The 70,533-nt window shown below is 38.3% G+C and overlaps 6 protein-coding genes and 1 non-coding gene across 8 annotated transcripts in view; 6 read left to right on the top strand and 1 right to left on the bottom strand.

Moving 5' to 3' along the window:
- Window positions 1-13,265, top strand: part of LOC143854223 (26S proteasome regulatory subunit 6A homolog) — a 22,080-nt gene extending 8,815 nt beyond the window's left edge. The window contains exons 6-10 of the mRNA XM_077364077.1: window positions 3,467-3,585; window positions 9,129-9,216; window positions 12,208-12,327; window positions 12,432-12,572; window positions 12,919-13,265. Of these exons, the coding sequence (XP_077220192.1) occupies window positions 3,467-3,585; window positions 9,129-9,216; window positions 12,208-12,327; window positions 12,432-12,572; window positions 12,919-12,996 (546 nt within the window). The 3' untranslated portion in view covers window positions 12,997-13,265. The remainder of the gene's footprint in view (window positions 1-3,466; window positions 3,586-9,128; window positions 9,217-12,207; window positions 12,328-12,431; window positions 12,573-12,918) is intronic.
- A 5,563-nt stretch (window positions 13,266-18,828) lies between these two features.
- Window positions 18,829-23,173, top strand: LOC143854032 (homeobox-leucine zipper protein PROTODERMAL FACTOR 2-like). Its single transcript, XM_077363737.1, has 5 exons — window positions 18,829-18,933; window positions 19,071-19,221; window positions 20,007-20,257; window positions 22,338-22,557; window positions 22,936-23,173. The coding sequence occupies exons 2-5, from the start codon at window positions 19,205-19,207 to the stop codon at window positions 23,048-23,050; spliced, it is 603 nt and encodes a 200-aa protein (XP_077219852.1). The 5' UTR covers window positions 18,829-18,933; window positions 19,071-19,204; the 3' UTR covers window positions 23,051-23,173.
- Window positions 23,174-27,915: 4,742 nt separating this feature from the next.
- On the bottom strand, window positions 27,916-27,997 carry TRNAS-UGA (transfer RNA serine (anticodon UGA)). The gene has a single exon. It is a non-coding gene; the product is annotated as a tRNA-Ser (tRNA).
- Window positions 27,998-28,411: 414 nt separating this feature from the next.
- LOC143854362 (choline-phosphate cytidylyltransferase 1-like) lies at window positions 28,412-36,711 on the top strand. Of its 2 annotated transcripts, XM_077364260.1 has the most exons (8): window positions 28,417-28,670; window positions 29,631-29,744; window positions 30,568-30,663; window positions 30,952-30,994; window positions 31,093-31,248; window positions 31,461-31,541; window positions 36,273-36,371; window positions 36,460-36,711. In XM_077364260.1, exons 1-8 carry the CDS (start codon window positions 28,579-28,581, stop codon window positions 36,544-36,546), a joined length of 768 nt encoding a protein of 255 aa, XP_077220375.1. In that variant the 5' UTR covers window positions 28,417-28,578; the 3' UTR covers window positions 36,547-36,711. The 2 variants fall into 2 exon arrangements, with proteins under 2 accessions (XP_077220376.1, XP_077220375.1); XM_077364261.1 differs by lacking the exon at window positions 30,568-30,663 and having other exon boundaries at window positions 28,412-28,670.
- A 9,081-nt stretch (window positions 36,712-45,792) lies between these two features.
- On the top strand, window positions 45,793-50,316 carry LOC143854885 (zinc transporter 8-like). The gene is made up of 3 exons (XM_077365006.1): window positions 45,793-46,383; window positions 48,986-49,135; window positions 50,011-50,316. Exons 1-3 carry the CDS (start codon window positions 45,793-45,795, stop codon window positions 50,314-50,316), a joined length of 1,047 nt encoding a protein of 348 aa, XP_077221121.1.
- Window positions 50,317-53,735: 3,419 nt separating this feature from the next.
- On the top strand, window positions 53,736-57,053 carry LOC143855197 (coatomer subunit epsilon-1-like). Its single transcript, XM_077365419.1, has 5 exons — window positions 53,736-53,797; window positions 54,975-55,110; window positions 55,193-55,348; window positions 55,499-55,578; window positions 57,047-57,053. The coding sequence occupies exons 1-5, from the start codon at window positions 53,736-53,738 to the stop codon at window positions 57,051-57,053; spliced, it is 441 nt and encodes a 146-aa protein (XP_077221534.1).
- Window positions 57,054-61,578: 4,525 nt separating this feature from the next.
- LOC143854423 (Aldolase-type TIM barrel family protein) lies at window positions 61,579-69,923 on the top strand. The gene is made up of 4 exons (XM_077364399.1): window positions 61,579-62,676; window positions 63,878-64,057; window positions 67,764-68,021; window positions 69,567-69,923. Exons 1-4 carry the CDS (start codon window positions 61,684-61,686, stop codon window positions 69,636-69,638), a joined length of 1,503 nt encoding a protein of 500 aa, XP_077220514.1. The 5' UTR covers window positions 61,579-61,683; the 3' UTR covers window positions 69,639-69,923.
- Window positions 69,924-70,533: the final 610 nt, after the last annotated feature.

Genomic DNA, 70,533 nt, shown 5'->3' with positions numbered 1-70,533 from the left:
TTTCCTTTACTTTTCCATGACGCTAATGCCCAGTTTTCCACTAACTCTATGAACTTGGCCAGAAAAACCAAATGTATTCCAAATCTAGAGAGTAATCTACCCCATACCTCTCTAGTCATCTTGCAACGGACTAGGAGATGATCCACATACTCACCTGACTCAATGCAAACCTTCGGCGGCGCTTTGATATTCCACACTTTGGCTACTTTGGAGGTAGCGGGGCAAGGTAGAAGCCTGTGGAAAAGGATTTGACCGAAAATTCCCCATCTGAGTTCCAGACCCATTTTCTTTAATCTTCCCCATCTAGCTTAATGTAGCAGCGTTCCAATGTCTGCAGAAGTTGTCCCACCAAGTCAAGTTCCCTTCGAAGAAGTTCCTTCTGAACGAAGGAGACCATATCACCCTATTGTTTGTTCGACTGGAACACTCCTTTACCACTACATCCTTAATCGATGTCAAAGCAAAGAACTGTGGAAAAGCCTCTTTTAGAGGAATGTGTTCACCATTTGTCCCACCAAAACCTCACTCTATTCCCCGAATATACTCTAAATCTGACCCCTTCCAAGAACTTAGCTTTGAAACACATTACATCTCGCCATATTGTTTTCCCTGGCTTCCTAAACTTATCCTTGGGCAGCCAATGCACTTTACACGATCCGTACTTACTTTCAATGACTCTAGCCCACAACTGAGATTCCTCCTGCCCGTATCTCCATAGCAACTTACCTAGCAGTGCTTGATTTGTCTCCTTTATTCTTTTGATGCCGAATCCACCCGCCTTAATGGGCTTGCAAACTTCTTCCCAACTTACTAAAGGAATACCTTTCTTATCATTTGCCCCACCCATAGAAATCTTCATTGATTTTTTTCTAGTCTAAGAATGATGCTCATAGGACATTTGAATACCGAGAGTTGGTAGTTGGGTATATTAGCCAGTACTGCCTTAATCAGGGTAAGTCTACCTCCTTTGGAAACCAAACTTCTTTTCCAAAGTATCGAGCCTCTTCTCTACTCTATCTACAATGGGTTCCCAACTTTCTTTTTTTGGGGAACCGATGCCCAAGGTCACACCCAAGTAGGTAAATGGGAAAGAGTCTACCATGCAACCCATTACCTCAGCCAAACCCCTCTCCTCATCAGATCGAATGTTAATCCCAAAGACTTTTGATTTATGGAAATTAGTTCTTTGGCCAGTGATCATCTCATAGCACCTCATGATAGCTTTAAGATTTACCACTTGAATCAACTCCGGAGAACTTAACTACAAAGTGTCACCTGTAATCTGAAGTTGGGAAACCTCTAATTGACCTTCACCAATCTCAAATCCCTCAATTAGGCCTTCTCTCCCTTTATCTAACAGTCTGCTTAACATCTCTGCTACAATAACAAAGAGAAAAAGGAGAAAGAAGGTCTCCTTGTCTCAACCCTCTGGTGGACTTGAAGAAACCTTTTAGTGACCCATTTATGATGACTGAGAACCAAGCTGAAGAGATGAAAACTCTTACACAACCCCATTTCAAGCCAAACCCCATATGGCTAAGCAAATAGTCCAGACACTCCCACTCCACCCTATCGTACGCTTTTTCGATTTCTAATTTGCAAACAATTCCTTTCTTCCCCATCTTGGAATAGAAATCAATTGTCTCATTAGCAATAAGGGATCAATCCACAATCTGGCGCTCATTAATGAAAGCACACTGATTCAGGGAAACTAACTTTGGTAGCACCCTCTTAATTCTCTCTGCTTGTACCTTTGCCAGAATTTTGTATAGGCCCCCCACCAATCTGATCGGTCTGAAGTCATGTACTCTCAATCCCTCCTTCACTTTTGGCACCAAAGTAATGAAAGTAGCTCCAGTCCCTTTATCTAATTCCATCCCCTGGTGAAATTCTTCAAAGAACCTCAAAATGTCCAATCCCTTTATCTAATTCCATCTTCTGGTGAAATTCTTCAAAGAACCTCAAAATGTCCTCCTTTACATATCCCCAACATTCCTGAAAGAAAGCAATACAAAACCCGTCTGGACTAGGGTCTTTATCCCTTCCCAACAAAATACCCCCTTCTCTATTTCTTCCTCTATGAATGGGCACTCTAGAAATTGACTGTCCAATTCAGACAGGCAATTGAAGGACACCCTCTTGGGAAGGGGTCCTTTATTCATGTCCTTCATTCAGCCATCACTGCCTTGTTCTCTAACTTCCCTTCTTTCGTCCATCCACAAGACTGTAAAAAGAGAATGGGCGGCTATCTAGCACAAGTCGTGGTGGTTGTATGCCACGAGGTCCATATGGACAAGGGGATGTTTTGAATGACAAAGAAAACTATATTAAAAAAAAGCAGGAGAAAACAACAACTCTTAGTCAAGATGGTTAAGAGAGAATACACAGCAACAAGTGAACAACTGAAAAGAAGATTCGACATCTGGATAAATAGGGAAGGATGAAGAGGAAATACGATGCTCAGTTGACCTCATCTTTTGCCAATGAACCGGCTTCTCCATTTGCTGATCTAAAAACATACTGGAAATAAGTATTAAGATAAGAATTATCAATACCATAGTGTTTTGTCCAGAATGGATGAAAATTATCAACTATTTAAAAAAAAAAATATGGATGAAAATTATCATTCCGTTTCACAAAACAGAACAAAGAACTTGACGAAACATATCATATCATTTCACAAAATGGAACAAATAACAGAACAAAACTTGCTGCTCAAGAATTCATTTTGTTTTGTCCTGTTCCAGTGTGTTTCGTTCTGCTTCGTTTTTTCCGAACGAAATAGGGCAAACCACCCTATTCTTGGGAAAACAACGGAATTTTTTTTGGAAAAATTCCAGAACCTATTTTTTTTTGCTGTGATTTTTTCCCCATTTTATCCTTCTTTAGTGACTGTTTTATGGTCATTTGAAGGGCTTTTGATTTCTTTTAACCCTCTCATACGAATGCGACAATTTTAAAAATACTTCAAATCCCTCATTTTTACATATTTTCATAACCCCACTGAAGCTTGAATAGAAGGTTTTCTTGCAATTATTCTCACGGAAAAAAGAAAATGTACAATCTAACAGCTGTAAAATACTGTATGTAGCTATTTATTCTGTGCATCATCGTGCTACAGATTTGCAGAATACTCAGCGTTTTAAGTTTCATGTTGATGTTAATATTTTAATCTTTCTAATTTTCTAGTGCAGTATTTATAGGTTTGATTTGGCTTTGCTTATTAGTTATTATATTATTTTCATCTCGCTCGTTCTCTTGTTGTGGTATTTATAGATTTGGCTTTTGCATTGCTTATTTCGCAGTGGGATGCTATATTCCATTAGAAAAACCTCACTGTTCATTGCTTTAGCAATTTGCTAAATTAGTGGATAGGGTCTGATGTCTAAATTTATTATTTTCTTATCATCTCTGAATGCCTCATCCATATCTCTGACAAACAATAGGTTACTTGGAATTTATTCAGATGTTCATCGGTGATGGTGCGAAACTTGTGCGTGATGCCTTTCAACTTGCAAAGGAGAAGTCTCCCTGCATCATATTTATTGACGAAATTGATGCAATTGGAACAAAACGTTTTGATAGGTATGCCATGTTCTTTTCTTGTACACATCTTATCTAACTGCTCTGCCATTTTGGGACTATGTTGTCTTGGTATCATTTCAAAATTTGATATCATGGTTCTTGGGTCAAAATATTGTAGCCTTTTGTGGCAATGGACGCTACGATGTCATGTTGGTTGCTTTAGGATCTCCCTTTTTATCTGAGAACCATGATTACCACAAATGACCGTTCTTATTTTTTAAGAAATACAATCTTATAAGGATGTCACATTTTTTAATTTATAAGGCCCTCTCCTAATAAAAAGGACTTTTCAACACCGTGTCATTTTTATCCCTTTATTGAATTGGAAAAGTCCTTATAACTTGAAAAAAAGTACCTTTATTTAGAAAAAAAATGATGCCCAGGTCCCTAAAATTTTGAATTCACAACAGGGCCCGAAACAGCTGAAATTTAAGGTCCAAAACAAGTGCAGGTTCTGACAATCAGGAAATCACAAACAAACAGATAACCATGATTTTTGCCATGACTCATGGCACAATTTTGATTTGGCACATCCATGTGGAATATTGGGTTGTGATCATGGTTTTAAATTTTGGCCGAAATTCGAAATTTCGGATTTTGGCAGGGGAGGGACCGAAACCGAAATTATTTCGCCGAAATTATAAGATTTACACCGAAACCGAAATTGCCACCAAAATTTCGTTTTCTACTGAGGCTGAAACTGAAACCGAAACTGAAATTTCAAAAACCTTGGTTGTGATATACTGATATGCATTGAAAATGTAGAATGAGTACAGAGATACTATATAAGTGATCCTTGCAAATCAATTTTTGGAAGAGAAATATATCTGAACTGAAGCCCTCAATTATTGATGAATGATGGACTGAAGTAGAATTTTATTTTGTTTTGTGAATGATGAACCAGAATACATTGATATCCATGGAATTGGCCCAAAGTTCATAGCATATGAGTAAAAGACACCTTTTAAGGCCAGTGCCAGAAAAGGCGGGTCTGATTAATACCGATAATGATATAGAGAGCGGTGACACTTCATACATGACATGGTCTTCCTCTTTTACTTCTTAATGATGTAGGTAACCTTGTTCATTTTGATGTGGTAGATTGACTTAGTTATTCCAGTTATACCTATATCAGGGCATGAGGATGATGTTTTGGTGGACTCATATCCTGCAGATATCAATATTTTTCTGCAAGTTACTAACAGAAGATCAACTATAAGAGGTCCTCAACTCCTCATATTGATTTTCCGTTTTGGAAAAGGGTTTCTTTGTCCCTTCATGCGCGCGTGTGCGTGCATGTGTGTGTGGTGGGGGGTTTGGGGTGAGGTGGGGGGCTTTGTCCCTTCATGCGCGCGTGTGCGTGCATGCGTGTGTGTGGTGGTGGTTTTTTTTTTTTGTGGGGGGGGGACGCCAAAATCCAATTGCAATATAATCGAAGTTGGTGAGATTTTTGTATCTTAGGGGGGTTCATATAGTTGAGACTACAAGTTCCTAACAATAGGGGTGTAAACGAGCCGAGCTCGGCTCGGTCAGGCTCGCGAGCCGCTCGGGTTATATTAAGTTCACACCCTTTATCTTCCCTGGACAGCCCTATCTAGTGTAATTTGACTACTCTTTTTACACTACGGTGGGTGGTCCAAGTAACAAATGGGGTTCCAAAAAAGAAGTGACATATTTTGCCTCCCCCTTTCACTCCCTGGACAACCCTTTTAGTGTATATATTAATATATAATGTATATATTTAAATATATTAAATTCTTAACGAGCCTGGCCAGCCGGCTCGGCTCGGCTCGTTAAGGATTCGAGCCGAGCTTTTTCAGAGCCGAGCTCGAGCGAGCTTCCGAGCCGAGCCAAAATTGACACCCTTACCTAACAATATTATCCACATAACAAGATTAAACTTATTATACCATTTTCTGCCACCAAACATTTGTTTTAAAATGTACCCTCTGGCTAGAATTTGGGGAGGAACCAAAATCCACTTACCATGTAATAAAAGTTGGTGTGTTTTTTATCTTAACATCCTTAGTCCTTACTAATCTTTAGGGTAATGCAATGAGGTCTAAATGGGGAAAAGTTCCTTTGGAGGCATCTTTCTATAATGTTTTGATAGTCTTAACTCTTAACCAGAACAGTAGGACCTTCATCCTGAAAATATTCTTTACTTGAGATATTTTATTGTGGGGCATATGAAGGTGTCCCGACCGATAATTTCTGTTAGCCTCAGGGAGGGATACTCATATATGTCACGGGAGGAAATTAGGTAAGAAGAGAAGAAAGGATGCCGGCAAAGAAAGAATGAGATATAGAGGACCGGAGAATATTGCTTTGGTTTGCCATCCCCCTTGCAGTCATCTGAAAATGGGGGAGGAAGGTTCTAGAATCAGGAGGGAGATGTTGTCTTTCTCCGGGGGTGTTGGGTGGGTGGATTTTGACTGGTTGTCGAGTTAAGCTGGAAAAAAAAGGGGGTGAGTGACGTAAAAGGAGGCATTTCCAAGTTACACACGTACCAATGTGGGACTGGGTTTTTTCAAGTGGCTAACCTGCCGCTTGACCCTAGCATTCCTCAGATTATGAATAAGGACACCATACTAGAATTTATACATTTTATCCAAGAATAGAAAGATTTAAAAGTTACCACCGCTTTCTATGGTTGTTACTAATTATATTTAGTTGGGATATCTGGTTGTCACATTTCTAGTAAAAGTTAGAAGGTATGAGAACCTTTCATTAATAACATCGTGGAATTCAAGAGTTTCTAAATGAGGTGGCAACTAAGTAATCTTGCTGCTTATGGTAAAAATTATATTAAGAATACCGTATATATATATATATATATGAGAAAACGGTTCCTACACATATGTGTAGATAAGTTATCTACACACTAGCTTAAAATACAGTGGGGGCCACATTATTTGGGTGATCCAAACCATTCATTTTTAAGGCCCTCACATAGATAGGGTGTCCACAAAAAATAAGATTCATAGGATCATCCTAACCATTCGAACTGTGGAGGCAAAAAATGGACTAATTTGTGAAGGTTTAAAGACATCCATTTTACCTCCAGAAATCTTAGGGTTGGGATGATCCTATGGATCTGATTTTTTGTAGACACCCTATCTATGTGAGGGCCTTTAAAATGGATGGCTTGGATCACCCAAACAATGTGGGCCCCCACTGTATTTTAAGCTAGTGTGTAGAGAACTCTCTACACATATGTGTAGGAACCGTTTTCTCTCTCTAGAGTGTACCTAACCTTAGGTACGCTCGAGTGCCAAATCACATGGGTCCCACATTTTTTTTGGTCATCTAAACCATTCATTTGCAAGGCCCCATCATAGATAGGGTGTGTACCAAAAATCAGCACCATTGAATCATCCTAACCCCTCCAAAACTGGAGGGCAAAATGGGCAGATTTGTAGACAAACAGTGTCTGTCCATTTTGACCTCCACAAATGGATGGGTTAGGATGATCCTATGGAGCTGATTTTTGGTATGCACCCTATCTATGATGGGGCCTTGCAAATGAATGGTTTAGATGACCAACACAAATGTGGGACCCATGTGATTTGGCACTCGAGCGTACCTAAGGTTAGGTACACTCGAGCGTACCTAAGGTTAGGTACACTCGAGCGTACAATCCTTTTCCTCATATATATATATATATAACGCCTTTCTCCAACAGCATAAGCTTTTGGAGAAGTTGGTAAGTTAACATGGTATCAGAGCCAAAGGTCTCAAGTTCAAACCTCCCTGATAGCAAAAATCTACATGCGATGGCCGGCCCAAAGTGGGACCACATGTGCCATGTGTTTGCCAAGTGGGCCACACGTGCGGGGGAGTGTTAAAGTATATATATATATATATATATATATATATATATATATATATATATATGAGAGAACTGTTGGTGAGCTTAAGCGCACCATTTTTTTGGTGCGCTTAAGTTGTTATAACGCCTCCCATTGGTGCGCTTAAGCGGGACCCAAACATATAAACGAATGGGAAGCGTTATAACAACTTAAGCGCACCAAAAAAATGGTGAGTTTAAGCGCACCAACAATTTTTTTTTCTCTCTCTCTCTCTCTCTATATATATATATATATATATATATATATATATATATAAAGAAAAATTAAAACAAGACCAAATCTGTTGTCTTAACTCTTCATTAAGTTTGTAAAAGAGAGGAAAGGATGCAGGCAAAGAAAGAGAAGATGCCAAACAGGGAGGCTCATATCTGACACCACCGGAGGGAATGAGGTAAAAAAAAAAGAAGAACGGATGCAGGCAAAGAAAGAATGAGATGTAAAGGACAAGAGAATATTGTTTCGGGGACCACTATAACTGAAGAAGCGTTGCCAGATAAGAAAATATCATATTTTATCATTCCTTCTCTAAAAGGATACCGGGGAAGCTCATCCCACCATTTATGGTCTTAGCTCTTCGTTAAGTTTGTGTCTTTCATTAATTGAACGAAAGATGGTCTCTCTCTCTCTCTCTCTATCTCTCTCTCTCTCCCACACACACACACACACACACACACACACACACACATATCTTTCATTATATCACTTCTACTACCAATTGGCATGTTTCTGTTTTACAGAAAGAAATAAATTAAGATGAAATGAAAGGGTCTAAAATACAGGTTGGGAAGGAAATGAAATGTGTTTTAGGAATGCCAGGATTATACAACAGCTTTAGTTTACTTGTGAAAATGAGGTGTATTCCATTCTTTTCTTTTAGAACAAGTTGTATTCCATTCTTTGAATTGAAACCAGCAAGCTTAAAATGTAATGTCCAAAGCTTTCCTTTTTGAGGAAGCCAAGTAATCCATCCTGTTTAGGTCACCTTTAGCTCATATATTATAAAGGAACAGAGAGATCCCTTTCATATGACTCCGTCAAAATTGAATTGATTATAAGAGTTGAAGTGTCCCCAGTGATCTCCTACAGACTCTAGGGTGTTAGGTAACAAGTGCCATCAATTGTAGGGTTCGAGATTTGTGGGAGAGATAGGGGTGATAGAGTGTGGAGTTGAAGTGATCCCATTTGGTCCCCTTGCCACCTGATTTGATTCCTCTTCCTATATTTCCATGACATCTATCAAACGTCCAGTACAGTCCTGAGGTGGAAGCCTGGAAGCCACACTCTCATTTTCCTTTCTTCTCTTCCTGAAGTCCCCTTGAGCCAATCTAGGGACTTTGATTTGCTCATCTTCTCAGAAGGTCTGGTCAAGAAAGCAACTCCTATAAACCATCTGAAGACTCAATTTGATTGGAGAGATTAGTTTATTTATATATTGAATCTCTGATTGAATAGAGAAATATTTTCTTGTACTTTTTTTTTCAGTCAATGTCCTTTCACTGCTTTTGGCTGTATTATGATTTGCATTTTTTGTACTTTCTTCGATGACTTGCAGGACCTGAATGATATGAGTTTGAAATTTTTATTTTGGTTAGTTAGATTTTAGCTGTTAAAATAATTCCGTAAACAAAGATTGTGCTCATATTTGCCTGTTAAATAATACTTTTTCTGCAGTGAAGTTAGTGGGGATAGGGAAGTGCAAAGAACAATGTTGGAGTTACTTAATCAACTCGATGGCTTTAGCAGTGATGACCGGATAAAGGTCAGTATTTCTTATCCTTTCTAATAGCAAATAATCTTTTGTTTTATGGTGTCATTTATCATGTGCAGTGTTTGAATTTGAGCTTGAGCCATTTAATATGAGCATTGCTAGTTTGAGGCTCATGTTCAATTTCGTAAGCCTTCTTATCCAATGAGTAGTTTGAAATGTTTCTGTAGGTTTTTCTTGATTAATCTTAACCCACTCGTAAGGTCTTAGATAAATTAATGACCCTTCTTATCCAATGCCATGATATATGATACTTTTTTCCCCTGTTGTGGTGGGCCTGTTGGAAGTTTTAAGTTTTAACAGAGTCAATGAAAACCCCTCAGCCGCGTCAACGGAGTACTCGACCGTGACATGCCGAGTCAACTAGGATTTTCTTCGACCGTGTTTTGAAACACTGCCTATGACACTATCAGTTCTCTTTTACTTCGTAGTAACATCAATCTACTGATATGATATCTCACATTTATTTGTGAACTTCTAGGTCTGGAAGTTTAGCATTTAACGTACTGGATCCGCGTTTTGAAACACTGGTTATAACACCTTCTCTTTTACTTTGTAGTAACATTCATCTACTGATATGATATCTCACATTTATTTATGAACTTCTTAGTCCGGAAGTTCTACATTTAACATATTGAATACATTGGGATGCATTAAGATAGTATTTAATTATTGTATGCAATCTTCGCTTAGTCTAATGATCATTAGATCATTTTAGCTGCTCTGGATCTTTAAAAGTATATTTTCTGCCAACCAATGTTCAAAATCTTTTCGATCGCTAAGAACTGGTAATGTTTGATTTAGTTTGCTGGGCTCAATTGCTGACTCCAAAGTTCAGTTTTACAAAAAACAAAAAACCTAATCAATCATCAAATCTCCCAATTGTAAGTTCTTCATTGACTTGGATGAGTCGAATCTGAGCTTTAAAATTGATGCCAACCTTTTGGGTGGAATTTGTTTGCGAGTAGAGGTGACCAAGTTAATCTGTTAATCCTTGAAGGAAAATTCCCATTCTAAAATGGTAACTTGCTTCTACTTGCATTTTTCTTGTCAGATTTTATAGTTAAAAGTCATATATTTTATTAGTTCCTTACATTGATGTGCTAATGATTAATCAAGAGAACTTCGAATTGGATACCAAGATTATATAGTCATGATATGGCCTTCAATAGTTGAGTCTTAGTGGAACATAATGTCTGTGAAGTCATCTTTCAAAAGAAGAGATCTTTGTTATTAGGATGCTCATATGAGTCGAACACTGGCCAATGTTATACTAGTTCTATATCTTGTTTGTTATTAGGATGCTCAATAGTTGAGTCTTAGTGGAACACTATGGGCAATGTTATACTAGTTCTATAACTTGTTGTGCTAGTTCTAATTATTTCAATGCTTACCATTAAGCGAATCCATGATTATAAAAATCTGGGTAACTACCCCATGTATTAGTAAGTTTCGATGTGTCCATAGTATTTTGGATAATGTTCTAGTCTATAGTGTTCAGAAAATGTTTCAGGAATTCTGTGAATAAATATCAGTACAATTAACACGATGATATCTAATTAGAAAGGTTCCTGGCAATGCAGGCTTCTATTAGCTCCCAATATGCGAGAGCCAAACCCTTTTATCTGCTCCAAAAGACTTGATGTAGCACCCCTCAAGCATCTTAAGTAACCTGTGCACCGACTGAACCTCTCAATCAGAAAGGTTCCTTCTAAACAACATAATCCACTCCCAACATGTGGAGGCCACATAATTCCAATATGGATGTGTACTTGTTTAGTGCTTATGAGGTCCCTATGTAGAAGGTATTTGTTAGTTTTAAGGTGCCTTTTGGATTATCTGATGGATAAGAATGAGGGTAGACCTTAATCAGGTGGTGGTGGAAGGTGATTCTCATTCGTTGGTTGTCTGGCTCTCACATTTTTCCTTTGGGCTTTGCAGACCTTTATAATGAGATAAAAGATATCGTGGGTAGTTCTGGTTTCTCCTATCGCCATATTAGGAGATCGGCCAATGGAGAGGCGGATAAGCTTGCTAAGAAGAGGGGTTCATTCGGAGGATTTGGAGCAATTCGTTTTCCTTCCTCCTTGATTTTTCCTTAATTTTCTTTGAGATTTGCTTGTATATAGTTGTGCTGCTTTTTTCTCTTTGTATCTTCTTTTGACCATCTCGGTCTGTTAATGAATCTTTTACCATTCAAAAAAAAGAGAAAAGAATGAGGGAATCTCTATGAGTGACTAAATTATTTGATTTTTTTTTTTGAAGTTAACAATATTATTAATAATCCAGAGCCAAAGATACAACCGAGAAGAGCCCGGGGACAAGGTGTCCCCAAGGGACCAAAAATAAAACCACACCGGCTTAATCAACAGTGGGTATGTTTACATCCTCGTTAAAACAATTAACAAATCGTTCCTAGAAGCCCCTTCCTTAGCCAGTTCGTCCGCTATTGTATTAGCTGTTCTCCTTCGATGCACCAACTGAGGCCTTAGACAACGGATCAAGTCCCTAATCTCATCCAAAATATGAGAAAGGCGCTAAGGCCCCGTGCATTTATTAGCGGCCCAAGCAATGACATTTGAGGAATCCCCTGCCACAATTATTTGAAATTAGATATTATAAATTATCTGCTATGGGGTGATAGTTGTTTCTAGTGCTCTTTATCGACTCTTAGAGATTGTACAATATTAGATTATACATTATTTGAGAACTGAGTGTAACAATATTTGGGCGGAGTTCACATTTTATTTTATTTTATTAAATTTGGAGAGTTATGGGTGTTGAGTTTTAAATTTTGGGGGTTAGGATTAGACAACTCAATATCTTGTGATGGCCCCTCTTAAGTTGTGATGTTTTATTAAGTTTTTCTCTGTAACTTGCTGTAAGCAAATTTTTGTGAATGGTTTTATTTTCCTAGTGTTTTTTTTTTTTTTTTGAAAACTTTTATTTTCCTAGTATTTAAGCAATGATTTTGGGGATGTTCAGGTCATAGCAGCAACTAATCGAGCTGATATTCTTGATCCGGCTCTCATGCGTTCAGGCCGTTTAGATCGCAAAATTGAGTTTCCACACCCTACTGAAGATGCAAGGGCCCGAATCTTGCAGGTAGGCTACATTGTTGTCGCCTCCTGTGATCTTCTATATTCTAGTTATGCCCGTACCTTTTTTTTAAAATGGTACTTATTGTTGTTTTCTTCTTGTTATTGCAGATCCATTCAAGAAAAATGACTGTACACCCAGATGTGAATTTTGAAGAGCTGGCTCGTTCAACAGATGACTTCAATGGTGCTCAACTGAAAGCTGTTTGTGTAGAGGCTGGCATGCTGGCTCTCCGTCGAGATGCAACTGAGGTTCCTTTCTACTTTACCCTTTATTTTCTGCTATTGTCGAATTTTTTGATACCAGGAAATGACACTGTTTTGTACTCCCCCCATGCATGGATGAGGAACTGCCCTTTGTTGTATCACTCACCATCACCATGGTATCTCACTGTAGTTGTAGCCATCATCGTTGCTATAACTAGTCTCTTCCAATTTATAGACAAGGGTAGCTTCCATTTTGTTTCTTTTGTTACTGATGTATCATTATGTAGCCCACTAACAACAAGTAATATTGACAGGTTTTTCCTTGTGCATTTTGAACTACAATTACTGTGGGAAGATATCATCCTCAATTTTTTTCGTCATTTTGATTCAGGTAACCCATGAGGATTTTAATGAAGGCATAATTCAAGTTCAAGCCAAGAAGAAAGCCAGCCTAAATTACTACGCCTAGTAGAGTTATACATGGCTCTAAACATGCAATGTTCAAGAAAAGATCGTGTGAAAGTCCTCTATGCCCTGTTCTGAAGTTGGGGAAGGTTCCTCAAATGCTGGTGTTTTGGTTGTAAAACCCCATTTTGCTTTGAGACTGCATTTACTGTTAAGAGTTCACATAAACTCCATTTGCTTGCTTGAATACTCGAGTTGTTCATTTCTTTTGTTTTATTTGTTTTTGTTTTGTTTTTCTTGGTGAGTAAATATAGGATTTGAACCGATTACTGATGTGCCTCACTCTTGGGTTATACCATCAGGATGCCTGGGCTCAACCCCTGGAGAGAAAGAAAGACTCGGAATTTGATTGTCTAGGTGTTGTTAGCTATTTACATGAATCCTTACATCACGTTTGGAAATAAGCTATGCCGTTATTGCCAGTCTTCTTTCACATTCCATGGTTATTGAAAGCGTTTAGTGTATATTCGGTCCTCGTATAGACATTCTCCAGTCCTTTGTTATGTTGTTTTGGCCCCTAGTCTTAAGCCCATCCCCTCTATTTTATACTTCTTCAATTGGCTGTTAGTGTTACTGATCTCAATGAACAGTCTACAGTTAATGACAGAGGGTAACTTAAAGTTGAACTCCTCTATGCCCTGGATGCGAGCTTAAAGTTGAAGGAAATATGAAGAGATCACCCAGATGATGTCATAGCCTCATAGGACTAGTTATTTTGATCCAACAAGAAAGAATTCCAATAGTTTTTCATTTCTCTTTCTTGATTGTCATTAAATATATTAACAAGCGTATGTTTGGCAATGAACTCGTCTGTTGTAAATTGGTCAAGTTCCATCCTTAGGGAGGGAGTTGTTGGACAATTCTTTTTTTATTTTTTATTTTTTTAAAAGCAACATAGAATCCATTCATATAAAAGGTAGACGAGACCTGGAGTCCCATTCTACAATACAAAATATTAATGAAGATTGGAACGGGCATACCCGAACCAAAACAGTGGGAACTAACACCATACAAAATACATTGAAGCAAAAATAATCCTACTCAGGCTTGATCCTGTTTTCTTTTAGCTAGCCCCATACTTTTTAGTACTCTAAGTAGGTTGGCTACCGCTCAGGCAAACCTGATGGCCCTTCCAATACTGCCTCCAGTCTTACATGCTTGTAAAAGTAGAACAATCTACTGAGACGCGTAAGCAAAGGGATAGATCTGTCAGGCTATAAATAAGGCGAGTAACCACTGCTGAAGAGATAGATGCAAATATACCGTTGATAGACTAGGTGTTACAGGAAATGCTATCCCTAGAATTCCACTCCATTCTCCCTCTTCAGACTAAAATTAGCCATCTATCTGAGTTTGGAACTCGTAGGTTTTAGTACTAATAGAAGAATTCGACTCCCGAGTCACGTATGTACCTGATACAATTCTAGAAAAACCATCATACCTCACCTCTACCAAGAATTCCTTCTACCCTTAAACAAGGGTAACTATTGTCCCCCTTTTGGCCAATGATTGGGCCCAAAGATGATTCATAGTCTGCCTTACCCAAGAAGCTTATATCAAAGTGGAGTCAATTCTTGATTTGCTACCCCTTACTATTGGTCCTTATGGACAAGACCCTCCGCTTCTGCTCTTTTCTCCGTTTCCTTGGCATCCCTTTCTCGTATGTCACAATACATTTCTTTAGTTTTATACAAAATTTCATTGTAAGCAATTCCAAGGGCATCCCCTATTCTTAGAAAGTTACTAAACTTTTCCTTCTCTTGAGGCTCAGGAGATGTTAATATGTCACTAATGAGTCTGCTTTTTCCTGAATATCCCCATCAGGTCCTCTCACTTCTTTGACGATGGGTTCACTATCCAGAGCTAGAGGGCCCCGAGAGTCAAGATAATTCTTGTCCAAAGATGCTTGCCTCTCCTCCAATTCTTAGATAACTAGCTGCTTTTCCTCCTCTTCGAGTCTGCCTTTATTTTTCTAAAATCTTACTGAACATGGAAAGTTCCAAAAGGGGAACATGAAGGTCCGATTTACTATTTGAGTGCGAGGAGGCAAACAGAGAAGAACAACTCGCCTCGCTCTTCCTCTGCACCCATTGCTTCTTAAGAGGGCTTAAGAGAACTTCGGATGGAGTAGGCAATACCTTTCGAGCTAGTTTTTCATTAAAAGGGGTATCCTTTAAGAGATCTAGGTCACCTTCCTGGAAAGAGAAGGAGCTTCTAAGACTCCGAGGAAAATTCTTTCGAACCATCGGAGGGGAGAGGGCCAGCAAAGAAAATCTGGAGGCCGATTTTCTAAGCCTCTTTCTTAGAAGGGAACCTTTAATCTTTTTATTCAAGACAGATAATCCCCCTCGAGTTGCTAGGACACGTGCTTCTTTGTTAGATTTTCCAAAAGAAATACCCCCCTCCCCCCCCACCCCTTTTTTTTTTCTTCCGTAGTCCCTTCTCGAGCAAACTTTTACTCTCGCTGAGGTGTCGAGATTTTATTTTCAGAGATTTCCTTTCGTGGGCCAAAGTAAGGTTACAACTGTCTGCAACAATTTTCCTACCCACTTTTCTTTTTTTCTCCCCCGAGCGATGTTTTCGAGACATTGTGGGCCCGTTTCCCTCCATCCCTAATTCCTGGCCTCTCAAGACAGCTATTCTACTCTCTGACAAAGTAGCCGATTCAAGTTCTAGGTTCTCGGGATAAGCAGTCTCTAATTCAAAATTTGAAGTAGGGCCCACCAACGGCTCCCTGACATCGTTGGAGATCTCAACACTACCTACGACGACCTTTTTCGGTTCTGTCCCCGACGCCGACGATCCTTTTTCAGCAGGTTGGGATCTAAACCCGACAGAAAGAATTGAGTTGTCTTTACTGCTATATTCTCCCACAACCGACAACGACATGCTATTTATACCTCCTTTGGAGACCACCTTGACTCCCACCGAATAAACAAAGGAATCAATCTTTAAGTTCAGGGAGGATGGACTTCCACAGAGGAGTCAAAATTAAAGCAGAAGCATACATCAAAAGTGGTCATGGTTGCCAAAAAGCTCGGTCTGGATAACCTGACCCAATTGATTCCCAAGGATCTCCATAGTTGTAGTGTCCCAGGCGTGAAGGGGGATGTCATAAAACCTGACGCTGATAGTTCTGGCACCAGTATTATATGCCGGGAACCAGGGTTTCAGAGAAGAAAGATATTCACCCAACGCATCTACACCCCGCCTGAGAATAGAAGTAGCCTGATACTCTGAGTCAAAACTGAAAAGCACATCCATGGCGTTGATAGATAAAGGTTTATGTAGGTCCTGAAGGTTCCATTGTTTTTTCGCCCATCCCACACATCTTCAAGCATCCAAGACCTTGATTTAAGGCTGCTAATAAGGCATTGCTTCAAGTATCATTTTCTTTCCTCTATAACTCCATCTGGGATATCAATTGGTGGGCTTCACTGGTGGTCGCCTCAGCGGAAGATTTCTTAGGCCTCCATATCTGGTTGGGATTATTGCTTTTAGAATTCCCCTCTCCATTTCTCTTAGTCAAACACTTTCTGCAGATATAACGGGTTCCAAAATTTCGGTAGAAGCATTTTGGACACATCCAGTCGCTAGCAGTTGCCTTCATCCATCTATTCGACTCAGTAGGCCGACGGAACGGGGCACTTCTAGCCCCAAATTCCATCCGTCTTCCCCTCGTATCTCTGTCCTCAATACTACCTAGGGATCCCGTATGGGATCTAGGACCAGTCCGATTTGGCTTAACCATATTAATCTCTTGGCCATAAGCAAAAAGCAGTCTCCGGCAGCAGGGGTTGGATATCCCCAGAGAAACAAATATTTCCAAGTAAGAGTAACCTCCATTGATACAAGCGAGAAATAATCCTGATAATCTCTCAAGATTAAGGCCACACGAGCAAAAGAACGATTCCGACGGGGGACCAGAATCAATACATCTCGGAGGACTGGGGCTGCGGAGGACTAGGGCTGCGGCTTCTAAAACTATATCTAATGGTCATCTCTTGTCCCCTAACCGTTTTCATTGTTACTCTAAAGGTATCATTTGAAACGCATGTGAACACGTAAAGGTGGTACGATAAAGTTACCACCCTTGAGATTTGATCCAACATCAGCTCCTCATAGCAACAACAACAACAACAGAGTGGTCTTAACCAAATGGTTGCATGTCAATGGCCATCTTGGCCACGCACACAAAAAAAACTCCTACTTGACTGATTGCTCCTTCCTCATTCAACTTTCACAAGTGACACGGGCTGATCCGTACGAGTCGCAATTCGACCAGCATATCGTATGCTACAAGTGCAACCAATCCGGTCACAAATCCAACGAGTGTCCCAAACGCCGTAGTCGTTGGTGACGAACATGAAGAACATGAAGAAGAGAATGAAGAGGAACAAAATACTGAAGATCTAAGAAAGAAGGAGACCCAATATCTTTTCTGTAAAACCACAGTTGAACAAGTGTTCGATTAGCATCAAAGCCTCATGGTAGAATCCTTCAAATTTCCCTACTAGTTGACGTGTCACCTTGCTATTTTCGACTTTCACGAGCAAAAAATTGATGACAAGCGTCTCTCTCTCTCTCTCTCTCTCTCTCTCTCTCTCTCTTGCTCGCCTCCAATTCATCTTCCCTCCACCCTTCGCTCGCTTGGCCCTTCCTTGCCTGCCTTTCCTAGCCTTGAGCTTTAGCCCTTAACTACATGACATTTGTCTTCGAAGGCCTAGTTGCTCAATTCATATTTTACCTTCAAACCTCCCTCAATAAACTCCTCCACCTAAGCCTCTTTATCTAAATGGAGTTTCATTATTATGGTTTATACACTGAATCTAATCACTTGTGGCATAGATGTAAAGCTAGATGATTTTCACCCAGGTGCCTGTTCTTGGCAAGAAGTCTCCGGATTTGACCTAACCATCTGTCCCACATTCTATTCGTCTTTCTTTTCCTCTTATTTTGCCATTGAATGGACTTGTTTATGTTTCACTTCCTTTTCTTCTCCTTCAGGTTCTCTTCTCACCACGTCAATTCCAAGGGTTTCCTATACAAGGATTGCAACTGAAAGGAACCTGGAAGATTTCTTACATCATGGCTCTAGGAGAGAATCCCATTTGCCCTCCTCTACTAGCCGATCTAAATTGTTGATGTGAGAGATGTCATTTTCAGTTGTATCTCTGTTTACTTGTTGGATTAGGGAGCCGTTTGGGTGCCACGACAACTTCCAAAAGTCAATTCCTTTTCCGTCTCCAATTAAGCAACAAACAATGTTCTTGGCTATATCTCTTGGATGGAGGATGGTTCTGAAGGTCTAGGAGGGCTTGGAAAGCATTTTGATGAGACATAAACCAACCCCCCAAACCCCCCGCGCAGAGATATTTCTTTTGAATTCAATCATTTCATGTTGAATCCCTATTACTAATGATGTGCCAAAAGAGCTTTCGCTCAGCGGCTTTATTGATATCGCTTAGCTTCATGATCCCTAGTACCCATTTTGACTTTGGCCTACAGACATCTTCCCAAGCTATCGGGTGGTATTTGTTTTCAATTCGCATCCTGCCCATATGAAGTCCCTAAATATTCTCTCTATAGCTGTGTGGCTTTTGTTTTACTTTTAAGTAATACTCAACATTGTAAAAAATATTTTCATAATTAATAAATTTACCTTGTATACGTCGACTCATTAATTTCGTAAAAAGGGTATTTTACGTTTTAAAATTTTGATTCCCGCTGGAAAATGGCAGGTGTCGGGAGCTCTCTGACATCACTTGTTGTATTCATCTTTTCTTATCTTATTAATAAATTTTGCCTTAAAAAAGGTTCTGGAAAACCCTAATTCTTCCTATATAAGGGATGCCAATGCTAGGTTACACAATGTAGTCCCTTGTTAGCGCCTCCGAGCTCTGCAAGCAGAGCATCCTGTGCTGGTGTTTACAATTCAACGGTTTGCTTGTTCACCATTTTAACATCTAGTTTAATTTTAACATATTTATAGTTTTGATTTATTAGATTTTTGTTAGTTTTTCCTTTTATTTGGATCAAACTAATGTAATTTTCACGTGAATGTGATATTTGTACCAGGCAAAACCCTAATTTTGTTTCTTGCATACCATTTGTACTCAATCACCTTAAAAGATGATTTTCGGGGTTTAAGATCACCCACGTCTTCAGCCAAGCTCCTAGATTACGCGATATTCTTTCCATCATTGGCCGAGATGAGATCATACGAATGGTAATCTTTCACCGATGGATTCCTACCTTTTGTAGTAGATTAATATATAATTAATATATTCATAGCTGTGGAATCGAAAGCGGATGCTTTGGAAATCTACCATTATCTTCAGGTGAAATTTTTTGGAGATTTGGCAAATATGGTCCAATACATATCATCATGTTATAAATTGATAGATAGTTGATTTCCTTGGTGATGATATGATGAAGGAAGAAATGATCTGTTCGAACAGAGAAATTAGGGTTAGACATTTTAATCATGTATCATCGATTAATACAATCAATATAATATGATGCCTAACCAGAAGAATAAAATAGGGCTAGACATCGTAATACTTATGCAAAATCCCTTGATCATGTGCAAATTTCACTAATCATATCATAGTATCGATAATTTCTAGCCACTGTTTTTTGAAAAAAAAAACACTATATTTGCAAGTTTTAGCCATATTTGGTATTGTTAGTGATCTTTCCTTTTATTAAGTATGCTGTTGTGTCTAGGCTATTGACATTTGAACTACCACGTTTTGATAATGGGGCGAACTTAACTTATAAGATCCCACACCGCAAAGGGAGAAAAGATTTCTGAGCTATATATGTGGATTCTCCTTCTCCCTGTGTAGACGCATTCAGCATCTCCAAGGGGTAGGCCATGCGGAGTGGGTCGGACATGGTAGTGCGAATATCAATCGCCTTTTATTTATCCGTATCATATATTTTTTATTTCTCGCGAGATGACTTAGACAAGTTTTAATTGAAAGATGGGTTGTTTAATAATTCCTCCAGGAAAATGCTATCATGGTTCGAGATAGAATGGTTCGCGAGAGAAAGACTTTACCCTGATTCAATTGCCATGGCTATCATTTTTCTTTACCATTCCTTTGAACGAGCATCGCTTGGACGACTAAGATCACCAAATTTCCAAGAGGTTTTGGGCCAGGTCCCACCAAATCAACACAACTCAACTCAACTAAGCCTTTGTCCCAAACTAGTTGTCGTCGGCCCCACCAAATCAACAATGGAGATTAATTGGGCTGGTGAGTGAACTGCATTATCTTTTTATTAAGCACTATTCACTATACTTTGATTTATTAAAAGGTCAATTTTCTGACTTGAAGAATCACCCTTTATTATATTGTTAGAAAGGTTTAGGGAAAACAATGAAGAGTATTAAGACATAACAATGTCATTAGCAATAGGGTTTGTCGGGGAGGGGACTGAGGATACCGTATCCGGCTTCCTTGGGCTGGAATATGGGCCAAACTGTTGATTTGGGAATAAGCAATATTTTAGGCAAGAAATAAGGGGGTGTGGACCGAGGAGAATAGTGAACAAAAAGCATATAAAGCGGGGCCCGAGTGGTCTGAACTCTGAAGGGTAATTTATTGAGAGATTTCAGGGGGGGAATGTTTCTGGCTGTGTTGAATAGGACAACAAATGTACACTCATGCAAAAATCTCTCTCTTTCTCTTGAATTTTACTGTAACGCTTGCATTTCTATGTACCAATGTTGGGTTCTTTTGATTTATTTTATTTTATTTTATTTTAGTGGTTAAAATAATAGTTTAATTTTTTATTTATTTTAGGGGTCGAATATGATAAATTGATTTTTCTCTTCTTTCTTTCTGTTGCTTGGGAGTCCTTTTACTAGATATTATGGATTTTATTTTGTGAACCTTGGGATAAATATTTTTCAAAGATATCATACCAGTTTCCTTATTTGGCTGTGCTTCTTCTCATCTTCAATGGTAACACTTCAATGATTCCTACAGCTCAAGTTGTAAAATTAGCTTTATAAACATAGTATTGGGCATCTTTTAAAAATAGCCTGTGAGCCCATCATTCACTTCAAAGTTTCCATATCTAAATTCAAATTTTAGTGAAATGCCAAAACACTACGCCCATATTGTTTCTTTCCCTCTGATCTTCAACATTCCCGCGTTTAAAAAAAAATAAAAAATCATGACTGTTTATATCACATAGCAAACAAAAGGGTTAAAATTATAGGAAACTATAAAATACAATATGTCAAAACTAATACTAATACTAATGAGAAGGGGCTGAGATTAAGCTAACTAAAAAGTATGTTTTAATCTCAGCCCTTTACAAAAGAGTGAAAGGCCGATTTTCTTAACCAGGCCACTTTCTCTAGTGTATTTAGATTTTAGACTGCTCTTTTTACACTACAAGAGAGCGGCGCAGGGAGGAAATATATTATTTCCATATTAATATTGCTGCTGTTATTACTGTAATAAAAAATAATATCTATATTGGTTGAAATTTTGTAGCAGTCATTCGTTTAAACACACCCCTTGTGGGGAAAAAAAATGCGAGATGTTCATTTTCTCTCTCCTTGGCTTACATTTTTTCTCTATAAATGCCAGTCCACCCCCTCTCTATTTGCTCTACAATTACTCCTTTCAGTTTCCTTTCCCTTTCTCCCCATCCTACACTACCTTCACCACCCTCCTTTTTTCATGGCTTCTTAACATCTCTTCACTCTCCCACCACCCTAAAAAAACCCACAAAAAGACAACTCAATCTGAGAGAGAGAGAAATAGGAAGGAGACGAAGAGAGAAAGTATTGTACTAGATCCTGGTGGCTTTATTTTGTTTTTGTTTTAGCTTTTTTTTTTTTTTTTTTTCTTTCCGGGTGTGGGATGCTCGTTTAACCTCAGTATTCAACCTCTAGAAGCTTCTACAGGATGAAACTGAGGTTAAACGAGCATCCCACTAACTGTGTGGCCCAGAAATCGGCGTTTCACTCTTTTGTAAAGGGCTGAGATTAAAACATTGTTTTTAGTTAGATTAATCTCATCCCTTCAAACAGCCTCATTAGTAATAGTATTAGTTTTGACATATTGTATTGTAAGTTTCCTCAACTTGGCTCCAGAACAAAATGACATTGGTTAGAGAGAGTTATTTGGTGAGAGTGAGATATTTTCTTTCCCCCTCTTTTTTACTGATCATCCTTCTTCTTTTCTCATTTATTTTTTCTTTAAGACATTGGTTTTCATTAATTGGATCATCAATTCTCGTTAAATGAGTACGTAATTAGCATGAATTCTATAGATAGATTATAAAAAACCATGGAATCTGAATCTTAAGGATCTGTAGGTATGTACAAGTCAAACAGGATGAACGCCGAACAACATCTTTTCGAGGTGAACCAACCTTCTGAAAGCGAAAGGAAAAGGATGAGAGATGGAGATTTCAATGGCAGATCGGGAAGCAACAACCTCAAAGGGGTGTCCTACAATGATCAAGATATCCATCAGCCACCGCAGAAGAAGCGAAACCATCGTCACACTCAAGATCAAATCCAAGTGATGGAGGAGTAAGCTTGAAAAACCAATATATCTATCTATTCAATATTAAAAAAAAACCCATCTCAATTTACCTCTATTACATTTTTTATTGGTAAGTTGGGGTTAGGCAGGACCCCTGCCAATGAATTAACCCTACCAATGAATTAATATAAAAAAGATATTGCAATCAAGAGCACCATGCACCACCCCTATCCCTAGAGACCTTATCTAGGGGGAGAAACAAAGGATCCCATGCGATCCAAATTCTTCGAACTAACACTAGAGACAATAAATAGGGGAAAGGGGTAAAAGAATGGATTCCCAATGATCTGATGTAGATTTACTTAGTTTACTACCTCTTGATTCTTAGGGTTTAATGTTTTATTTTATTTTATTATGTTGTTCAGTTTTTTCAAAGACTACCCACATCCGGATGACAGGCAAAGGAAAGAGTTGGGCCGTCAATTAGGGTTAGAGCCTCTGCAAGTCAAGTTCTGGTTCCAAACAAGCGCACCCAAGTGAAGGTAAAATGTATGTGCATGGGCTGACACCATTTTATAGTATATAATAGTATGTTATATTTTGTAATTTGAGTTTTTCGTTTTCTGCCCTTAAATATGAGATCTCATGGTGCTTGCATTTGGTCTTTGAGTCAGGTTTGAAAAGAATAGCTAATTACCTTTAATTAGTTATTCTTTTCAAACCTGACTCAAAGACCAAATGCGAGCGCCATGAGATCTCATATTTAAGGGCAGAAAACGAAAAACTCAGGCTGGAGAACTTGACTTACAAGGAAGCTTTCAATAACACCTCATGTCCCAACTGCGAGATGTCTTTCGATGAGCAACATCTGAGGGTTGAGAATTAATGGTGGGCCCATGTAGCACTCAATCCAACGGTCCGCCAGAGAATTTTTAGGGCTGTAATTGGGTTTAGTGATTGACAATAGTTTTTTGGCACTTTTTGAGCTATTGGTTAAATGAGTATCATTCATTCTACTATTTCAATTTTTTGAGTGATTTGTTTAATGAGTTTCCTTCACTTGCTGTGTTTCTCTTAGAGTTTTTTTAATGAAAAAGAATTAAATTAATAGAGAAAAGAACACGGGGAGAACCAGTTGCAACATTATATTTTCAATGACATGAGATCCAAAGGTATTGTCCTAGACTAGAATGGTGATATTTTTTTAGTAGAAATGACTGAACTGAAACCAAAGGGATAAAGGATGGATTGAAAAAAACAAAGATTTTGTAATTTGGAAGAGAGATTGAAATAGGAATAAATTCATTCTACAAAAGGAACACTACTTATAGAAATCAAATGTGAATAGATTATTGTTGCTATAGGCTTATAGCCGAAAAAAGGGCATGAACTGCTCCAGATACAACACTGTAAATATAAGCAGAAGCAATGATCAGAAGATACCAATCTTCCTCTAGATAATAAAGCATCCTACAGTCACAGTATATTGGTTTTGAACTTCATTGCCCTTGATCTTAATGCGACATTTTTGTCATGGAGTCATGTCCTCATGTTGTGTAACTCCAAAAAAGCATTTTAAATGTCATTTTTCAAGATCCAAATCCCACATAGTCAATGATTGGCTATTGACAGTTTCTTCTAACATCAAATGATAATAGAGGACTGAGAACTCTAACACCCAGAATGCAAAATCAATTGCATCAGAAATCTATAAATCTTTGAAAAATGAGCATCAAAGAAGGGATTAAAATGTTATAGATGCAACAAAAATAAGTACAGTATCGTCAAACATATATAATAAATTTTAAAATAATTAAAAAACGAAAGTAGCCGATTACCTCCAAAAATTGGGAAAACAAATAAAAGTGAAAATCCTTGTAAATGTAGACGAATTCCATCCTGGGGCGATTCGTTGCAGAAATCCAAAATTTCAAATTGGATTCGAGAAAACCCTCACAATCAATTATCAAAATCCAAAACATTAATTATAAAATCCAAGACTTCACCTATCTAAACATTACTTTTCAAGTTAAAACCAAGATTTTACTATCTTTGAGGATCTGTATGAGAAAAATCTATGGTTTACAATCTTCAAAAGCACTTTTATTTATATCTATTTGGTGTAGATACAAGAGGATCCTAATTGAGATTAAACTCGGCCCAATCTTTTACTAAAAGTGATTGAGCCGAATAAAGAATGAGGATCTCGTATTTGCATATAATCAATATGTACATACCTAGGGAATCAAACCGGGTAGAACTCGCCCCTAAAAGCTAGCTTTTATAGGGAGGGTGCCCATTCCCTTATAACTCATCCAGATCCATTTCACTTGTCTGATGTGGGACTATTGCTTTAGCGTGGAACCCAACAATCTCCCCTTCCACATGGAAGCAATGTGGACCATCTCGCCCCTCCACGCGGCGGCAACGTGGGAACCATGAGTTCTTCTCCGAGGGAATTCCACCGTCCTCGGAGGCACACTGGGGTTACCGAGATCTTCCCGGGAGTTACCACGCCCCAGCTTTGATACACTTGTTGAGAAAATTCGTCGGGCAATCCGATCCGATCGCGCAAAAATAAAACGGAAAAGATAAAATAAACGAACAAGCCACAAGATGAACACCGATATTTTACGTGGTTACTCCACAGGCAAGAAACATGATCTTCCACTATGTGAAAAAACAAAATACAAGGATCACAATGGATTTATCACAAGTCCGCAACCCTTTTCTTGCTTCGCAAACCCAAGATCGTACACAAGAGAAGCCCGAGAAAACCCGAAAGAAAACCCAAGAGGAACCCGAGAAGAAACCCATGAAAAAACCCTTTTCTTCCTTCTTCTTCTTCTTCTTCTCTCTCTCTCTCTCTCTCTCTCTCTCTCTCTCTCTCTCTCTCTCTCTCTCTCCCCCTTAGGGGAGCTGTCACACCCCAAGCCTCTCGCTCGTCCTCTCTTGCTGTCCTTCACCTAGAGAAAACCCACTCTCTTTTGGTATTTAGGTTTTCCCCAAAACCAAAAAAATGTAGCTTTTCTTTTTGCCTCTTGCCTTACCTATACATACAAGATATAAATACAAGATAAGATCTTAGACTAAATAACTCAATGCTTCTATTGTTAGACTATAATTAATCCTATGGATCCTCGGGTTGGGTTAGGGTTTGAGGCCTTGGCAACCTGACCCGACCCATACCCGACCTCGATCCTCTAATTTTATCGTGGTTTTCTTAGGACGCAACCCGGCCCGATTTGAAAAAAAAAAACAAGTTAGATGGGTTGGGTTAGGGTTAAGAGATTTAGAGGTAGGTCGGGCTAGGGTTGACCGTCCTCAACCCGAAGCTCATGTTGGGTTGGGTTAGGGTGAGGGAATGCTATCTCGGGTATGGACTAGGGTGGGCCTCAACCCTATCCAACTCAACCTGAGTTGCACCCCGAGTTTTCCGTTGTAATACAGAAAAATCCACTCTTATCTAAGGAATAGGGGTTCTATATATGTTAATGTGATATATATTTAAATAATTCTGAAGTCATGCCTCACCCTGTTCAATGTCTTCCCCAAGACTCTACTCTAAAGTATTCAACAAGAACAAGAAAGCAAAGAAAATCAGATTCTGGCATAATATGATACTTTGAGCAGTCACTTGACTTAAATGTCTTTCGGATTGTTTCACCTCGTCCTAACTTACGGGCATCGCCCAAAAATCAGCTTTTCACTCCTCCGTTAAGGTTTGAGATTAAAAAACATGTTTTTAGCGAGAAAAATCTAAGCCAACAGAATTTAATAGAAACTTTTAACCTTTTTTTTGGGTAGGTTGAAAGTTTTAACCTTGTCAGTACATAAATTACAACACAGCAAAATTCGGGTGCATGATAAAAATCAGGTGCCATACATTTGTAATTGGCCAACGGTTCAAACTGGATTGAGTGGGTTGTTTGTAAACATTACCCTATTTGGTGGAATATCAAACTGTTGCAACTGATTAAGAAATTTTAAAGGATTTTAATTGTATCTATTTTATTTAACTTTCCTTATATTTTGAAAATAATGGTGTGAAGCGGTTGGGAGAGATTTTAGGGGATTTGGAGACGTTATAGAGAACTTTTGGGAAGTGGGAGACGTTTCCCAAAATCCGATCCCTTAATTTTCTTTAACGGTTCTCTCTCTCATGCAAAAACTTATTCTTATATAGAGAAATCTCTCTTCTAAAAAAAAAAACGAGTTTTCTATGAAAAACCCCTCGCATGTCATTTTTGGTCTTGCTCAGTTTACATCTTTTATTGTGCTTGTGATACGGCGATCGACGAGTTCGTGGGATCAATTCCCTGCACGGAAGAGACCTTGAAGGATTGTTGAATCTTGAGAGCCAAACGCTGAAAAACCTAGTGTAGACGGGGGCGTTTTGACTCTAAAGAGAGCGTCATTTCTGACGTGTCTCGATCCATTAAAACATGCTTTTTCTAACTTTTCTTGATTAATTTATTTTTATTATTTTGATGGATTTTAATTAGATTAAATTAATAGTAATAGAAAATTCCTAAATAGATTTCATGACAAAATTCTCCAACACAAACTCCATTCCATGTTTGGTTGCCAATAGTGCATTCAAGATCCATTTGAGTCCCCAAAAGGTTCTAGATGTCATTATTGCTTTTTTCCACACTTTGGCGCTCGTGTGGGACTAATGTTCCCTCTACTTATCTTCCAACCTAACTCTAACAAAAAGTTAAAACTTTTGGTAGAAGAATGACATGGCCACATCTCCACATGGCCCACTTTCCTTATTGCTTTTCTTCTTTCTTTCTTTCTTTTAGCTTGTCGCTAATTCAAGTCTTACAACCCATTGTGTCTGGAATTAGCTTAGGAGCTATTTCCTATAAGTAGCCATCGTCAATGTAATTCATATTTTTATGAAATAATGAACTTTTTCCTTCTTTCTTCCAAGAGAGAAACTGGTATTTTATTAAAAAATATATCAGGATCTCCTTGTGTGGCTTTTATGAAATAATGAATTCCATGAATGCACTACAGCAAGATAATGACAAAGCCTGGATATTTCATTTTTTAAATGGAAAGCTAACCCCACAATAAGAAATGGGATTTGCTAGGCAATTTTGCGCGCAGAGAGACTTTTGCATAGGTGAGGAGCCACATAGGCTCACTTGTAAAGTAATTTTTGTCTTATTAATTTGATTAATCTGAGATGGCTGTTCTATCCGGCAAAAGTCAGTGGGAAAATGAGTTTCTGTGAAACTGGCTAGCAAATCCCAAAAATGGAAAATTCATAAAAAATAATGGGTGATGATTTTTTCGCCCCACCCATAGGATAATGCGCCCCCACATTTTAAAGTGATTCGACGTAAAAAGAGTTAAAGTAAAATGGGGGCGAAAAAATCAATTCCCAAAAGAAACGTCGACAGCAGGGTTCGAACCTGCGCGGGCGTAGCCCAACAGATTTCAAGTCTGTCTCCTTAACCACTCGGACATATCGACTGTTATGTAAAGCACTTCTCATTATTATATAAGTTATATTATTTAACAATTTTGTAGAACTCTGTTATCAAAGGCAACAGGTGGGATCCACCATCTTTCATGACCTAATCTTTTATTTAAAAAGTCCATCCGAAATGGGCCCCACATAATTAAAGTCCATAAATAATCCATCTCTACCGTCAATCACTGCAGCTTTCAACCAAATCTATCCAAATTAATTTAGCCGATGCTATCCAAGAGAGGTTATACGCTGATATTCAGTGTATAGCCTTTGTTTAAGAGAGACGATAAATTCGCACCCCCTGTAGAATAATTCGCACCACATATGACGTTAATTGTAGCAGAATTTTTACGCTTTTTGACGTCAAATCACGTTATATTGGGTGCGAATTATCCTACCGGGCAGCGAATTTATCATCACCCGTTTTTTTTATTGCAGGTATCTCTAGCAGTGCAATTGAGGAAAAAAAAACAGAATAGATTCCCCAACTTCCATAACCTTGATGACACCACTTAGAAAATAAAAATCTGCCAAAGTAAGAGAGATTATACAAAAACTCTCTTCTTTTCTCAAACCCTAAATGGAAAATCGACCAATTCGTGTATATGCCGACGGTATTTACGATCTCTTCCACTTTGGCCACGCTCGATCTCTCGAACAAGCTAAGAAACTGTATGATCCCTTCTCTATCTCGCTCTTTTTAGGTATTAGGGTTTGTAGCTTTCGTCTAATTGTCTAGATTCAAATAAGGTCTTGTATTTCTCTTTGATTTCCTTTTTGTGTTCTCATGTTTTCCAATTTTGTTCTATATTTAAGCTATATGATCTGTATGTGATCATGGATTCCCAGTGTTTTTTATTTAGGGTTTTGTTTTGAGCTATATGATCTGTCTGTGGTCATGGGTTCCTAGTGTCTTTTGATCTATCTTGTGGTATGTTCTGTCAGATTTTGATTTTTATATGTATTTGCGTGGGTGTTACTGTTACCTAATTTAGATGTCTCTTATTAAATAGTGGGGCTTAAAATTTTCAACGATTGTTTTTTTTTATATTATTATTATTATTATTATTATTATTATTATTATTAAGTATGTGATATGGGTTTCTTTTTCTTTTGATTTATCTTATTTTATGTTCTGTTAAATTTCTGGGTTATTGCCCTTCTGTATCATCTACCATTATTTCTTTGTCATTTAATTTCTCTTAGGCCCTGTTTGGATTGCAGTAATTTTCTGGAAAAGTTTGGAATGGAACTTTTTTTTAAAATTCTCTACTTTTTTTTTTTGCACGACAAAGGATAACTTGAACGAACTGTATTCAATATATACTTACAGAGACCTTCAATTTATGATAATATCCCTCTAAATTAACCATAATTTTATCATTTCCCTTTAAATTGTGGAACAAAAAAATTTCCATGAAAAATGTTTTTCTTGCAATTCAAACAGGGCCTTAGAGTATGCTTTCTTGCTTATTTATCTGTTTTTTTTTTTTTTTGTGTTTTCTTTTCGTTAACATATCTATTCTTTCATTTATGAGACACAAATGTTCGTTAAATTTGTGAGTTTTTCCTTTTATGCACTATGTGATATAGATTTGTTTCTAACTTTGGTTCATTTCTTACATAATTTAGGTTCCCAAACACATATCTTCTGGTTGGTTGCTGCAATGATAAAGTCACCCACATGTATAAGGGGAAAACTGTCATGACTGATGCTGAGCGTTATGAATCTCTTCGTCACTGCAGGTGTTCTGTGTCGCCAACTTAGCTAAACTTGCAGCTATTCTGAACTTGATGACTGGAAACCTCTATTAAATTCGGAACAGATTGGCAATGAATGCCAATTTCTTATGGCCATCTCTATTATTCTTTTTACTAAAATTGGGTATTTTTTCTGTAGACAGTTTTCCTTTTCGGAAATTATCTCAAAACATTGTTTTCAAACTTATATTCAATGGAAATTGATCCTCCTTTTACAGTCCATGGTATTGAAATTGAGTTGTTTTGATCTTACCCTTAGAAATTTTTAATGCTGCGTATACGATCTATTGTGTGCAGTATCTCCCTGAGTATCTCCTGTTTAGCTTCTCTACTTTCAATGTGACATTGGGCCCAGTGACCTTGTCCGGCACGTTGTGCATGGGTCACATTAGAGAAATTTTAGGAATAATACAATTGTAATTGTTCAATCACTGCGATTTTCCTATTGATAGTGGTCTATCTCTCTCTCTCTCTCTCCCTCTTCAAGTAGGGCATTGATTGGATGGCTAAGATTGTCGTATCACCTTAATTTTTGGTCTCTGGCCATTTCACATGGTGGCCCACAAATCAATTGTCTCAGCTACCAAACACATATGCCACATGGATGGGGGGAAGGTGGGATCACAAGCCATGGTGCATATGGCTTGTGCAAGCCATAGTAGCACAGCTCGTTACTTATTTCTTGTTCACCTAATAGTGATTTGCTAGGTGAAAATGTTGGTTATAGACTTATAGTTATCCTTTGTCTAGTATTGAACATCTCAGAGGCACTGCAGTTCATGTGATCATGTCCATTCACTTGATCCAGGTGGGTTGATGAAGTTATTCCTGATGCTCCTTGGGTTATCACACAGGACTTCCTCGACAAGCACAAGATTGATTATGTAGCCCACGACTCTCTTCCGTAAGGTCAATCATCCCAAGTACACCTTTCATTATTATGCGGTTGTTAATGGTTTTTAAAACTCGTAAATGGAAGTGGAAATTATTCTATGTTTGTTCATGCCACTTTTCATTGTTAGATTTTTTTTTTATTGGCATAAAATTTCATAATGTGCATTATTTAAAGCATGATTTATGCACTTTATTAGTTTTGTTATATCGGTAGCATGAGCCTTGCATTCTTAAGCTTCCTTTGGAGTTAGTATGTAAACTTTATTCATTTTGATGAGGACCTGAAAAATTCACGTAGGTATGCTGATGCAAGTGGTGCTGGAAAGGATGTCTATGAATTTGTGAGTTCAACTGACTGCCTCTGTGGCATCTGTATATTTCCTTTCATTGTGATTGATTTCTGTTTAGCTTTAACTATTATGCGAGTCTCTTGATGCAGGTTAAAGCAGCTGGAAAATTTATGGAAACAAAGCGCACAGATGGAATATCTACATCTGATATTATAATGAGGATTCTTAAAGATTATAACCAGTATGTGATGCGTAACTTGGCTCGTGGATACACTCGAAATGATCTTGGTGTTAGCTATGTGAAGGCACGATCATTGATCCCATTTTTATAGTTTGTCCTATCAAATTAGACGACCTTATCTATTTTCTGCATGGAATCTGATAATCCTTGTTGATGATACATGCATCTGTAATTCATACATGGATCTGTAATTCATACACCATTAGGTGACTTGTTGACTGACTATCTTTATCAGCTGAGGAACTGATCTTTCTTGTATGGGCTACTTATTGTCAGGAAAAGAGGTTGAGAGTGAACATGGGGTTAAAGAAGCTGCGTGAGAGAGTGAAGGAACAACAAGAAAAAGTGGGAGAGAAGGTAAATATTCATTCTTTAAAACAAGACAAAAAAAATTTGTTGTCATTGATTAGAAGCTTAGGATATTCAAAAGGATTTCAGCGTAGCTTAAATTATATCCCTGATGGGATCCTGGATATTAAACTTATTCTCATCAATCATATATGGTAAATTTGAACCTTGAGGTGGCTTCACTATCATTTTATTTCTTGCATTCATCTTGATCAGCTATGAACATAATGTTTATAATCTCCTAGTCCCATTTTTTAACAGAGAAATTATATGATGAAGGGCCTTATGAACACGTACTCATCATCCCATCCTTGATATTTGATCCATCCAACAGCAGCTCACTTTTTTGTGAGCTGCTGTTGGATCAAATATCAGGGGTGGTACTTCTATTGTACTACCTTTATGTGTTTACACGGCCTTTCATCATATAAAATATCTGTTTAAAAAGATAAATTTCTCATCAGACTTAACTAACTTGTTCTCGTCGATCATATATGATACATTCGAACCTCCAAGTGGGTTCACTTTCATTTTATACTCTCATGTATCTCATAATGAGGGCCTTTTTGGTTTCTCAACATCTTATGAGGAGCTGAGTGTAGGAAAATGAGCAAGAAACTTTGCAATTCAATAACCCTCCAAATGAGATATGCTGCTGATTATTTAGCTGTACTTTGTGTGCCCTAGGAAAAGCTCGCCCATGGAGGCCATGGAAATTTCTTGGTTTTGTATTAGTTGAGCTATACTGCAGTGAGTCTTCTATGTGAGAAAATGAACCAATGATACACAGAAGATCTTAACACAAAGAATTATTATAGGGATGTACAATGTGCTAAAAGCCTAAAACTGTTTACCACTTACTGCGATGAGATTTGGGAGAGGCCCCTGTGCCAAAACATTTGAGGAACCACTTCTCTCTTGAAGAAAATTCCCCTTGGATGAGCATGCAATTGATTGATGGACCATGCTATATTAATTTCGGCAGAACTTAATTCCATGCCAATAATTAAGTACGTGGATATAACAACTTCCCTCTAATTCTCGGCTGATTGGAACTAATTGATGGACATCAACTTTCTCCCATGTTTTAGGTGTTCTCTTTAGCTGTTGGACTCTAAGAGGTTGTTTGGAACATTTTGGTAGGGATTGGCGTTAAAAGCAACTGGCAAAGGCTGACTTTAATGAGTCCATGACCATAAGTTCAGTTCATAACTGAACTAAGTGTCCTGAGCATTTGGCTTTCCATTACCAGTTACAAGTCGTGCAAAAGCACTCAACTTATAGATCTCTAGTATAAGGATGTTAAAATGTTGTTTGTAACTAGGTTTTCTAAAAATTTAGACCAAAGGCTTGGGTAGGGATTCAGTCCTCTTAGCAAGGCAGAAAATCACATAGACCCGCAACTTACGTCGTTTTTTCTAGGAATTTGGGTTGAGCTTTTATTATGAAATCGGGTCGCATTCTGGTTGATTACAATTCATCTTTTTAGTAAAAGCTCAGCCCAATCGCACCCAAGTTTCACCCCTAGAAACTCCCGAGTACTTATTTTGCCCTCCCTAGTCAATCAAAATTCCTTTAACTCAGTTATTATCGCTTCAATTGAGTACTGAACCGTATCAACCAAGTACTTGGCTGCACAGTATTGAGCCGACTAGGAATTTCTTTTGGCCTTATTTTAGCCTGCATTTACGTTTTGAAACACTTAGCACACAAGTTCTCGATTGAGTATCACAAGTCCAATCAATGCAGCTTATCTTTGGACCATTGCTTTGTCATTTTTTTCTGGTTTTTGTAATGCCATTTCCCATATTAATGAACACTTTTTTCTGGTAGTCTTTTGTGAATTGTAACATCTTATTACAGGTAATTAGAAAGTGCAAAATAAGGATTGCTATTATCAAGCGAAATGAGTTTGTAAGGTCGTAAGTAAAAAATTTCATATAATTACCAAAATTTATTATGTGAATATGGTAAAGTTGCTTAATTCTATCTTTCTTTGTTTTTTTGGGCAAAATTCAAGGTTCGAGCAATGGCTGTCATAGTGCTCTTTTTCTCTTTAACGATTCCCATAGGCATTGGAATAGGGATAGAGTTATCTTCAGTTTACAACGAAAATAGCCCTACAGCTTTGATTGTGGAAAGGATGTTCAATTCCGCATTGTCGGGAATCCTGATCTATATGGCATTGGTCGATTTACTGGCAGCTGATTTCATGAACCCCATAATGCAAAAGAATGGAAAGATTCAGCTATGTGTGAATGCTTTTCTTCTTTTTTGAGCGAGTTGCATGTCTCTCATCTCTAACTGGGCTTAACGTAGAAAGGAGTTTATCTGCTCTTGGTATGTCTTTATTTTGTATAAAAAATGCTTTTGAGCTTCACAGTTTTTATTTTCATGAAAAAAATTTATGATCATTGTTATTTTGAGCATTTAGTTATGCTCTTATGTTTACCCGTTAAATGTTACTCTTGAGCATTTAGTTATTTTGAGCATTTAGTTATGCTCTTACTTTTACCCGTTAAATCTTGGCATTGGACCCGGGAAGCTTATTTTAACACCTTTATGTTTCTGTTTCTTGTTCTTGGATTTAGCAAGGGATTCCTTTCTCGTCAAATATGATTGCTTCTCCACTTGAGAAGCTTTGGGGTCCTTCTCATCCACTAAAGGTTGAAGTGCATAACTCTTCTTGGTCCGACGAACAATGAAGACGTTATCTCTTCCCTTTTGAATTGAATTCCTATTAAATTGTCAAGGCCTTTCCAACAAAAGATGGCATGTATTCATATTGATAACATCACAAAGATCTTCATCTTTAAACGCACCAATTTTAAAAGGGATTCGATAACGTACAGTTACCCTTTGAAATCCAACCAAGCTTGTGAGGAGTAGGGTGCTTCTGTCTTTAACTTGAGCTTCTTCACTATGTCCTTTGATGCAAAATTCTCCATGCTACCACCATCAATGATGACGTTACAGACTCGCTCTTTAACCATGTACTTGCATTTGAAGAGATTGTTGCGTTGTGCGAACTCCTCTACTTTTGATGTGCACATAGCTCCCTGCATCACTAAATATTGCCTGGGAGCATAAATTGTAGGGATAAGATCTTCTGTATTTTATTCCTCTCCATCGCAATGCTATGGATCAACATCTTCATGCTCATCACCAATGACTAGATTACGTCGACCGCCTTGGGGGATACTAGTTGGATTTGTGACCTAATCTGTTGTACTTGTAACATATGATCCATTGCTCGAAGTGTGATTCGTACGGATCACGCCGTGGGACTAGATTTGTTGCCGAAGTAGATTGGAATATCTCCACGTATAATGTATAGCATACATCGGACAAGGTCATGGTCTTGTGAATAGTAGAGCATATAAAGAGGGTGTGAAAGCTAATGTGTATAATGTGTAGCTTTATCTTTAATTGCCCACTTTCATGAAAATAGAAAGCTGTCACGCGAGAGACAGCCTTCAAGCTACTAAAAAAGTTCAAACCAAGAAAAAAAGTTAAGGCATGATTTTTATTTTAATATATATATATATATATATATATATATATATATATATATATATATATATATATATATATATATATATAGGAGAAAAGGTTTGTGAGCTAGAGCTCAGGCTGAGCTAGCCACTATAAATACACCATCTCGATGTTGTTTGACTCATCCAACCCATTCATTTGATAAGTTATGATTATGATTATGATTTCTAGTTATGGTTAGGATTATAGGTTAGGGTTAGGGTTATGATTTGTGGAGGTTTAAAATGGATGGCTATAAAATGGGCTTCTATAAATCGAATGGTTAGGATTATGGTATGAAGATAGTTTGTTAGGAACACCCTATCTATGTGAGGTCCTATAGAATGAATGGGTTGGATGAGTCAAACAACATGGAGATGGTGTATTTATAGTGGCTAGCTCAGGTTGAGCTCTGGGTCACAAACCTCGCCCCCCCCCCCCCCCCCCCCCCCCCCCCACACACACACACACACACACACATATATAATATGAGTAAAGGGTTCCTGCACTCGAGTGCAAAAACAAGGGTGGGGCCACATTGTTGGGGGGATCCAAAGCATTCATTTGGAAGGCCCTTTCATGGATAGGGTGTCCACCAAAAATCAGCTCCATTGGATCATCTTAGGGTGTCCATTTGTGGGGTGAAAAAATGGGCAGATTAGTGGACAAACAGTATCTGTCCATTTTCACCCCCACAATGGACACCCTATGTTGATTCAATGAAGCTGATTTTTGGTACACACCCCATCCATTATGGGGCCTTTCAAATGAATGCTTAGGATCACCCCAACAATGTGGCCCCACCCTTATTTTCTGCACTCGAGCGTAGATAAGCTATCTACGCTCAAGTGCAGGAACCGTTTACTCTACACACACACACACACAGTGATATTTTAAGGGCCATAAGACATGTGCATCATCATTGGACACCATATCTATGATGCCTACCTTCTTACTACTGTTCTCATTCAAAATTCTGGGATTTTAAACTTTCAAACGAGTATTTACTCTTGCTACGTATCATCGATATGCTTATGGGTAATTGGCTGCCGCAAGTATACTGATGCCCCATTTTATCTTGTGTGTGGCCACAAAACCGTAATCTCACATGCTTGTTCTTTTATCGAATTTAGAACTCTGAAACAAGCACATGACTACCAGTTGGTACATTGTTTGACATCCGTACTTATGGGCAACCATGTGCAGTTGAAATCTGCTAGTTCACGTCGTGATGTGTGGGTGGAGAATGTGGATCGCTTGGTTGCGGGTTTTCTTGAGATGTTTGAGGAAGGTTGCCACGTAATGGTGAGTTTTCGTATTCTGAGTATATGGGAATTGTGATATTTAATATGCCACCTGATCTTTCACTTGCATTTGTTGCATTTTTTCTCAGGGAACAGCCATAAAGGAGCGAATTCAAGAGAGCCTGAGGCAGCAGTCAAAAGGGCTCTTTTTACTTGATGATGAAGAAGAAGAATAGGCGAGTGTAGTTTTTTATGCATTTAGTATATCAGTAGTCACCTTATGTTGGGGGTTACAAGTAGTTTTTCTGGGTAGACATGCTTTTCTTTCCATATCTGTATGTACACAAGTTTCGTTTTTATGCATTTAATATATCGTGGTCACCTTATGTTGAGGCTTACAAGTAGTTTTTTTGGGTAGATGTGTTTTTTCTTTCCATGTCTACACGACCATGGCAACTGAAGTATCTCTAAAATGTTGTTTAATGTTATGCGCAGTAAAATGTTGTTTAATGTTAAGTGCAGTAAAAAGAAAGATATTTTTTTTGCATGGGTAAGCTGGGGTTTAGCGGGGACCCCTACCGATTTATTTGTTAAACAGAAAGACGATACAATAATAACACAAAATCAACCCTAACTCGGAACATGCGAGGGGGAGAGAACTACGACTCAACACATATGAACGACAAACCCTAATCCTAAGAGATCAAAATGCTCAATACTTGTGAATTACATAGTCGGCTAATTTGGAAGGGGTATGTTGGGCTCTTTGTGAGCGTTTTGGCCAGATTTTCTTCAAAACTTCATGCCATGATACATTTGATACCTCAAGTTTTGGAGTCTTTTCTTCACTTCTATCCTCATGCTCGATTGGAATCAAGTGGACTTGATTACGTTCGTCGCCCGGGACACATTTTTTTTTTGGAGTTTTTTTGGAGTTTTTAAGTTTGTTTGATCGTCCTCCTTTTATGAGGAGTATTCTAATGAGGAAACCTCTTCGGGGTCGGAGTAGTCCTTTGATCCAGTGTCCTCTTCACTCTCTTCATCATTTGTCTTTGCATCTGAGTCCATATTATCATTGTCTTGGATTGCTTCTGAGTCAAGGTCTTGAAGAATGTTGAATGGATTTTCTGCCTTGGATCCGGGGGGAGTTTCTGCACCATTGTTTTTCTGAGGGCGTAGGACCTCATTCAAAGGGAGACTTTCCTCAGAGTCAAGTCCCTCTTTAGAGTCCCAGGTAAAGTAGAGAAACGTATCCAACATGACTTTCTTTGGGAAGGAAGGGAGGGAAAGGGTTGGCTAAAGCACCTAATGAAGTGGGATAAGGTTTGCAGATTAAAACCCCATGGTGGAGTAGGTATTGGAAGGATTAAAATGTGTAACTTCTCTCTTTTAGGGAAGTGGCTTTGGCATTTTGGGGAAGAAAAAGAGGCCTTTTGGCTATCAATTGTTCAAAATATGGAGCTGGATGGGGTAATTGGAAAAGTAAAAACCCTCTTTCAGGGAAGGGATCGGGGGCATGGAAGTCGATATGCGCAGTTCGACCCCTTTTTGAGCCGTTAGTGAGGCTCCAAGTAGGTGGGGGGAAAGGGTACGATTTTGGCTTGATCTTTGGATTGGGGAAGAACGCTTAAACATTGCTTTCCCGGTTATTTTCCTATTGACATTGGATAGAGAAGCTAAAGTGTGTGACTATCTTGAAACAAATGGGGACAGGTGTCTTGATTGGAACCTTAAGCTTAGACGACTGTTGAGGGATCACGAGATCGGCAGTCTCGCTCGCCTTTTACATCTCCTACAGTCTCATTATTGTTGTCCACTCATTTCTGATCACAGAGTGTGGTGTGGCCTCCTGATGTTGATGGCAACTTCTCTGTCCGTCCTTCCTTCCTCCAGTTAGTCAGTGGTGGTGCCGAGTCGCCCAAGTTTTTTTGTATTTGGCATTCGGGGGCTCCGCCAAATGTCTCCGCCTTTCCGTGGACAGTAGCAAACCGGAGGATAAACACTTATAATAGGCTAAAACGCCGGCACCTTACCTTGGTGAGTAGTATTCTTTGCAAGGGTGTCGAGGAGTCTGTCAACCACCTTCTTCTTTGCCCCTTCTCGTTTTCTATTTGGAGGGATATTATCTGGAGTTTTGGTTTCTCTTGGGTTTTCCATCGCTCTATTAAGAAAACCTTTTTGAACTGGGGTGGTTGCCCCTTCGGGTCTGTTGGGCCTCACACCTTTTGAGACCTTGTGGCACATTTGGGCAGGATTTTCGAAGAAAAAGAGAAGAGGCCCAACAGACCTTTGGCGTCGCACCTTTTGCGACCTTGTGGCACATTTGGGGTGAAAGAAACCGCAGGATTTTCGAAGAAAAAGAGGAGGCTTGCATGATCATTTCCAATATTAAAACTGACTTGGTAGTGTGGACTCGTGCGGATGCTTTTATCTCCCCCGATTCATCGGCAGAAATTATTCGGAATTGGAAGGCAATTATATAGGAAAAGAGAGAAAAGACGGTCCATCACCTCCGTGGCAGCCGCCACTGTCTGGATCATTAAAGCTGAATTTTGATGGTAGTGCAAAGGAGAAATCGGGACCGGCGGGTATTGGAGGATTCATCCGTGATGCAGAAGGTTCGATATGGATGTCTTTTTCCGGCCCAAGTGGCATTTCAGATTCGAATGAAGCGGAGGCCAAAGCCTTGCTTTGGGGGCTTAAGTGGCCGGTTGAGCATGTATCTCTTCCTCTCATAGTGGAGGGAGATTCGTCAAATGCCTTCGCTTGGGCAAAGGGGTTGAATTGTGGGCTGTGGAAATTGGCAAGTACCATTACGGAAATTAGGGACTGCTGCAGAAGGATTTCTGCCTCTCTTTCACTTACCCCGCTCGGCTAATGGCGTGGCCGATGCTTTGGCTAAAGAGGGGGTTGTAAAAGTTGGTATTGAGGACATTGTAAACAGAGTCTGTTAAGGTGCTAGTCTATACTCGGACTGGTTGTAGGGGTAGAGGGACGTTGGGCGACAACTTGTCTCCCGCGCCTAGTCCAATTGTACTCGAATGTTGGATTTTTAATGGAAATTGTTACCTTTTCTATAAAAAAAAAAGAAAAAAAAAGGATGCTGAATGTATTTCCAGTTAGGATGCACTAGCAGCTGGTTTGGTTTCCTTCTGCTGCTCAGATTCACCTGGGTCAAGATTGGAGGGGCCCTTATCTGTGTCTTCAACCTTGCTTTTCTTTTGGATACATTCTTGTTTTGCCATTTTCTTTGGGGGTTCTTGTGCTGTTGGAGCTTGAGGGCATCTTCCACTTGGGTGGGAAAAACCTTTGCAAAGATTACAGGCACTGGGTTTCCAGTCGTATTCAACGGACTGGGTTTCTGTTCCAGTTGGAGTCTGGATGTGGATGACATCTGGGAGATACTTTCTGCAGAAATTTCCACACAGACTCTAGCATAATAGAGACAAGATTCTTCGGCTGTTGGAGAGTCTATTTAGAGCGGGCGACCAATAATGCTGGCAAGCTTTCCAAGTCCAGTTGTTGTCCAAAATTTGAGGTGCAGAACTGGAAATCTGATCCATATTGGGATAGAGGTGAGTTTCAGTTTTTCCAAAGCACAATTTCGGCACCATCGTTGAAGGATAAGGGGCCTTCCCCCATAGGTTCTATTGGATTCAAGCACCATTGTGCAATCTTCTTCGGCAGTGATTTTGAAGAAGAAGAAGCTGTTTGGCAGAGCAATCAAAGTTTCCCTTTGGCTGCCATTTCTTCATCAAATGATTTTTCAGGGCTATGTAGTAAGGCCTTCTGCGAGGGAAGTAGCCCATAATACATTTGTTCCATTTGTCTTTTGCTTCACATAGATCTTCTTCTCGAAGCAAGGCCTTGGTTATGCCATCGTCAGATTTCAATGGTTGATGGAAATCAATCTTGGTGTCTATGGCTTTGAGGGTTTTGTTCTCAAAGAGATTGACCCACTTTTGATCAGCTTTGTGAGTTTGATCCAGAGAAGAGAGAACATGGTTCTGAGCTAGTTTGGCTGATTTCTGGATTTTATTGGTTTGAGGGTCAGTTCCAGCATTATGAGAAGATGGGGTAGGGTTGTGGACAGGCAAGTTGGCATTAGGATTGAATGCATGCGGGTTCTCAATGTCGTCTAGTCTGCCATGTTGGTTTAGGATGACAGCATGGCTACTAGAGGACGATCTAATCCCATCTGGGACAGCCATAGGTGTCTTTTCACGGGTATAGTCTTTTGCAGATGTAGGGCTAGGATCTCTTGGAGGAAGTGTCATCTTCAACCTCTATTCATTTCCACCTTGGGAAAACGCAGAGGAGCTGAAGTTGGACAAAGTTGGGGCTTCTAGCGGTGATCTTGGTTGCTGATCCACTATCAAAGGCCTGGGTTCTGAAGCTTTGTTTTTGTTTTTCTTGCTGGGTTTTGGGGATAGGATACCGAGGCTTTAGAGGGTCTGCCTGGTTTGCGGCTTGCCTCCTCAGCATCTCTTTGGACCAAAAAACCGGTCTAAGGGTCTGGATTTATCATGGCCAGTAAAGAAAGATATGTTCTTAAACTGCTTCCTGCTTAAAATTTTCAGTTGATTCCTCTTCCATACATCCACTGGATGATCTGGTTATCAACATTAGTGTCAAAGTCATAGTAGTAGTTTATCGAAGGTAGTTTTAGTCAACTGTTACTTTGATATGAGAATATGAAGAGCTCCTGCTGTATTTTGGTATGTGAAAGACAGGAAGAAGTTGGAATTAAAGTCTTTGGAGTAAAGGGCTGTTTTTGGGCTTCTGTTTAAATTTTTTTTAATGAAAGATAACACTTTTCATACCAATAGCCAAGCAAACAGAATACAGCCCCAAAATAACATGGATCGGATTTAGAAATCATGGGTCTTGTGTCAGGTTGGGTTTCAAGTTCCTGAAACTCGAAACCCAGCCTGACTCTTGTAGGTGTACTATGACTTTATTTAATATCCCTTAAATAACATGGAAAACTATTTTCAAGTGTATTGATATAATTGTTTTCATTGAGGTGTCCAGGTTTGTGATGTGAAAAAAGTAACTTCTTAAATTTATGCACGAAAATGACTTTTAGTGTGAAGATTTGATGTTTTCTACAGTTTTTGAAATTAGCTATTATCTTAATCTAAACATTGAAACGAGACCCGACCCGACCTGAGAAAGTATCTCCGGTAGGGTAGGGCTTATAAATCTTGGGTTTTCTCATAAAAAAAACTCGACGTGACCCGGCCCGAGATAATTTCTCGGGTAGGCCGGGGTAGGGTTATGGAAAACCCGACCCGCTGACCCGAGTTGCAACCCTAGAATGAAGGGGAGGATCGGGGTGGCAAAGGAGGGAAGGAAGGGCCGCATTGTGGCCAAGAGGAACAATAAGCAAGAGAGAGTTACACCCTTAATGGAACGTGGTGATAAAATGATGAGGAAATGGTGGCACTGCTTACTCAGCCGGTAACATACTTGACGGTTGTGAGTGACAGGAGATGTTTTAAGGAAGAGGGGCGGATTGGGGAATGTTTGGGGGCTAATTTATCAGTCCCCTTGAGAAAATGGTGCAAGTTTTTTGTAAAATAGGTGGAATTGTCACTGAGGCAGAATTCGAAGAGGAAAATGCCGGAATCTGTTTCCCGCCCAGTAGGTGGTATTTTGATTCCACCCCAATTGGAGTGAATATTTTAATACAATTTTCAGAATCAAAATTTTAATTTTAATATTATTTTTTATTCCATCTAAGGGAGAATCAAAATATCATGTCGATTCCAATTCCTGATTCCGGCAATACACATGGCCTCACCTTAATATATCTAGATCCCCCATCTTCTTGCATGGCCAATTTCCTTCAATATGAAGGGGACATCGATCATGATCGATTAATTAGAGATATATATATTTTTTAATCCTTGAACAATCTGGGCCGTTGAAACCATTAATGAAAGTTGAAGAATAAGGTATGTGATATTTATCTTTTCAGCGTTAGAAGAAAAGGTGTAGTGATACGTACTCTTTCAAGTCAAATGTTTGTCATCCAACCTTTTGACGAGAAATCATATGAGGGTGGTACCTATGTAGTACGCACCTCTACGTGTTTATAAGGTTGGACCGGAACCCATGTATAACCCGCCTTTAAATCTCTCAACCCTAACCCAACTTGTCTAAGCTTCTTTTTTCCAAATTGGGTGGGGTTGAATCGGTTTGGGTTTGTGTTAACCTAGGGCCAAAAAAAAAACCGAAGAAATCGTGATAAAATTAGTGGATGCCCAAGGCCTCAACCCTAACCCAACCCAATATAAAATCGAGTTGGCTTTTCACAACCCTAACCCAACTGAACCTGAAGAAACACCAACCCAACGTGAGTCAAGATTGGGTTGAACCCGTCGGGTTCAGGTTGAGCATGACCCAAGTTGTACCCTTATTTTGTTTGGATAATGTGGTGCCTACATGCATGTACGGGCGGACACCATATAAAAACTCTGATAAATTATTTTATTTTCACAGGCGTTTGAAATAATGAGAAAGGGGTGGGAATATCATTTCTCTCTTAGGAAATATAATTCTCATTTAAGAATTAAGGAGGGAATATCACCCATTCTAAAATCGGCTTCAGGGACTTTTATAAGCCATCGAAAATAGAAGGTATAAAAATTGTTATTCGGCAACCCCGACCTCAGTCAACCCTGATTCCGTTTTCGTACTTTCGTGCGTATAAAAAATGAGATACTTTACAGGACCTACGTAATCACTTCAGAAGATACCATTTTCATACTTTTTGGAGGGGAAATGTTATCAGCACTACTCTATTTCTATTTTGATGAGGGACTCCTCACTTTATTAAAAGTACGGTATGGCCCGCACTATAGTATGATCCAAACCGTCAATTAGATGGGCCACAGTGGGCTCTAAAAATCATTTCCATAGGTTGATACTAACCCTCCGATCTAAAATCTGAATGTTAGAGGGTTGATCCTAACCCTCTATAGATCGGAGGGTTACGATTAATCTATGGAAATGATTTTTGGGGCCCAACCTATTAGGCTGTAGTCCATCTAATGGACGGTTTCGATCATCCTAAGGTGCGGGCCATACCGTACTTTTAATAAAGTGAGGAATGCCCTCATCAAAATACAGTAGCGCTGATAACATTTCCCTGTGAAGTGATGAGAAACATAGAAAATATTTTCAACACGGAATCCCGTTTTCAAAGTCTTTTGTTGGAAGGGGCTTTGTGCTGGGTAAGCCGATTTTAGCTATCTGCATCTTTTTTTTGATTCTCTGCCTCTGAAAAAGAGGCCAAAGTGATAATCAAAATGGTTTCCAAACACATATTAACACAACCAGCCTGCCTCCACATATCATTTTCCTAATATATTTAAGGCTTAGATTAGTAAATAAAGATTACGATTGATATCGACAAGAACCCTTCATTTTTCCACCTTAATTTCCTTGGAATGCCAACATTCTCTCAACATCTCTTTCTTAATCTGTAATTAACAAACCCAACCCAAACTGTCTCTTAGAAAAAAATGAGCACATCTTTCATTGCCAAAATACATTTGCCCTCCTTTTTTTAAATTACAGCTCCTTCTCCTCATGGAGTTATAGTCATATAGATACAATGTCTGTGATGAATAGCATCATGACACTTTTCTTATTGCCTGATTTCAATAGCATCATGACACTTTTCTTCTCCTCTACCTAATACTTTCCCACACTTTTCTGATAAATTCTAGAGATTTCACTAAACTTGGATGCATTTACAAGAGGATCAATGTGTGCTTATATAGAGCACTTACATGATAAACATGGAATGGAATCACGATAATTCTAGAAGGAAATAATCCTAATCAAATCTACTTTCCTAATCTCTATTGCTTGCCTCTTCTAATCCACTTGCCTAATTTATCTAGTTGTCTCGTTTACCCAACTTACCTAATCTACCTCCAAGATGATCCAACGGTGAGATCTTAACCCAATCTAACCGTTGGATCCCACATATTCTAACATGTCCCTCAAACGTATATGGATTGAAAATCTTCAATCCATATACGTTTGACAACAATTAAAAAAAATTCCCAATACAATAGAATTCCCCAAATTACAAATGTAATCAAAATCAACCGATTTGATGCACACTTCCAAAAGTCTATGATGAAGATCTTCTGATGAAGACTGATGTTGCCGCCAATGATCATTGATGATGATTGTCGAAGAAGATGCCGCTTGCTGATGTGTCACGAAGAGGGCTTAAAAGCCAATAGATTATAGCCTCAATGGGGCTAGATGATACTCAAGCCTCGATGGACGAGTAGAAATGGGTCACAATGGACCAATGTCGGAATGGGCAAGAATGAGCCTCAATGGATAAGATAGCATTGGTCGGCTTTGAATATTGATCCTCATGGAACTAAAAATCCTCCTTGAGGCACGCACTTCAAAATGAATGAAGCACCTCAACTGAAATGAGTCAATATTTCAGGCACACACCTAAAGAAAGGTACCTCAACTGAAATAGGAGAAGATTTGAGAGATAAGGGTTTGAAAGAAAAAGAAAATAAGATGAGCGACAACGAACGATACATGATGACGGTAAAAATTAGTAGCATTCTAACAAGCCTGTGAATGTTACGGATTTAGAAAGTGCGGATGTAAGCATCAAATCTGAGGGCCTTAGATAAGGCGAGGTTGTGGTTTTTAAGAGAATAATGGGGTGAAAATATCAAATATGGGAGTGTTTTTGAGGCATGAATGAAAAGGTGTGCCGTTATCAAATTTGAGGCATAAGAAAAGACACAGATAAAGGCAAGGAATAAAACTACCCTGCTTTTCTATTCTCAACAACAATTCACCGAAGAAGACCTTTGCATTAAAGAGGCAAGGAATATGACTAAAATCTCTCATTGGATGTGATAATAACCAGAAGAAAAAGGTGTACGAAAGAAGGGCATAGACAAGCATGGTGAATAGCAAATAGTGATAGACCATCCATCAGTACAGATGGATTTGGCCGGATTCATAGGTAGGCTTGCCGTGGTGATCGTGATGGGGAGTGATGGCCACCGGTGGACGGTTAGAACACCCGTCCGCCGGAGGACGTGGACTCACGTATGTTGTGCTCAGGCCTTAGTAGGATCTAATGCTTTGATACCATGATAAATTCTAGAGATTTCACTAAACTTTGCATTTACAAGAGGATCAATGTGTGCTTATATAGAGAACTTACATGATAAACATGGAATGGAATCAAGATAATTATAGAAGAAAATAATCCTAATCAAATCTACTTTCTAATCTCTATTGCTTGCCTCTTCTAATCCACTTGCCTATTTTATCTAGTTGCCTTGTTTACCCAACTTACCTAATCTACCTCCAAGATGATCCAACGGTGAGATCTTAACCCAATCTAACTGTTGGATCCCACATATTCTAACATTTTCTTCTCCCTTCCACCTTTGCAACTATCTTTTACCAGGACTATGAATCTTCAAAACCATCTCAGGGTTTTAATCTTTTGTTGTTTTGTTGCATCCTTATTGGTTTCTGCGGATAATTGTGGGGCTGGATCAGATGATAGTAACAAAAGTAGGGCTCTTCGATTGAAATTAGTAGCCATTGCATCAATTCTGATAGCAGGGGCAGTGGGTGTGTGTCTACCAATCTTGGGGAGGTCGATTTCCGCTCTTCAGCCAGATAAACAAATCTTCTTCATCGTCAAAGCTTTTGCTGCAGGTGTGATCTTGGCCACAGGATTTGTCCATGTATTACCAGATGCTTTTGACAAGTTATCTTCACCTTGTCTTAAAGAGAATCCATGGGGTCATTTTCCTGTCGCGGGTTTCTTGGCCATGATGGCGGCCATTGGAACGTTAATGGTGGATACTTTTGCTACCACCTATTATAATAGATCACAGGGAGAGTCAACCAATGGCGTGAAAGTGGATGAGGAGAGTTCTATGGAGAATGTTCATGTTCACACTCATGCTACGCATGGACATTCTCATGGGTCTGTTTCTGTTTTGCAGGAGATGAACTCGACTGAATTGATTAGACACCGCGTCATATCACAAGTAAGTTTTGATTGAATGAATTGCTACTTTGAGATGTGTTTGCAAAATTGCTCTATTTATAATCATCCTGTTAGAATATGTGAGATCTCACCAATAGGTTAGATTAGGCAACTATAGTTTGATTAGGTAGAATAAAATCACATCTTCCAAGATTTGATTTGGATTAATTGGGGAAGATTATGCAGGGAGGCTAGATTAGATATTGAGATTATCTTCTCATATCTTGTCAAATTTCTTTCCATAAATCTTGTGATACTAGTTTATATGTTTATCCTCTTGAATGTTCTATATAAACATTCATTAAGCTTGATTGTAAGATAAGCAAAGATTAGTGGAAATCTTCAATATTTTACATGATACCAAAGCCACCGATCTTAGAGTGACCACAAGACAAATAGCTGCTCTCTCCGGCGACGGCTGATTTAGCCATCCCCCCGACCACCGTTGCTCCCACATTCTCTTTCTCAAATTAACACCACTAGTAGTGCCTTCCTTACCAGCTTCATTAGTTTCAATCTCTTTGCATCCTTAGCATAATTCCTTAGCATTCTTGTTCAATCTCGCATTCTTTTCCCATCTAATTTTCAAGACTTTCTTGGTTGCCTTCAATAACCCCTCAACTTCTTGAATGAGCCTCTCATCATCTTGTGCCAACTACACGGTCTCCTTATTTTGCTGTCAACACCTTCATAAAAAGAAAGAAAGAAAAGGGATTTGCATTTTCAACACATATTTGATATTTGCACACTTTTTCCCAATGTCCAATTTTTCGTCGATAATTCTTGCCACCATTCCTAGCCGCTATTTGTCCCTTTCTCTTCTATTTCTTTCCTCTCCTTTATATTTTTGTATTTCGCCTATTTCGGTTGATGTACCTCTTTGTAGTGCGTGCCTTAAATAGGAGCTCTACTCAGTTGAGGGGCCTCTCTCCTTGAGGTTTGTGCCTGAGAGAGCAATTTCTCTCTTTCATAAGGATCGGTATCTCAAGCTGACCAATGAAGTCTGCCCATTGAGCCTTTCTTTTGCCCATAGAGACAATTTATTGCCCATTCCGGCATTCGTCCATTGTGACCCATTTCTTGCCCATTCTGGCATTGGTCCATTGCGACCCATTTTCAGAAGGTTCGATATTCTAATCGGCCTAATGACTCGCCCATTCAGGCTTGAGTCCAATCCAGTTCATTGAAGCATTTTATGGCTCACCTTTTTAATGCGACACATTTTTCAACAACAAGCGGCCATCATCCATCATCTTCAACAATATTGGCAACATACATCAATTAGACATCAATCGTGACAACGTGCAACAAAATTGGCAAATTTTTACATTTTTTGGGGGATATTCATTGTAATCAAACTTATATCGATTTTCAATCCATATACGTTTGAGGGGGCATGTTAGAATATGTGAGATCCCACCAATATGTTAGATTAGGCAACTATGGTTTGATTAGGTAGAATAAAATCACATCTTCCAAGATTTGATTTGGATTAATTGAGGAAGATTATGCAGGGAGGCTAGATTAGGTATTGAGATTATCTTCTCATATCTTGTCAAATCTCTTTCCATAAATCTTGTGATACTAGTTTCTATGTTTATCCTCTTGAGTGTTCTATATAAACACTCATTAGGCTTGATTGTAAGATAAGTAAAGATTAGTGGAAATCTTCAATATTTTACAATAATCATCCTTTGTTTTCTGACTCTTTTTTCAGCCTTCTTTCAATGAATTCCATTGATTCTATGACTTCTGTCTCTGTTATTTCATTAATTTTCCTGGTTTATATCATATGGATTCTCTCTGCTATTTCTTTAATAAACCTGCCTATATTCTTGAAAGAGAATTAGTATTGATGTGGGATTTTGATAAAATGGCTGGGTTCTTCCTGATGGGTATTTGGAACATTTTGGGAAGGGCTTGGGGTAGCAAATGGAAAAAAGCTGACTTTAATGACTCCATGACTATAAGTTAAGTTCATACTGAACTAACTAACTGTCATGTGCATTTGGTTTTGGCATAACCAGTTACAAGCTGAGCAAAAGCACTCGAGCTTATAGATCTCTGGTATAAGGATGTTCAAAAGATCTTTGTAACCAGGTTTTCTGAAAATTTAGACCAAAGGCTTAGGTAGGGGTTCGGTCCTCTTGCCAAGGCAGAAAATCAAGATCTCATGTGCTGGCTGACATTTTTATAATCATCTTGCACATTAGACCTCAGAATTCGGTTCTATGGCTCTGAATTGAGTTGGAAACTGATTCAACAGGATAGGGAAATGTCTAAATCTTATGAAGAAATAAAATTGCATCCATGGAGAAAAGGAAAACAGGAAGGATACTAAATACGAGAGCTTTCAAGAACATCAACTGTAATTTTAAACCAATGATTCCCAAACAGAGAACAGAAGTGAACCGGATTTTCATTTATCTACCAAATATTTTGATTATCTCCATCAAAATAATATCATTAATACTAATTTAATTCATTTCTTTTTTAACATGTTCCGTTCTTATTTCCCTTTTGCAATAAGGACTGCTATAAGGTTTTGGATTTTCATTTTATATTCTGTTTGTTGAAATAATAGAGATGATTTTTCTTTGTAGGTTTTGGAGCTCGGAATTGTTGTTCATTCCGTAATTATTGGGATTTCTTTGGGTGCATCTGAAAGCCCTTCTACTATAAGGCCTCTTGTGGCTGCTTTGAGTTTCCACCAGTTTTTTGAGGGAATGGGACTAGGAGGATGCATAGTTCAGGTATGGATTATACACTGATTGTATATAAGCTTTTATTCCTACTATTTTTTTACAATTTTAGTTCTTTAAGAGTAATGCATATTTTTATCATATGTATCAATGAGATATTGTAGGTTTTTTTTACTCTTTTTCATTCACCCACTCATTTATTCAATGGTAGTGGTGAACATAAGATACTGAGAAATGACATTGTGAAGACACTCTACACTATAGTCATCTCTGCCATCTTTTAGTACACACTGTTTGAAACTCCTAGGGGTGCAACTCAGGTCGTGTTTTAGGAATCTGGGTTGGGCTTTTATTAAGAAATAAGGTCGGTTCTGGTTGATTGCAATTCATTTTTTAGTAAAAGTTAAACCCAACCAGACCCAAGTTTCACCCCTAGAAATTTTGATTGAGCCCTCCCTAGTCAATCAAAATTCCTCTAGCTCATGATTGCTTCAATTGAGTACTCAACCGTGTCAACCAAGTACTTGGCCGTGCACTACTGAGTCGACGAGGAATTTTTTTTAGCCATATTTTTAAGCTGCATTTACGTTTTGAAACACTTGGTACACATGTTACTCGATTGACTCCATAGGCCAAAATTTATTGACTTGGGAATCACAACAGTCCAATCAATGGAGCTTTCCTAAGGACCATTGCTTTGTCACATTTTCTGGTTTTCATAATGGCATTTCTCACATTAATAAACATATTTTCTGGTAGCCTTTTGTGAATTGTAATATCTTATTATAGGTAATTAGAAAGTGCAAAATAAGGAGTGCCCTAGTGAAATGGGTTTGTAAGGTCGAAAGAAAAGACTTCCATATAATTTACTAAATTGTATAATGTGAATATGCTAAAGTTGTTGAATTTATCTTTTTTGTTTTTAGGCAAAGTTCAAGGTTCGAGCAATGACTGTCATGGTGCTATTTTTCTTTTTAACGACTCCCGTAGGCATTACAATAGGCATAGGGATATCGTCAGTTTACAATGAAAACAGCCCGGCGGCTTTGATTGTGGAAGGGATATTCAATTCCGTCTCATCGGGAATCCTGATCTATATGGCATTGGTGGATTTACTGGCAGCTGATTTCAAGAACCCCATCGTGCAAAATAATGGAAAGCTTCAGCTATGTGTAAATGCATTTCTTCTTTTTGGAGCGGGCTGTATGTCTCTCCTCGCTAAATGGGCTTAGCGTAGAAAGGAGTCTATCTCCTCTCAGTGTGTCTTTATTTTTATGAAAAATACTTTTAAGCTTTATAGTTTTTATTTTCATGAATAATGGATATGAAACATTTGGTTATGCTCTTACTTTTACCCGTTAAATGTTACTCTCCATATAGAGAATTTTGCTGTCCATTTGCATGCAAATTAAGACTCCTTAAAGACTATTATTTTTCCACTTATGAATATGACTACATGTAAGTAAAGTCCCTAGGAAACAATCTTCAAAAACTATTAAGGGTTCACCCAAAGTTTAATACCTAACTGCATGCCCGAACTAAAATGGAATAAGATGAACATAACTCACAAAAGAAGTTTAGATGTCTGTTAACGTCGATTTCTGACTTGAGCGTCGGAGGGTGTCCCCGGAGTCCCCCTTTGGGGGCCCTTCTATCTTTGTTTTCTGTGAGCGCAGGCACCCACTGATCGAAGCTCTACCGACTCGAACAACCGAATCTGTTTACAACGCTCATCCGATTCTCATGTACGAATTTTGGCGTCATCAATACCAAAATAGGCCTGTGCCTAACAAATGAATGGTTTGGACCATCCCATGATGTGAAACCCCTTTTTTTTTTTTATTGCAGGAATTTCTTGGAAAAGTTTGGAACAGAAAAATATTTCTAAAATTTCCTACTATTTTCTACACACAAAAGATGTAGCTTGAACCAATTATATTAAATTGTTATTTAGAGGGACCTTCCGTTTATGATGATATCCCTCTAAATTAACCATAATCATATCATTTCCCTTTCAAAACATGGAAAGAATTTCTTGCAATCCAAACAAAGAAAAAACAGTAGGAGATGCACTTGTGAGGCTTATTCCAAACAAACCAATAGAACATCATAGTTAGTCCTCTGTGGGGCATGTCCCTTTGTCGGCTTAGGCCTTGTTCGTTTTGGATTTTGAAAATCAATTTTAAGTCCAAAACCAATTCTTGGCAAATGTGTTTGCTTCATAGTTCTTGGATCAAATTTGGACTCAAATCGGTTCTAGATCCCAGCAAAATACACATGGCTTGTAGGTAGAATCGATTTTATGCTACAAACCAAAGGCTCAACTTTCCAAAGTTTCTGTTTTAGACTGAAAATCGATTCTCAAAATAAAAAACAAATAGGGGCCTTAGCTTTTGCCTCCTTGGCTCGGTATTAATCATTTTCACAAACGGTGAATATTGATAGAGATTCCATAGCCGATAATAATGTTAGTAGAACTGATCTAATACATATTCTACCAAATAATGAGTCTATTCTGTACTGGGGAGAAATCCTTGGATAAGTTGTTATGAGGATTCGCTACCTTTCTTGGATAACTTTATCTTGAATAAACCATCAGGGTTTGCTACCCTTTTTGGACACTATACCCATCGTTGTACTTACCCTACGCATTGAGGCTGCTCTTGATGTGAATGAAGGATATCAAACCTATTCGAGGATAAGATAAATCTCGGCTTGCTACTCCCATAAAGAGCAACCCGACTCATATTATATGAATATGATCCAAAGAGTTCATCATGCATACTTGAATGTAGGTACTGTTCTTCAATTCTTAATTATCAATTTGTGGGTTATAAAAAACACATGCTCATTTGAAAGCTATCAATCAAATGACCAGGATCATCTAACTAGGGTGAAACATACTGTGAAAGCCACCACTGAGGAGCCGGGCCGACCCTCCTTTATTCTAGTACAATTGGAGAGCGTGGTCTGCGATCAGGTAGTTATCGGCCGCTCTATTGAGAATATTCTAAAATATTTTCAAATATTCTGGGTACATCGGCGTATCTAAATCTTGAATATTCACGAATTATACATATAGGCAGGGTGCATATAGTAATTTATCGGCCATATAATGGCCAACATATAGCCATGACCGGTAGTCAAGATTTTTTCCATGATAGATTAGTGTCTCTAAGTGGTGAAAGAGGGGTAGCGCCGTGGGAGGAGAGAGATTTGAGAGGGCACGATTGTGATGATCGATGGTGAGAAGTGGCTAAAAATCTTTGTTTACTGATTTTTAGTCACTTCACCGGCCCTACCCTTCTGTCACCACTTGGAGGCACTAGTTTATCATGGGGAAAAAAAATTCATGGTAGCCAAACATGCTCATGGTCAAATTTAATACTAGGAATTTGATGGGCAATTTCACCAATAGCCATTTTGCGGTTCATGAAAGAAACACCACATAGGATCAAATTTTAGCCGATTTTGTCTTAAATCATTTACTTCATCGGAGGTGATTGTTCCCTCCAGGGGTGGACATGGTTCCGGTTCGAACCGAGGAACCGAACCGAACCGGCACATTTGGTTCGGTTCGGTTCGGTTCCATTTCTATATGGTTCGGTTTCGGTTCAAAAATCCGGAAACCGGTGAAAATTCGGTTCGGTTCTGGGTTTGGGATCCCGGAACCGAGAACCGAATTGGTTTAATGAGGGCCTATTTGCTTTGGATATTAGGGCCTGATTATTTCCCAAATTTGTAGTTCATGGCTTCATGCATTGCCAAAATTTGTGCATGATTATCCCCTGTTTGTACTTCTTCATACTTCATATAAGTTTTGCATTGCCCAAATTTGTGCATGTTACTGTTACTGTTAGTGCTTGTAATTCATATATAAACAGGGCCATTGGTGAAGGTTGGGTAAACCCAGAACCGAACCGAACCGATTATATATGGTTCTGGTTCGGTTCGGTTCCACACATATATGGTTCGGTTCTGGTTCCAATTTTAGGGAACCGATTATACATGGTTCGGTTCTGGATTTAGCTCAAAACCGAACCGAACCGAACCATGTCCACCCCTACCCCCAAATTTCCTGGCAAAATCCCTTGGAATGATTTTATAAGGTGTAAGCCTGTACAGTGTATAGTCCACTATGTTTTTTTAAAGTACTGTACTGACCACTTTATGGAATGATCGAAACCGTTCATTTGTTGGGCTACAAAGTAAATAAGTTGTGCTCTAAAATTCATTTCAATAGGATGATCCTAACCCTCCGATCTATAGAGGTTTTCATAATGTGAAGTTCCTCCATAAATCAGAGGTTAGGATCATCCTATCAAAATAAATTTTGGGGCAAAACCTATTTTCATTCTATCCCAACTAATGAACGGTTCCGATCATCCAATAAAGTGGGCAGTAAGTACTTTTAAAAAAATACTGCACCATACGGGCTTACACCATATCATGGTAATTACATTATATTAGATTGCCATTTATGCTTTTTTATTCTAGGCAAGTATTATTTACTGTTTTGTGGCTCATGGGAATCTGTTTTGACTCTTTTTGTGTCATACAGGAAACTACTATTTCAAGCCTTAAAGAGTTGTTAAGTGATGCTGCTATAGGAAACAATCCCATTCTACGATTGATTGCAGGGATCATATACATGTACGAGCAGGATTACAATGAGGCTCTGAAACATACCAATTCTGGAGGGACTATGGAGCTGTAAGTACTATTTTTTCCTTTGCCTATTCCTGCTGTTAAACAGCCTCACAATTTCATATGTTGTTCTATACACAATTTTCCTAACATAACAGAAAATCTTGCATCTATGGCTTGTGTATCTATAACCACCTACACCATTCTTGCTGTTAGACGATTGCCGATACTACACCTGTTATCACAAACAAGAGGACATCGCTTATCTGCCGTTTTTCATTGCAGGATTCCTGTTATTTGTTTTTTTTTCTCTTAAACGGCTGTCAATTTAATTGCTAAAAAGGACCAAGATGGTCAAAGTAATGATTTAGAGGTGACTACGGCCCATTATCGAAAACATGGTTATACCAATATCATGTGCTAGAGACAATTAGCTAATTAGGTGACTACGGCCCATTAGCGAAAACATGGTTGTACCAATATCAGTCGCCAAAAGAAAATATGTAATGATTTATATCTTTCTATGTCCACTCACTTGGAACTTGGCATTACAATTTATAACAACAAATCAGCTGAGATGCTGGAGAAATATAACAGATTGATCGTTTGAATCCATGCAACGACATGTCATAATGTGGTTATTTCTTTGCTTGCTTAATCTGTGGTTGTAGTTCCTACACAACTTCTTGGCATGCTCTACCTTTATGTAATGTCTTCCTGATCTACGGTTATAAACTCCTCCATTTTACGCATGAAAGTATAATGCTACATGCTTAAGTAAGAACTAAGAACTGATTGTCGAAGATAAAATATGGTATTTTTCTCATCAAAGATAATGAAATGATATTAGAGTAAAAGGGAAGTCGAGAAAATGAGGGCTGAGATAGGCAGCAAAACAAAAACAGCAATGGATAAAAGATAAAAACTACAAGGTTACAAAGGCAAAATGCCACTAACAACATAACGACTCACTCTGTTGCTTCTCTAGCCAAACCACCTACCATTTCAATCATACTATCAACCTATATATTATTTTAAAATCTATGACTAACTGTAGGACTTTTACTGTCTAGCAGTGATTTGATCAAGTGGAGCCTCATAAGATACAAATCAAGCGCTATGTCTGCCACTGGAATGGCACCCAATGCACAATTTTTGGCTTGGCATTGGCAATAACTTCATGAAACTTTTAAGTGATTATTCCTCTCCTATCAGATCTGTCATGATCTACTTCTGCTTGCAGGCATGCATTGAATGTTGAGATTTACATTAAAATGCACCGGATGGATTATGCCGAGAAACAGCTAAAGGTCATCCAACAGATTGATGAAGACCACAAAATTACTCAACTTGCAAATGCATGGCTAAATTTGGCAGTGGTAAGCCTGTTCTCCGCATCTAATATTAAGGTGAAAAACATTTACATTTTAAACACTTAGCCATATTGTTCTGTTGTGCCAGGGTGGATCAAAGATACAGGAAGCATATCTTATCTTCCAAGATTTCTCTGAGAAGTATCAGTTGACAGGGATGATCCTGAACGGAAAGGCCATCTGTTGCATGCACATGGGGAACTTCGATGAAGCTGAGTCACTATTACTCGAATCATTGAACAAGGCAAGTTTTCAAAATTAATGAAATTAGCTTTTGAAGAACTCTAGATAGCACTTTAATGACGTGGGTCATTATTTGTGTTGAACGATAGAGGTCATGCATTATTTTTTATTTGTTAAACTGAAAGGAAAGTTTATTTTGGGATTTGATCAGGATGCAAAGGATGCTGAAACTCTAGCCAACCTATTTGTATGCAGTCTTCACCTTGGTAAATCATCCTCTCATTACCTGATGTAAATGATCTAGCATCCTATCTTCTTCAGCTTGTGTGACTATTACCTAACGATGGGGTGCTTTTAATAGGATCGTTTGATAAACTCCAGCTGTGTAATTATCTCCATGAACTCTGGCAAGAATCCATCCATGAAATTGTGCTTAGCTGCTATCTTCCTTCCCAATTCTTTGTTGAATTGTTCCCATTATTTGCATTGGAATCATGCATGTGACATTGTAATTACTAATTAGCCCATGGTTATCTTTATGGACAACTTAATTCTACCTTATAGTACCTGGAAATATGATAATGAGAAATGACATTGTTGGTTTAACTCATGATTTCCATATTTTTGGATTAGTACTGACATGGACATATTCGCAATACTAAATGTAGAGGAAATAACTGTTTCAAAACTCGCTGCATCAATCGTGGGTCCGAGTTCACTCCGCTCTACTGAGTTCTTGTCCGATTCCACACTCTTCCCTACCAAGTCAATCAAAACTACTTTGACTGTCCTGATTTATAACCAAATCAGCCGAGAACTTGGCCGTGTCCTGTCAAGTCAACTAGGATTTGCTTTGGCATCTTTTTGGCCCACATCCGCATTCTGAAATACTGGACGAAATGACAAAAGTTATTGTTTTTTGTGGGATACCTGGATAGTTTTATGACCAAATTATGAGGAATACTAAACTCACAGGAGCCCTTGCAAAAAAAGGGGTAGAAGGGCTCTACCATTGGTCCTTACCCATTTATGACAGTTATGATTGTAATTTTCTGTGCCATCATGAATGGATATTAGCCAATGGTAGAGCCCTTCTACCCTTTTTCTGCAAGGGCTCCTGTGAGTCTAGCATTCCTCCCAAATTATATGTTTTATACAATAAAATAGCAACTGCAGCATTGAATATGGCCTAATACTTATTTACACACATGTAATTTACTTTTATGACAATATCCATCACTGATAGTTTCGTTAAATACCCCATATCTGGTAAAGGTACCTTTGCTTGTATCCATGTTAATATTAGCTATGCAACCCGCGAGTGCAAGAAAGCAGAACTGACCTTTGCACAGGTCTTCCGGGTTGAAATCAAATAAATACCTAGAATATGAATACGACGCTGTCATGAACCCTTGATTTCTGGTTCTGTGCCACACATTCGGAGATCCACATCAAGTTCCTGATCTCCTGCTCCCTCAATCTCATGTATGCAAAGAAAACTCCATAGTGAAACTGCATGTTAAAAAAAATGTTCCGTTGTCAAATCAAGATCGGAAAAGAGAAAGAAATGGTTAATGTCTTAATCTGTATCCAGTACATGCTACATAGTTAAACTTGTCACTAGCTTGTTTGGGGTATCATATTTGATATTTTCTTGTGATGAAGGATTACCGGCACCTTGGTGGCATGCTCATGATCTCTCTATTTTTCTGAACAAACTTTTAGATTATGTGTTGGCTTGTTTTTGTGTTTTTTACAGCCAGTAGTTATCACATCCTGACCATATCCTTGCCAAACATTTGGCTGCTGCGGAAGAGAGCTTTGAGAGAGCTGTTCAAATCAGTGTGTGATAGCCAGGGTGGAGTTTTGGGTTTGCTGCAGAGAAGGGCAGATTTTTGCTGTATGTTCTTGGAAGTAAGTTCTTTTTACCTATTGGTGCTGTCTTTTTGTAGTTGCTTATTCTTCCTTGATTTGGGTCGAACAATAAAAATTAGTTTAGTGACACTGATCCTGAATTAAATGTTGTTTTGAACTCATCTGTATGGAATGAGGAGCTTCCCAATCATAATCTACTAGAAATTGTATGCTACTTCAGTCCTGCCATGCAGGATTATCATAGTAGAATGATCAACTTGAATTTCTGTTGTTAACCTCTGGTTTACACATTTGCCTCACAAGAGTAGTCAATCACTTCTCTTCTGCCATTACTTTTGATTCCTAAACTTATAAATAAACCTCGTAAAGATGTGACAGTCGAAAATCATTGATAGTAGGATAAAAATCATGTGTCTCAGCCGAAAAGTTAAGAACATTTTTGTGTTTCCCATGTGATTAGATCTGTTGTTGAAGAATATGGAACTCATGATGGAAATATGTCCTTACAGTAGGAAGCAAGGTGTTATTGATCAAAGGGTTTTATTGTCTAGATGCTGCTTGGGAACGCTAGGCCAGGACACCCTCTGGCTGTGTTCCCTGCATGTGGGCCAGACTGTAGAGGTGATCTGGTCCACATGCAGCAGGGCACCCATCCAGAGGCTGTCCCGACCTGTGTCTCCCTCTGCAGTTGCCTCAAATCATTTTCCATTCAGCAAATTGGGGGCATATCTTTGGTCTCCTTTCCACAAATAAAATATAGATTGAGATAAGCAATGCTCACATCTCTAATATTATGCATATGGGTCACGCAGAGCATGTTAACTAATCAAACTTCTCCAATAGAAAGGCGTTATTTTTCTTACCATGATAACTTACCAACTTCTCTAAAAGCTTAAGCTATTAGAGAAAGGCATTATTTTTCTTTTATACTTTAACAGAGCAACTAGTAAAATCCTCATTTTCTTCTTCTAAAAGACTCCAATAAAATTCGTGCATGAATGGAAAGAATGCCAATATGATTCATTCCTTCAAATTATTCTACATAAATGTCATACATACTCACCTGCTTGCTGATGTTGGTTGGAGGCAATGGTTGAGAATGTAGAGATAGCAACTGACTTTACAACTTCCTCTACCCTGTTCTTATGTGGACCTTTGATCAAGCATGGTGAGAAAGACATCCTTAAAGATTATCTTTATGCCGTTGTATAATTTTATTATGTTTTTATAATTGTGAAGTTCTAGAAAGACAGACAACTTGTTCGCCCATAGCTAACTTAAGTTGTGGGTGAACCCAATCATTTTTTGATCTTGATGAGTGTTTCCCACTGGACCATCCCTTATGTATTCATTATTATGATGGGGAGAGAAGCCCAAGTGCCCAACCACTCTATGTGGATGGGAAGCCCAAAGCCTAAAGAATTTTTGTCATGCTCAAGTTGGGACATTTGTTGGTCGAAGCCAACATTAGAACTGCTAATGATTATCGATAGAATGGTCTACCACTCACACAGCAAAACTAACAATATTGAGCAGGATAAAGCTAATCAAAAGGAGGTGATAAGCCATCATGATTCCTCACGAGATCAAGATGATGTGCCTGATTGTGTGCCGTTGTTTTAATAATAGGGTGAACTCACCTTGTTTTACATATTTTAATCAGCTGTCAAAGGTTGCTATTCCCAAAAACTCTCATTTGGTAATAAGAAAGGGCAATGATAAATTCTCACCCCCTGTAGGATAATTCACACCGCTGTAGCGTGAATTGACGTTAAAAAGCGTTAAAGTCTGTCACACACTCTCCTCCCCTTTAAAGGGGTGCGAATTATCCTAGGGGCGCGCGAATTTATCATCGTCCTAAATTGTAAAACAAAGTGGGTTCGCCACTTTATCAAAACATGATCAGTTCCCTTAATTGTTTCCTACCTCAAATTATATATAGACTTGGCTGTAGAAAATATACAGATGATCTCCATGAAAATGAAGGCAATCCCATCTAAAATAGTCATGTAAAAGAAAATATAGAAGATGAAATGAACTTGAATAAAAGAATTTAGCTAAATTCGATTTTAACTGTTATTTTCTAAAATATTTCTTTTGATAGAATTTTTTCCTAAATTGATTATAATTTTTGTAGAAAAATATATCCAAAAAAAAATTTCAGGCATTTCATGAATTTTAACTTTTAATAGTAGAAGAGTTTGATCCAATCTCCAAAAGCAAAAAAAAAAAATCCAAGTAAAATGAATTTTCGCTCTTGGTAAACTTTTAATTATCATGTAATTTTTTTTTTCCAATAGCAAAATATTTTCTTATTTTCAAGGAAAATTGCAAACCTACTAGACCTTGGAATTATTTCCATAATTTTCCCCTAATCCAGACACCCCCTTCTGTGTCTATCTAATGCCTAGAAATGGATGGTTAGTAATAAAGTTTGCAAAAATGAGACCATCCAGACATTCAACAGCTAAAAAACAACAGCAATTCATAATTTAGTGTCACCTTAATTCATCAATCATACAATGCCCTCTCCACGAAGGCCCACCACCACCCATTGGGCCTTAATTTCAATGGATATGCCTAATCATAACTTATAAAGCTAAACCCCAGGCCAACCCATGTGCAACAAAGTGAAGCCCGAGCCCAACTTGACCAACAAACATGAACTAGAAAACTCATTGGACATGACAACCCTACTATCATTCCTTGCTTGGTTTCCACTTGGCTCTTTTTAAATTGCTCAGTGCTTTATCCACTAATGAAAAAGCAAGGTGTGATAAGGGGAAAAAAATAAATAAAAGGTAGGCCCAAGTTATAAATTTTCAATGAAAGCAAGCTCAAGCCATTTGTTGATTGGGCCTGTAGCTCAATTGGTTGAGGCTTTGTATCTCAACCATGAATTTATTTTCCATGGAATATTAGCTTACCTAATGGTGAGGCTGAAAAACAAGGAAAAAAACCTCCAACCAAACTACGATTCATGTTTCCCCTTCATCCTGAAAATCACTTTCAAAAGGCTTTAGACAACCTCGGCAGAATCCCCACGTCTCCTTTCGTTTTTCTTCTTTTCACGTCCTTTACACATAAGAAAGACGTGTCAAAGTACCCTTTTCCACCTTTGTTCCAACCTTGGAAAGTTTTCAAGACATGGGTTCCAAATGAAGAATATGCGATTGCAAAAAGGGCAAAAAATCAAAGGAAAACGATAGAAAACAGTAAATATTCCCACCCCCTCGTTTTGATATTCCAATACCTCTTTCTTATTTTTTAAAGGGGAAAGTTCTATATTAGAATTGGGCTATTCTTAAAATCTCTTTTGTCCATCAACCATTAAAATCTCTCCTATTAGACAATCCTAACCCTCTATTCTGTGGAAACTTTTTTAAATCAGACAATTATTTATTTTTAGCTGATTATTTGTACACAAATTTTCAAAGGTGTTAGCAAGTTTTGATAGGTTGAGGCTTTGTTTTTTAAAGGGGAGAGTTCTGTGTTAGAATTGGCCCAATTGGGTTACCCATAAAATCTCTCCTACTAGACAATCCTAACTCTCTATTCTGTGGAGACTTTGTTAAATCCGACAATTAATTATTTTTAACTGATTATTTGTACACAAAATTTCAAAGGGTTAGCGTGTTTTGATAGGTTGAGGCTTTGTTTTACAACCATGAGGTCGCAGGTTCCAAAAAAAAGGTTGGAGATTTTTTAAGGTGTGGTCATCAAATGGGTATCTTAGTCATAGGCAAGGTTTAAAATTTCGATTTCGGTACCGGTTTCGGACTTCCGAAAAACCAAAATTTCGACCGAAATTCCAAAATTTCAAATTTTTGTAACACTTTAAAAAAAAATGCATTTTCTCGGACAGAAATTTTGTAAATGGCGAAATTAGAAATTTCGCCAAATATTGGTTTCGGTCCCCACCGAAATCCGAAATTTTGGATTTCGGTCGAAATTTAAAACCATGGTCATAGGCTCATAGCTACAAGATTATCTGAATAATTGAAAAATTCATGAAAATTTTCTCAATTTTTTATGTCCCATTTCAAACTTAAAAATTATTTTATTTCTGAATAAAATGTGAATTTCATGAATTATTTTTTAATTTCATTTTTTTAATCATTTGTAAAAATCTTGTGACAAATCCCATATTATTTATTTACAAATTCCATGTAAATAAAACTTCCGAACTGTCCCCAAACATTTCTCCATTTTCCCTGAATTATTCCCCAACCTCAACTTAGTGACTACGATTTTAATCTCTACTATTACCAATTAGGAATAATACAACAAACCGAAGTTTTATAAAGAAGTGTGTGGAAATATCAAAACAAGAACGTGTGACTATCATAAACACCCGGCAAAAAAACATCAGTAACCTTTCCCTCCAAATTTCGTCTCTGTCTTTTACTTCCCAAAACCCCTACCCAATCTTTTAAATAGATACACCCCTCCAAAACCCTAAAAAAAACCTATCCCATTCTCTGCAACTCCCGGCGCCGCATTTTTCCATTTTCGGACGCCATGGCCGGATTTCCGATCGAAGACGGATTTTCCGCCTCCCGTCTCTTCAACCAAGGCTTCTCTTACACATACGACGACGTAATCTTCCTCCCTCATTACATAGATTTCCCCACAGATTCCGTCAATCTCACCACAAAACTCACCAAAAACATCGAACTCTCAATCCCTTGCATCTCCTCTCCCATGGATACCGTCACTGAATCCTCCATGGCCGTATCCATGGCCGCTCTCGGCGGAATCGGAATCATCCACTACAATAATCTCGCCTCCGAGCAAGCCGCCTTAATCCGATCTGCGAAATCACGTCAAATCCCTTACATTTCCGATCCGATCTTCAAAACGCCGTCTGATTCAATCGATTCCGTTTCCGATTTCGAATCCTCTCCCTGTGTTTTTGTAACTGAGTCCGGGAATTCAAAATCGAAACTTTTAGGTATTGTAGAAAAATCAGATTGGGAGATTTTGTCTGAAAAGAATACTCCGATTTCTTGTTATATGTTAGGGCTTCCTGTATCCGCGCCCTCGAATTATACATTCGAACAAGCTGCTGCTTTTTTGGATACGAGAAAGTTAGATTATGTTCCTTTGGTTTCAGATCAGGATGAGGTTGTGGATTTAGTTACAATGAAGGATGTGGAGAGAATTAGGGGTTTTCCGAAATTAGGGTTTCCGACTTTGGGGATAGATGGGGAGTTTATGGTGGGGGCGGCGATGGGGACGAGAGAGGAGGATAAGGAGAGGTTGGAGCATTTGGTGAAGGCGGGGGCGAATGTGGTGGTGTTGGATAGTTCGCAGGGGAATTCGATTTATCAGATTGAGATGATTAAGTATGTGAAGAGGAATTATCCTGAGTTGGATGTTGTTGGAGGGAATGTTGTGACTGCGTACCAGGCGCAGAATCTGATTCAGGCTGGGGTTGATGGGTTGAGAGTTGGGATGGGTTCTGGGTCCATTTGTACCACTCAGGAGGTTTGTGCAGTGGGTAGAGGACAGGTAATGAACATTGTGTGTTACAAATTTCTAACTTCCTACTCTTCTTTGACTATTGGGTGAGTGAAAATTTTACATTTTTTTAAGTTTTTGCTTTTGATATAATGATGATTTGGTCTCCATGAGAACCTGGTTTCTTGCTTGAATGATTATTTTAGTCTTCAGTCAACTAGCTGTGTAGCTAACATTACAACTTTCAAAATATAATTCAAAACCCCCCAAAAAACTAAGCACATGCCTAAATTAAAGACAAGAAAGAGAGGAAGAAATGATGCTGTCTCAAAGTGAATCGAGAAGAGAAAATGAAAATCTACTTTCATAAATTTTAGTCTCATTAATGGTTACAAACCCAGTCCAAAGACCCCACATATAGGCCATATTTTGCCCTTTTGTAACCCTAAAACCTCCTTAAAGGAGGGACTTCTAGTTCAGGACACTTTTCAACCTTAAAACAATTGTTAAAAACAGTCTTTAACAAGATAGAATTCTTTCTGAAGAAAACTAACCCAAATCTACAGCCCCAATTGAAGCGTTCTATTTCAAGTGCAACCTCCTCAATTCAAAATAGATACTTGTGCACCTTCAAACAACCATATCTTGTCCCAAATCATGGACTTTCTAAAACCCGACAAAGATATTTAAAAAATTCAAATAAAATCACCAAAATTCATAAAATAATTTCTTTGAAAGTCATCATTCTCCCATTTTATGTTTAAAGGACAAATCGACTTGCGCGGCATCAACCAATGTATATCCTGTTAGCTTGTGGCAAACAGTTAAAAGCACGTGAAAATGACATGCTTTCTACGTTTGTTTTCATTAGTTCATTTGGGCTTTCTAGAATCTTCATTGTTTTCCTCATACATCGGCTGGATAGTTACCTTCTCTGTCTGCCCATATCATTCTATGATTGATTTACACAAATATTTACTCGACGTCTTGATGAAAATTCCCCATTTTTTCATGCTGATTCATGCAACCTCATATTAAGTGAAGTATACATGGAAGATATTCTATTTTTGACACCATGGTTCTGATGTTATCTGTCAACTATTTTACTCTCAGCACTTGATTGATTACATAATATCCCTAGGAATTATTATCATGATAAATTGTTTGGATCTTTCTATGTGGTTTTATGGCCTTCAAGATATATTTTCTGCTTTCTTTTAATTAAAAACTATTCTCTCTTTAAAACTTACAGGCAACGGCAGTTTACAAAGTCTCGACTATTGCCGACCATAGTGGCGTGCCTGTCATTGCTGATGGGGGCATTGCAAATTCTGGACATATTGTCAAAGCTTTGGTACTTGGAGCATCTACTGTTATGATGGGAAGTTTTTTAGCTGGCAGCAGTGAGGCTCCTGGAGTTTATGAATATCAGGTATGTAGCACAATGAATAATTTAATTTATCTGGTAATAAGAACACTGCTGATTTTTCAATTGCATATGATTATACCATTCAAAAAAAAAAAAGAACACCTTGTTGATCGTACTTGTATGGTGAGTGTTTGAGTATGTTTCTTCACCCACTTCTATTTTTTCCCTATTTGATGCATTTAATGGTGGATATTTTCATGTTAGCCGGCATTTTTCAGAGCACATACTTTTGCCTTCCAGTTTTTCTTGTTTCATGGGTGCTCATTTTATTTGTCGTATAAAACTTTGTTGCTCCTGCCCTTTTGATGGGTGTTTGAAGTGCTTACAAACTCTCTTTTGATGAGTGTTTGAAGTGTTAACAAACATTTTTTTCTTCAATCTGATGCATGTCAATGGTGGATTTCTGTTTGATTTCTTATGGACTCGATATCTTCCATAGCACACAGTTACACCTTGTTTTTCTTGTTTTCAGAGGTATTATGAAGTTTGTTGCTTCTTTCTATTTTCCATTTGCTTCATGTGCATTCTCTATTGGTTTTTCTGAAGGTTTTGCTCAATATGGATGCCACCTTGCCACTTGGACTGTTGCATCATTATAGGAAGATGTAGACTACCTCGAATGTTAAACTAGAATACTATCTGATGTAATCTCAAACCCAAAGCAAGTGAAAAAAACATCACACTTGATGCAATAAAGCAATAAAAAAATCTTTATTGAATGTTGGCAGGGAAGGAACAAGGGAGTAAAATCTGATTTTATGAAGGTAGACAGATACTAGGTTGATATACACCTGGCCACTCTTTCCTCTAAAGTTTTAACCTCTCGAAATTCACAATTATCAAACTCGTTGACACTGTTTAAAACCTCACTCACTGGGTCAATCGTTGACTCGTCTGAGTGGACTTAGTTTTGGCCGCACTGAGTCAATTAATAACTCCTTTCACCTGTGCGAATAAATAAAAGCACACCGCATCAATGATTGATTCACTTGAGTCACCTCGGTTTCACCTTGGGTGAGAGCAAAGTTTACGATCTTTGCTTCTTAAATGACACCCCTCCCCCTCTCTCCTTCAGACTCTTTATAAATGACATCCAAGGATAAGTTGTTTAGTAAATCGTGACCAGTTGTAGGAACCACTCCAAACTTTCTCTTTAATTTTCTTTTTGGTAAATGAGCTTAATGAATTCTCACGGTATTTTCTTTATGAATTCCATACCAATATCTTGCTTATTCTCAAGTGAAGTTTTATTTCTCCTCTCTTCTCTTGTGTGTGGGGTTTCTTTATCCATTGTTCCCTGCAAAGATTTAAAACTTCATTTTTGGTAGAAACAATCAATAAACGTCCCCTATGGTGAAAAAGAATAAAAAAAAACATCACTAGAAACAGGGAAAATTAAAAAAAAAAAAAACATTGTACTTGATATTCTGAAGTGAATCTTTTGATTATGCGAGTTTTTCCTTAAAAATAAGTTCTTATACTTTTGATAAAGTGCTTTCTATGGGTGTCTCATATGAAACAACCAAAATATTTGGAAACAATGATTATAAACAAAAATTTCAAAACAATTGTATTGAATAACATGTAAGGGTAGTTTAGGTATTACTGGTAGTGTTAGGGGTATTGTAATCTTTGTACATTGGATGCCCTATTTGGGCCTATATATACATCATTTACATGAGGAGCTACCTTAGTGGAGACTTCCCATCTTCTCTACTCCTCTTCTTCTTCCTCTCTTCTAACCTTAGGTCCATTTCTAACATGGTATCAGAGCCAAAGGTCTCGAGTTCCAACCTCCCCGATGTTGGAAAAAACAATCCACATGCAATGGTTGGCCCAAGGTAGGACCACATGTGCCACGTGTTTTTCAAGTGGGCCACACATGAGGGGGAGTGTTAAAGTATAAAAGATTAAATACTGCCCTTCTCCAACAGCTTAAGCTTTTGGAGAAGTCGGTAAGTTTCTAACAGAAACGATTCCGAAACAGGCAGGAAACGTTTTTGGAAACTTTTGTGAAACATGTGTGAAATGCATGGGAAACGCATGGAGAATGTATGAAAAATACATTCGAACTGTGTGGGAAACATTTGCATAAATCACACCAAAAAATATTGTGGAATTCATATTAAGAAGGAAAAACACCCCTTTCTCTTTTCAAACATAATCCCCTTTCTATTTTCCGTTTCTAAAAAAATAAATAGTATATGTAGTAATAGGGATTTGCTAGGGACCATTGCAGAAGGCATTTTGCGGATCAGCTGTTGCATGAGAGAGCAACCACATAGGAAAAAGTAAGCAAAAAATTCTGCTAAAACTAATAAGTAAAGAACATTCATAAATCATCTATGTATACATTTAATTTAAATCATGCTTCTATTTCACGTTTTGCTTTTCACTTCCGGTATTCATTTCCCAATCTCATAACTATGATTCCACTACATCAACGATATGAGCCAATCACCCAAGATTGTCATTCCTCTGAGAAACATACCCTATTGCATTCATAGAACCACCTTAAATCCAAAGTCTTTATCCCGATCCCTTTTTAAAAGTCAAGAAGTGAGAAACGCAAAACACTCGAGGACATTATTACATTATTTTCCAAAGCGTTTTTCCGTGGGTATATATGGTTTGGCCACTCCACAAACTTATTCAAGACACACTTGTTCGCGAGCCACTAATTCTTTCTTTAAGTCTTTCCAGAGTGCCAATCCTGTCAAGAACCACTGCCCGTACAAATCTTAGGCCCTAAGTAGAAGTGGATCTTTATTGATCCTTCCCCAGTTTATCCTTGGTTTATATTCTTTTAGCATGAACTCAAAAAAAAAAAAGACCTGTCTGGAAAAGCACCTCCTTCTGCCCAAATTCGATCATCAACTTCCACTTGCGATACTAAAGCTTCTATTTCCACTTGCGATACTAAAGCTTCTATTCCTTTCCGTTATATTTTTCTCAGCCAAGATTCAACAGTGGAATCTTGATTCAGCTTTGATTGGCAACAAGGTAGAGTTTACCTGGGAAGTTGGAATAGGCTTGGGTGTTTGTTTTTGGCGAAGCCTTTCCAATCAAATGAGCATTGTGAAGTAGCATATGTTTGTAGTAGTTAAATATTACAGCATACACTGTTTGTCATTATGCCAATTGTCAATTGATGTTATCCTAGTTGTGTGATCAGTGGCTAACAATTCTCAGCCATTGATAGTGATTACTCTTGATGAAACATGTGGGTATCTCACTGAGTGGTGAGTCTTTTGGACCATATGCCTAGATCCCATCTAGTGGTGTGGGCCTCACATGTCAAACAAGTGCCACACTTTGGTGGGCCCTCATCTGATTGGACCATGGAATGTAGTATCCCTGGCCCCCTTTGTGCGTGCATGCGTGTGTGTATGTATAATGTAAAACTATTTCTTATTAGAAACCTCATCATATTGCTTATGAACGAGGGATTTTTCATAATGCTGGTTGCATTGCCATTTTGTTCCAATATGTTTGAGAATTCGTAGGATATCCACAGGTTTGGCTTGTAATGGATGTCCAAGACTTCTCTTTCATGAAGATATTCACTTTTGTGTTGATGTTGTTATGTTACTCATATATTGCTACTTTTATTGGTTCGATTTGGTTGAATAATTTTTTTTTTATCTGTATGGATGCCCTTCAATAGGTCTTTCTTTTCTTCGTTTACCCTAACAGTTTGCTTTACTAGGGTAATCGTCGAGTGAAGAAGTATAGAGGCATGGGCTCCCTTGAAGCCATGACAAAAGGAAGTGATGCGCGGTACTTGGGTGATAAGTCAAAGCTAAAGGTTGCTCAGGGAGTTGTAGGGGCTGTACCTGACAAAGGATCAATTTTGAAGTTTATTCCTTACACAATGCATGCTGTCAAGCAAGGATTCCAAGATCTTGGTGCATCCTCTTTGCAGTCTGCTCATGACCTTTTGAGATCGGATGTACTAAGATTAGAGGTAAGATTTATTACTAGCTGTTATTTGGTTCTCGTTAGGATATTCATTTGATTACTATTTAATGTTATGGAAGGGCCAGAGAGTTGTTTTTTAGATGTTTCTTTATGCCAATGAAATCTATGATAGCTATAGAATCACATAAGAAACTATGCGTACACATATACTATTGCTGCATATCCAAATTAATGCACACTTTGATTGAGGGATTTCTCCTTTGTACTTTCTTTCTATTGATCGGGAAAGTTAAATGGGTTAATTGCACGCTAATTATTTTCGTTTAAATACATAAGTTAGATAACCGTTTTAGATGTTATTTAGATTTATATCTCGCCCGTTGCCAGAATTTTGTAAAACCTCCTGGGGCTTATTGTCAATATGAAATTGTTATCAGTGGTTAAGATGGATACATAATGGACTGTGTATCAATTTTGGGTAGACATTAGAAATGCCCAGAAAACCAGCAGATACCCATTTATTTGGGGTAAGTCATTGATATTGAATTCTAACTTCAGGTCTTATTATGATGAAGGAATATGAAATATTAAACTTGTGACTTGAGATCTAGTTTAGATTAAAAATCTCGTAAACCTCACCCTTGATGAAAACAATAGTAATTGTTTTCATCATGTTATGCTATAGATTTTTATTTTTTTTGAATGAAAATGATTTTATTAAGAAAAGAAATGACCGTGATGATCAAGGACAAGCCAAACAAAAATAGAAAACTACATGAGATCACGGGGGATGAAAATCGAAAAATTCGAAGGTTGGCCTGCCGACCCCATCTCTAGTTAGCTGATCCGCCTCAGAGTTGTCCAGCCTCCAAACATGAAAATTGATAGAATGTCTAGCCAACCTATCCAATTATTACCCTTGGGTTATCTGCATACTTTATCTGCATACTTTGCTAGCCCGATTTTATCCCAGAAATTATTACCCTTGAAAAGGGGACTTGTCAAATACAGGCATTTGGGGGTAAAAATGAAGGGGTAATCAAAATGATTTATAGGTAAGAACCGGGTAATTTTTTTCGCTGCTTGGAACACCGACTAAATTTGGTCACCTGTATTTTTTTTACAGGGATTTCACAGCAATTGGAACCGCTTTTATTTTCGGTGTAAAGTCGTGTTAATTTTTCCTTCTCTTAAACTTATTTAAAACTAAGGGAATCTAGATAGCTTGGATTCCTAATTTTCCATGTTAAACCTTGGAAGTAGCCAGCTACAGAGAAGAATGGATTGATAGCTACTTTAGGACATTGAAATAGCCGGTGAATGCAGATTCTTTCCCACTTTTTAATGATTTCTCACTACATTGTTTGGGCGTAATTTCTTGTCCAATTATTCATAGAGTTTCTCAAACCATTGGAAGCATGAAATCGCAATGGTCATTGCGCCAGAAAAGAGTCTTCACCAGCATTCTTTTTAATGAGCAGATTGAGTCCCTATGTTTCATGTCTTTTGAAGGGACAGTTATGAGAGTTCAATGGTAGAAGCAGTTTATGCTATGATTTTCACATGAGGTTTAATGAATTGTGTTATACAGGTCCGGACAGGAGCTGCACAAGCTGAAGGTGGGGTACATGACTTGGTTTCTTATAAGAAGAAACCCTTCTGAAGCTTCAAGTTCACATCTAGGGCCTTCCACCTTGTTTTTGTAAGCCTGTTCTACTCCAGTTTGATATTTATCATTCAATGGTGAGGGAATTCTTGTTGGTAACAGCTTGTGAGTTTACCAAGTTAAAAGTGTTCTTTGCACAACTACCAATTTGGTTCTTCCTGGCCAATATTTGTAGCAAATGTGCTTATCCGTTCTCAAAACTTGTTTCCATGCATTAGACCTTCCATTTTATTTACTCTGATATAATGATATACACTGGCAGAAGATTAACATTATTAATGATATGGGATTTGCTTGTGACCATCGCAGAAGGCATTTCGCGGATGGGCTTTTGCATGTGAGAGCAGTCACCTCTTGAATGAAGACAAAATCTGCTGAAAAGTGAGCCTGTGTGGCTGTTCTCACATGCAACAGCCCATCTGCGAAATGCCTTCTACTTCATCAATCTTACTGATTAGTGTACCTGTTGTATTTGCTTCTTCCGATGGTTGATTATTTGATTGTCTTTGGATATGATTCATTATCCCCATAGAATTCGAGTTAATCGGCAACGGAAGGTGTCAATTTTTCAATATATGTGTCAGACAACACATTGCTTCCAACATAGGGATTGCAAAAAGTAAAATCCGGGAAAAAGAACCGGTACTTCGGCTGCGGTGAAAAAGATCTTTGATACCTTACCTTAAATATCTATGATTACTCCGGTTATCGGTTCAAGGACGCAAGGTGACCTTGCTTTCTCAGGGCAGGGTAAGAAGGGGTAGAGAAAATGATACAATCACTGAATTAAGACTTATTATTCCATCACTAAGATTCATCGGGTCGAAGTAACTAAGAACTCCAAATTGAAGTGATAATATTACTGAATCATCATCCTTTTCGAAAAAAAATA

Source organism: Tasmannia lanceolata, unplaced genomic scaffold (assembly GCF_043159265.1).
Source record: "Tasmannia lanceolata isolate RefF3 unplaced genomic scaffold, GAP_Taslan_0.1 ptg000020l, whole genome shotgun sequence".
In the NCBI taxonomy this organism is placed as follows: Eukaryota; Viridiplantae; Streptophyta; class Magnoliopsida; order Canellales; family Winteraceae; genus Tasmannia; species Tasmannia lanceolata.
The sequence above is the reverse complement of the archived record's forward strand: the minus strand, read 5'-3'. Positions and strand labels throughout refer to the sequence as shown.

What these genes read in the sequence shown, in the direction of transcription:
- LOC143854362 (XM_077364260.1), top strand. Translation starts at nt 28,579, where the DNA reads ATGGAAAATCGACCAATTCGTGTATATGCCGACGGTATTTACGATCTC. An exon ending in TTGGTGTTAGCTATGTGAAG is followed by an intron (nt 31,249 to 31,460) that starts GCACGATCATTG and finishes ACTTATTGTCAG; the next exon opens with GAAAAGAGGTTGAGAGTGAA. An exon ending in AGGAAGGTTGCCACGTAATG is followed by an intron (nt 36,372 to 36,459) that starts GTGAGTTTTCGT and finishes ATTTTTTCTCAG; the next exon opens with GGAACAGCCATAAAGGAGCG.
- LOC143855197 (XM_077365419.1), top strand. Translation starts at nt 53,736, where the DNA reads ATGTACGAGCAGGATTACAATGAGGCTCTGAAACATACCAATTCTGGA. An exon ending in TCTGGAGGGACTATGGAGCT is followed by an intron (nt 53,798 to 54,974) that starts GTAAGTACTATT and finishes TTCTGCTTGCAG; the next exon opens with GCATGCATTGAATGTTGAGA. An exon ending in TACTCGAATCATTGAACAAG is followed by an intron (nt 55,349 to 55,498) that starts GCAAGTTTTCAA and finishes GGATTTGATCAG; the next exon opens with GATGCAAAGGATGCTGAAAC.
- LOC143854885 (XM_077365006.1), top strand. Translation starts at nt 45,793, where the DNA reads ATGAATCTTCAAAACCATCTCAGGGTTTTAATCTTTTGTTGTTTTGTT. An exon ending in GACACCGCGTCATATCACAA is followed by an intron (nt 46,384 to 48,985) that starts GTAAGTTTTGAT and finishes TTTTCTTTGTAG; the next exon opens with GTTTTGGAGCTCGGAATTGT. An exon ending in TAGGAGGATGCATAGTTCAG is followed by an intron (nt 49,136 to 50,010) that starts GTATGGATTATA and finishes TTTTGTTTTTAG; the next exon opens with GCAAAGTTCAAGGTTCGAGC.
- LOC143854423 (XM_077364399.1), top strand. Translation starts at nt 61,684, where the DNA reads ATGGCCGGATTTCCGATCGAAGACGGATTTTCCGCCTCCCGTCTCTTC. An exon ending in GTGCAGTGGGTAGAGGACAG is followed by an intron (nt 62,677 to 63,877) that starts GTAATGAACATT and finishes TAAAACTTACAG; the next exon opens with GCAACGGCAGTTTACAAAGT. An exon ending in CTGGAGTTTATGAATATCAG is followed by an intron (nt 64,058 to 67,763) that starts GTATGTAGCACA and finishes TTGCTTTACTAG; the next exon opens with GGTAATCGTCGAGTGAAGAA.
- LOC143854032 (XM_077363737.1), top strand. An exon ending in AATGGAGATTAATTGGGCTG is followed by an intron (nt 20,258 to 22,337) that starts GTGAGTGAACTG and finishes AAGGATCTGTAG; the next exon opens with GTATGTACAAGTCAAACAGG. An exon ending in CAAATCCAAGTGATGGAGGA is followed by an intron (nt 22,558 to 22,935) that starts GTAAGCTTGAAA and finishes TATGTTGTTCAG; the next exon opens with TTTTTTCAAAGACTACCCAC.